General features: G+C 45.4%; 1 protein-coding gene across 1 annotated transcript; it reads right to left on the reverse strand.

Annotated features, from left to right (window-relative positions):
• Nucleotides 1-4,959: 4,959 nt before the first annotated feature.
• Nucleotides 4,960-23,902, reverse strand: LOC140458746 (sialic acid-binding Ig-like lectin 13). The gene is made up of 7 exons (XM_072553405.1): nucleotides 23,668-23,902; nucleotides 22,334-22,618; nucleotides 21,351-21,614; nucleotides 16,642-16,992; nucleotides 14,826-15,122; nucleotides 10,433-10,708; nucleotides 4,960-5,087 (listed from the first exon to the last, which is right to left on the reverse strand). Exons 1-7 carry the CDS (start codon nucleotides 23,900-23,902, stop codon nucleotides 4,960-4,962), a joined length of 1,836 nt encoding a protein of 611 aa, XP_072409506.1.
• Between the last annotated feature and the right edge of the window lie 48,187 nt (nucleotides 23,903-72,089).

The raw sequence follows: 72,089 nt of genomic DNA on the forward strand, positions 1-72,089 counted from the left end.
AAGGGTTAAACTTCTTGTTAACAGAAGCAGCTGGTCCTGATGGCAGCAAAGCTTAATGGGGTGGAACTGGTTGAGAAAGATGCACCTTAATTAGCTCAACATTTTGCAATTAGAAAATGGCTTCCCGAGTGAAGTCCTAATTAAATACCCAGACATTCTTCCATAAAGTCTAGGGACTATGAAAGGCACCAAGACCATTCTGCATATTGACCAGGAAGGCAATTCCCCAATTCTGCAAGACCCGCCCAGTGTCATTTACCTTCTGGGCAAAAGCAGAGGCAGGAATCAGGAGGTCGTAAAGTGACCAGTAAAGTTTGCAGAATGGGCAGTACTGGTCACACATTGTGAAAGCAGATGGCTCAGTTCACCTTTGTGGGATTTTAAACAAACAGCAAACTGCTTGTCACAGCTGGATAAATATCAATTCTCTAGGTGAGGGATTGGATATGTAAAGCTGGGCTAGGCATTCTGTCCTTCAAATGCACAAGGTTCTCAATGAATATTTCTCCTCTCTAATTTGTATGTCCTTATCCAACCATTAAAATTAGTTTTCGTCATCTTTTCAAACTCAATGTATGTTTGACCAGGGTCCCTCCTTAGACTCCTGAAACGTAGGCTTCTGGTATTAGCTTGTATGCACTTCAGACAGCACTTTTCACCTCATTACCCTCACCAGGTACCTCCTGTGATAGCAATGTCACTGGCTCTACACACCAACTTTGTTTGAATCAACAATACCCACATGGTCACTGACCATTTCATTTGTTCAGCCATTTTCTCAACTATAATGAAAAAGGCTTTTACATTCTTTTTGTTGAACTTTGGTGATGCTTGAACATATTTAAACAGATCCCCACCAGGCTTTCAGCTCGGATGGGATTGCTCTCCGTCACCGCCCTCATCATTATTCCTACTTTCACCTCTACATCCACCATTTTAACTTGGCTTTGGGCTTTCAGTTCCAACCTCTGAAGTTCAAAACTTGCCTCTTTCTCAGATTCTTCTCTCGCTCCTTCTGTCTCTTTCTCTCTCTCTTGCCCCTCTCTCCCCCCCCCCCGGCATTTTTCTTCTGGGTATTTCCTCTCTTTTTCTGCTGCTTTTAATCATAATTTGAGCTGTTTCATTTCATTTTCTCATTATTTTTGTTCTGCCAGAGCAATTTGTTCCTTTTCTTTTGCCTCTAACTCAAGCTGCTTCATTTGCAACTGATTTTTTTTGCCATTTCCAAAGATTCAGATGGCATTTCTAGCAATTGGGTAAATGCTGCGTGATTGCCACAAACATCTCCTCTTAGAAACAGGCAAACCCAACTCCACTTTGTTTACCGATTCTGAACATTTTTCCTTGCTCAGTCTTTGCAAAACTCTTGAAGTGGCTTTTTCCATCCCCAGGAAATTCCTAGTGACTGAAAGAGCCACTATGACAACAAGGCACATCCTGTTTAATAAGCCAAATTCAATATCTAAAATAAAAGGTGCTAACACTTTCCACTTGCTATTTTGAGTCTAACAACCTGAAAGCCAATAAAAACTGAAAGGACGACAGATGCTGTAAATCGGAGACAACAATAGAAATTTCTAGAAAAGCTCTGCAGGTCTGGCAGCATCTGTGGAAAGAGAAATCAGAGTGAACAGTTCAGATCCAAAACATTAACACTTATTTCTCTCCACAGATGTTGTGAGCCCTGCTGAACCTAAACCCAACCTGGAATTAGAGATGTTGGTCCCAACAAGAGTCCCCAGTCTGCTATGGACCAGACCAAACCCCCTCAAAAAATTCAGAAGATAATCTAAACCCTTACACTTTTTCTTCTTTTAAAGATAGCTGCAAGGCATTGTATTCCGGTCAGTCAAACTACCAGATTTGAAGCAAAACATAATTTATTCATATATATATATAGTTAAAGTACAACAAAAGGAAGAGGAAATTGGAATAACTTAACTTTATTGGAAAACTGAACAGACGAATTGATCATTTTACTACTAAACAATATAGTAGCACCCCATAAACACATCCTTGGCAAAAAGCAAGTTCAGAAAAACAGATTGTCTCACGTGCAACTCCAGCAGGGGAAGAAATCAAACATCAGGAGAACATTCTGTGAGCGAGTGAAGCTGGGAGAGAAAACTGCAGCTTGTAAACCCTGCTGAGAACCCAACAATAACTGCTGAAAGATAAAACTAAAGTCCTGGTTCTGTGGGAGCTTGACCACATCAAGTCAGGTTGCTTCTATTGTTCCAACTTTAAAAACAACCCCAGACCTCAAGCTGTTTTTTGAGATTTCAATAAACAACTCATCACCTCTGTCATTGAAAAAGAAACAGTACAAAATATACCTCTTAAAGCCATAATATAATCTCATAGAGAGTGAGTATGAGACTTTATCAGAGGGTTACTCCTGAGAGAGTGCTGTCGTAGTGGCGTGATAGTATTGAGGATGTGTCACTTTGGCAAAGGGTGATATTGAGTGAATGATGCCATTACTAATAAGAGCACAAGCTCAGTCTTAAAAACATCTTTGGCACAGTGCGGAAATTCCTTTGAAGCCAATGTCCCAACAATTTCATGCAGTAAGCTAAATTATTTTGGTGGCTCAGTGTAATACTGCTGCTTAACAGTGTCAGGGACCCGGCCTTAATTCCCTCCTCGCATGACTAACTGTGTGGAGTTTGCACATTCTCCCCTTGTCTTCATGGTTTCCTCCCACAGTCAAAGATTTGCAGATTAGAATGGATTGGCCATAGGAAATCACCCCATAGTGTCCAGATATGTGCGGGCTGGCCATGGGTGTGCAGAGTTACAGAGATAGGGTCAGAGAATGAGTCTGTGTGGGATGCTCTTTGGGGAGTCAATGTGGACTTGTTGCACTGAATGGCTTGATTCCACGCTGTAGAGATTTTATTCATTTCCTCCTGCATCTGAGAAGCAGGTAACAGCACCGCCACCGGCAGGAGGCTGTAACTACAATGTGACATGTTTACTTTAGAAATTTCCATTCTACATTTGGCCCAGGAATTCAAACAATATGGGAAAGGTGAGAACATGGGAGACAACCTTCGAGCCAACAATCTCGAATCAATGTGGAGTTAAAGTGATATTTATCGAGAGGTCACCTGAGTATTTTATTCCATTCTGTTAATAAATGTAAAGTTGTTCATTACATACATACTTGTGACCTCTCACTGCTTTAACAAGATTCAGCATTCAGAAAGCATGTTCAGGTCTGAGTGAAGTGTGGTGCTGGAAAAGCACAGCAGGTCAGGCAGCATCCAAGGAGGAGAATCGACGTTTTGGGCATAAGCCCGCATTCCAGATGAAGGGCATAAGCCCGAACCATGGATTCTCCTGCTCGTTGGATGCTGCCTGACCTGCTGTGCTTTTCCAGCACCACACTCTTCACTCTGCTCTACTAGTCTGAGTGAAGTCATATTTCTGTTCAGGACTATTCAAACATTGTTGGCAACACTCAATCTTGGGTAAGACAGGGTCACACAACAGCATCGGTGAGCTGAAGGGATGTGGAAAAAGAGAATCTTTCATTTGAGGTTTCTGTATGTATACTAAGAAGCACATGCACTGAAGTTTAATTCTACTCCATTTGCTGAAGGCATTCTGCTGGTAAATTGCTGTTTGTGCTGATGTATAGAAGAAGAGCTTTATAGATTAAGCTGCCAAGGACAAGGGAGAAAGTGAGGGCTGCAGATACTGGAGATCAGAGTGAAGAGTGTGGTGCTGGAAAAGCACAGCAGGTCAGGCAGCATCCGAGGAGCAGGAGAATCGACATTTCGAGCACAAGCCCTTCTTCAGGAATGTGGGCTTATGCCCAAAACATTGATTCTCCTACTCCTCCGGTGCTGCTTGACCTGCTGTGCTTTTCCAGCACCACACTTCACTCAGACCTGACATGCTTTCTGAATGTTGCATCTTGTTTAGACAGTGAAAGATTGCAAGAAGTATGTCTGTAATTAAAACTTTACATTTATTAACAAAATGGAATAAAGCACTCAGGTGATCTCTTGATAAATATCACTAACTCCACATTGATTCAAGACTGATGGCTCAAAGATCATCTCACATTCTCACCTTTCCCATACAAACTCCACACAGTTAGTCACCTGAAGATGGAATTGAAGCCGGGTCCCTGGCACTGAGCCACCAGAATAATCTAGTTTATACCATAAGCCCTTCATCAGCATCAAGGACAAAGGCAAGGAAGTTATGTTGATCATTTACAAGGCTCTGCTTAGTTTACAAAGAGAATATTGTATCCAGTTCTGGTTAGTGCACTTCAGGAAAGATGCGAGACTCTTCAACGGGGAAGCATGTGAGAATTCTCTGCAGGGGGTAAGGATGTGTGGATCTTTAAGGGGAAAGGAGGTGAGTGTTCTCAAGAGGGGGCAGAGGATATTGACCCAAATGTTTCCTGCAAGCAGGGATTTGAGTGACATGGTTTAATTGTAGAAGCTGGGGCTGTTTCCCTCAGAGTGAAGGTGACTGATGAGGATGAGATGGGACCAGGTTTAGATCAGGGAGACATAGGAAAGCTGTTCCCATTTGCTGATGATACAAGGACCAGGGGAAATGGATTGACGATTCAGAGTGGGATATACAGAGCAGTGAGGAAGGACTGTTATACACTGCGAGTGATAATGATCTGGAACTAACTGCTTACAAGGTGGGGTGGAAGGGGAGATGCTCAATGATTTCAAATGGAATTTGGATGTACACTTGAGGGAAATAAACTCTCAGAACAATGAGGAGAGAGAGGAAAAATATGACTGACTGAATTGCTGTACAGAGAGGGTTGCCATAGACTTGGTGGAGAGAAATGGTCTCCATCCATGCTGTAATAATTATTGAGCTCAGATGATCCTTACCAGTGCCCTTAACTGGATTCAGTACAACCTAACCCAACAGCATGTGGGATTCGATTACACTGACAAAGCTTAAAGCAGCCTTTCAGCTTCCTTTAACTGTTTGCTCCTCACAGACACAAACAGCAGCAACAGTGAGAACAACAGCTACAATGAATATCCCAGCTCGTATTCCCAGGATCAGGATCACATGCAGACTCTCTCCTCTGCAATCTGGAAAACACAGAGAAAGGATTAATCACTTCCTATCTGTGTTCAATCTCTCTCAAGCTCCATTTCACTGCAGTAATGGTGATAGTGGCGCAGTGAGAATTTCACTGTCAGAAACGTGATGGTAACCACCAGGAAGACTATGGTCACGTCATGCAAGAGTCCCCTATGGCCATTCCCTCACACACAGATATAGCGTGTTGGACACTGTTGTGTGGGGTGGCCTATCGGGGGAAAGTTTGTGGTGTCTCAATTGGCTTTGCTGCACAGTATGGGTGGAAAAAGGCTGGGTGAGCATTAGTGATAGGGGACTTGATTGTAAGAGGAACTGACAGACAGTTCTGTGATCACAAACGGGACTCTCAAATAGTACATGTCCATACCAACGACCCCGGTTAAAATAAGAGATGAGGTCCTGTAACAGGAATTGAGAGAGTTATGGAACAGATAAAGGAGGAAGACTACCTGGGTTATAAAAAGAGATAAAGTCCTGTAACAGGAATGGAGAGAGTGAGGGAACAGGTTAAAGTGGAAGACTATTAAGGTTGTACTCTCTGGATTATTTCCAATGCCACGTTCTACTCAGAATAGAAACAGGAAGAAAGATCAGGTGAATGTGTAGCTAAAGGGATCGTGTAGGAGGAGGACTTTAGATATTTGGATCATTGGGTCAGTTTGTGGAGTAGTGGGACCGGTAAAAGCTGAATGGGTTGCATCTGAACTGGAATGGGTCCAATGTCCTTGCTGAGAGGTCTGCTCATGCGTTGGGTACGTTTTAAACTAATTTGGCAGGAGTATAAGGAAAGACTTAAAGTGGGGAGCAAGGTTCAATCTGACACAGAATGAAGATTAGGACAATGCAGTAGGCAGAGAAGGCATGTCCATGGTAGGGCAGATGTGAGGAAAAGAACGCTAAACAGTATCTATTTAAATGGAATCAGATAAGCTTAGAGCATCGATCAGCATATACACTCAAAGAGTCAGACAGTCATTGAAAATGCAGCATGAATACAGACTCTTCGATCCAACTAGCCCATGCTGACCAGATATCCTAACCTAATCTAGTCCCATTTGCCAGCACGTGGCCCATTTCCTTCTAAATGCTTCCTGTTTATATCCCATCCAGGTGCCTTTTAAATGCTGTCATTGTACCAGCCTCCACCCCTTTCCCTGGCAACTCATTCCATACACACATCATCCTCTGTGTGAAGAAGTTACCCCTTAGGTCCATTTTATATCTTTCCTCTCTCACCCTAAACCTACGCCCTCTAGTTCTGGACTCCCCGACCCCAGAGAAAAGACCTTGTCTATTTACCCTATCCATGCCCCTCATGATTTTATAAACCTCTATAAGGTCACCCCTCAGCCTCCGACGGTCCAGGGAAAACAGCCCCAGCCTATTCAGCCTCTCCCTGTAGCTCAAACCCTCCAACCCTGGCAACATCCTTGTAAATCTTTTCTAAACTCTTTCCAAGTTTCACAACATCCTTCTGATAGGAAGGAGACTAGAATTGTACACAATATTCCAAAAGTAGCCTAATCAATGTCCTGTACAGCCACAACATGACCTCCCAACTCCAATACTCAATGCTCTGACCAATAAACAAAGCAAAACAAAAGACTTCTTCACTATCCTATCCAGTTGTGACTCGACTTTCAAGGAACTATGAACCTGCATTCCAAGAACCAGCACTCCCCAGGACCTTACCATAACTGTATAAGTCCTGCCCTGATTTGCCTTACCAAAATGCAGCACCTCGCATTTATCTAAATTAAACTCCACCTCCCACTCCTCAGCCCATTGGCCCATCTGATCAAGATCTTGTTGTACTCTGAGGTAACCTTCTTCGCTGTCCACAACATGTCCAATCCTCCTGTCATCTGCAAGCTTATTAACTATTCCTCCCATACAAAGGATGAAAAGTAGTTTACCTAGCACCACTCCTTGTGGTTCACCGCTGGTCACACGCCTGCAGTCTGAAAAGCAACCCTCCACCTGCACCCTCTGGAGATATGATATTGTTGCAATCACAGAGAGATGATTGTAGGAAGGAAAGGGTTAGCAGTGCAATAATCCAGGGGAGAGATGTTTCAGGTCATGGGGGCCCAGGGATGTCAGAGAAGTGGGGGGGCACTGCATAATTGGCAAAGGAAACCACTCCTGTAGTAATGAGGGGAGGTAGTCCTGCAAGGCTCTTCAAATGAGGCTATCCGAGCACACAGAAGAAATAAAAAAAGAGTCAATTGCTTTGCTGGGATTATACAACATCAGTCAGAGGGAGATAGAAGAGCAGATATACAGGCAAATCACAGAGGTGAGAGAGGAATAGAGTTATAGTGATAGGGAATTTCAACATTGCTAACATTAGCTAGGATTACCTTAGTGTGAAAGGATTAGACAGGGTGGAATTTTGAAAGCTCATCCAAAACACCTTATTGTGCCAGTACATAGATAGACCCACGAGAGAGAGGGCAGAGCTAGACCTGATTCAAGGGAAAGGAGCTGTGGTTCAAAGCCTGTGGGTGAGCATTTTGGGGATAGTGACCACAACTTTGTAAGTTTCAAAGTCTTTATGGAAAGGGAGTAGGACAGTGCAGCATGAATGGACTACACAAATTTCAAATCTAATGTTGACCTTGTTTTTTCTATTCTTCCCCAGCCGTAACTTGTATTCCTCCCTCTATTCAATCATTCTTTGATCTTTGTGTCTTTTGTGTGATATGATCTGCTTGTATTGCACACAAAACAAAACTTTTCATTGTACTTCAGTACGTGACAATAATAAATTAAATCAAAATGATTTTTGTTAATCTTAGCAGTGCAGTATTTCCACATAAGTTGTATTTCTGCCAGCTTTAGAAGGAATGTAATGCTGATTTTGTGAAACCTTTTTTTCATTTTTCTAACTTATACCTAAAATTTTGTACCTAGATAGCTTTGTCCCTAAGATTGAGCCAGAAATGGTGACTTTGTACATTTTTCGCTGTACTGCCAGCGTATTCATTATCTCTGTCGTGTTATGTTACAGAGACAAACAGCCAAATGAAATCAGTGCTTGTACGACCGCATTAGCAACACAATAACGTTGTTGAAGACCCCAATAACCACTTGAATCACAGAATCCCTACAGTGTGGAAACAGGCCTTTGGCCCAACAAGTCTACACTGACCCACCAGATCCATTCCCCTACCCTATTACTCTATATTTTACGCTTGACTAAAGCATCTAACCTACACATCTCTGAACACGATGGGCAATGCAGCAAAGCCAATTCACTCTCACCTGTTCATGTTTGAATTGTGGGAAGAAACTGGAGTGCTCAGAGTAAACCCACGCAGACACGGCGAGAATGTTCAAACTGCACATAGACAGTCACCTGAGGGTGGGATCGAACCAGGGTCCCTGACCCTGGGAGGCAGCAGTGTTAGCCACTGAGCCACTGGGCTATTGTAAACAGTTCCTCATCAGATTTTGATTAACTAATCCCAGATTTCGCAAATAATGAAATTTTAAACATCATTTTTGTATCTGAAACAAAATACTTCACTATTTATTAAATACACAATAACTTCAGCAGAGGGAAAATTATCTCTCTGCAATCTAATCAATATTTATGTTTCAAACCTGAAACATTTGGTTTCAGACCCCCTTCACACAAAAGACAGACAGACAAACTAACTGGGTTCATGGATACATAAAAGAAAATATCACGACTGGCCAGATTGCTGAAACCATTTTCATGTTGCATTGTTTCACTGATAGGAATGGGGCTGCTTTTTGAAAACACTGATTAGGGTCACCTTCTTAGTTCACCCAGGCAAAGGCACCAATACTTTGAACTCAGCTTTCTATCTTTGGCCTTCCAAAGTCCTGCGTGACAGATTGGGCAGAGAACTTTCAAATCTTCATGCTGCCTTTGTTAGCAGTCAAGCTCATCTCCCCAGAAAACACTCTTCAAAAAAACTACTTCAGTTCTTGTTCTGCCCTGATAGTCTGATCACCTCTTCCTGAGGTCTCAATAACTATACAACTGTTGTCAGTTTCAACATAGAGCCTCTTCCAGACTTGCTGGAACCAGTTCCCAGATATGGACCTCATTAATAGCCACCTTCTACTACCTGTTTAAACACAACAGTCTTCACTTTGTCTGTTGGAATTCCTTTAACAAAGAATCTGCCTGCAATTCGCCTCCAGGCCTGCCCTCACAAACAAACAGACGCTTGTTGATCTGCTATTTTCCTTTTACCACAAGCTGTCCCAAATTCCACAGTTCATTTTCAGCTCATACTTCCCAGTGGTTAGCACTGCTGCCTCACAGCTCTAGTGACTTGGGTTTGATTCCAGCCTTGAATGACTGTCTGTGTGGAGTTTGCACATTCTCCCTGTGTCTGTGTGGATTTCTTCAGGTGCTCTGGCTTCTGCCCACAGTCCAAAGATGTGCAGGTTAGATGAATTGGTGGTGTTGAATTGCACATAGTGTTCAGGGATGTGTAGATTAGGTGCATTAGTCAGGGTAAAATCAGGTAGGGGGTAATGGGTCTGAGTAGGTTTTCGAAGTGTCGGTGTGGGGCCAAAGGGCCTACTTCCACACTATAAGGATTCTCTGATTCTATAAGTTCACAATTCCAACCAAAATTGATGAAAATAAGTGAGCGTTCTCATATTAGTTACTTCCTTTATTATCTGAGGCTGCATCCCATCATGTCCTGGAGACATATTGGCCTTTTTTCCCACAAGTTTCCCTGGTCCATTTCCTTCCGTGAGAGTTACTGTATTTATTTCCTCCCCTTGGTTATTTCAGAATTCACTGGAATACAGTGGGATCACCTCTTAATTCATACTGTCCAGGAATGTGCAGGTTAGGGTGGATTGGCCATGCTAAATTCTCCCATAGTGTCCAGAGATGTACAGTTAAGCCATGGAAAATGTGGGATTCTGGGGATAGGTCTGGGATGCTCATCAGAGGGTCAATGTGGACCTGATGGGCTGAATGGACTCTTTACACCCTGCAGACATTCTATGATTGATTGTATCTCTTCTCTGCCCCACATTCCAGGATTCAATTTGGTGAACCCTCAATGTGCTGACTCTAAGATAAGGAAATCCTTCCTCAGCTGAGGTGACTCAAGCTGTAAACTGTCAATACCTCCCAGCTGTTATTTGAGGCGACTGACAAATGGCCACAAAATGAAGCACTTCTTAAGACTTCCATCATTCTGCCTACATTGGGTCATATCCACGGGGCCCATGCTGTCCTGGGAGTAGAGCAATCTGAACACTGAGGGCTGTGAACACTCAGGGTGAGGGGGCAGGGAGTCAAAGGACAATATCTGGGCTGCATACTTACTCATAACCTCTATCCTGAAACCCTCTGACCTGTTGGCACCAACCGTGTTCCCCGCCTCACAGGAGTACACACCCTCCTGTTTGTGAGTGATTCTGTACAAAGTCAGGTCTCTCTCAGATGATTCCAGAGGCTCAGTCTCCTCTCCCTGTCTCCGTTCCCACTTGTACCAGCTGGTTGGGGGGTTGCTGTTGCTGGTGCAGCTCAGGGTGACAGTGTCACCTTCATGTATCACACTGTCCAATGGAGAGATCGACACCTTCATGTTCCGAGGGGCATCTGACAGGAATGGACAAGACTCTCAGTGAGAGACAGCATTACTTGAGCATCACTCACTAAGGGAGACATTGTGAGGGGTGAAATAACAGGAAAATTGGTCACAGATCTGCAGAGAGACACGAAGGACAAGCAGACAAACGCTCAGTTAAAGAGATCAATTTACAAGGAGGAGAAAGAGAGAGGGAGAGTGCCAGAGAAGTTGAGGGACAGAATACCAAAGTTCAGGAATGCAAATAGGAGAGTGATGGGAATCAGGAAATACTCAAGAGGCTAGAATTAGGAGGTGAAAGAAATAGGGAGGGGGTGCAGGGGGTGGAGTGGTTACAGAGCTAGGGAGAGGGTGTAGGGATGGAGAGGGTTGATACAAAATGGGAGGTATGTACAAGCTGGAGGAGGTGACAAGATGGGTGGGATCAGAGGGACTGGAGAAGGTGACAGATTCAGGGTGGGGGTGTAGGGGCTGGAGGAGGTTACAAAGATAGGGAGGGGGTGTAGGGTCTGGAGGAGGTTATAGAGATAGGGAGAAGTGAAGGGGCAGGAGGGGTTTACAGATATAGGGAGGGATGAAGGGTCTGGAGGGTGTTACGGGGGTAGGAAAGGGTTAGGGGGTGGACAAGGTTACAGAGATTGGAAGGGGGTGTAGGGGCAGGAGAATGTTACAGAGATCAGGAGGGCATGTAGGGGCTGGAGGATGTTACAGAGATAGCGAGGAATATCATTCTTAGAGGAGGTTGCAGATAAGGAGGAGTAGTGGGGTTGGAGGAGGTTACAGAGATAGAGAGGGTGTGTATGGGCTGGAGAATTTTACAGAGATAGGGAGGAATGTCAGGGTTAGAGGAGGTTACAGATGAGGAGTGGAGGGGCTGGAAAGGTTACAGAGATAGGGAGAGGGTGTGTGGGGACTGGAGGAGGTTACAGAGATAGGAAGCAGTGTAGGAGGATGGAGGAGGATACAGAGATAGGGAGAGGGAGTACAGTGGCTGGAGGAGGTGACGGAGATTGGGAGAGAGTATAGGGGCTGGTGGAGGTGACAGACATAGGGAGAAACTGTAGGGGCTGGAGGAGGTTGCAGAGATGGGAAGGGGTGTTGAGGCTGGAACAGTTTGCAAGGGTTTTAGGGTTTAAGAGGTTACAAAAATAGGGAGGGGTGTAGTGGCTGGAGGAGTTTTAGGGCCTGGAGGGGGTGACAGAGATAGCAAGGGGATGTAGGGGCTGGAGGAGGTTATAGCAATAGGGGTGTCAGGGCTGGGGGAGTTTACAGGGACAGTGAGAGGTGTAGGGGCTGGTGGAGTTTTCAGAGATAGGGAGGGATGCGGAGGCTGGAGAAGGTTACAGAGATAGGGAGGGATGGCTTTACTATAATGATAATGAAACAGCTGGAGAAAATACTGAGGGATAGGATCAATTCCCATTTGGAAGAAAATGGGCTTATCGGTGAAAGGCAATATGGTCTTGTGCAGGAAAGTTCACGTCTTACCAACTTAATAGAATTCTTTGAGCAAGTGACAAAGTTGATTGATGAGGGAGGGGCTAATGTCATATACATGGACTTTAGTAAGGCATTTGATCTGATTCCCCATGGTAGGCTGCTAGAGAAAGTGAAGTCGCATGGGGTGCAGGGTGTACTCGCTAGATGGATAGAGAACTTGCTGAGCAACAGGCGATTGAGAGCAGTAGTGGAAGGGAGCTTCTCAAAATGGAGAACTGTTACCAGTGGTGTTCCACAGGGATCTGTGCTGGGACCACTGCCATTTGTGATATACTTAAATGATCTGGAGCAAGGTACAGGTGGTCTGATTAGCAAGTCTGTAGATGTCACTAAGATTGGTGGAGTACCGACAGTGAAATGGACTGTCAGAGAGTACAGCAGAATATAGATCAATGGGAGAGTAGGGCAGAGAAATAGCAGATGGAGTTCAATCCAGGCAAATGGGAGATGATGCATTTTGGAAGATCCATTTCAAGAGGGAACTAGACATTAAATGAAAAGGTTCTATGGAGAATTGGTGTACAGAGACATCTGGGTGTTCAGATCCATTGTTCCTTGAAGGTGGCAATGCAGTTCAATTGAGTGATCAAGAAGGCATACAGCATGCTTTCCTTTATCAGACGGGGTATTGAGTACGAGAGTTGGCAGGTCATGTTACAGTTGTATAGGACTTTGGTTTGGCCACATTTGGAATACTGCATACAGTTCTGGTTACCACATTACCAAAAGGATGTGTTTGCTTTGGAGAGGATGCAGAGAAGGTTCACCAGGATGTTGCCTGGTATGGAGGGCACTATCTATGAGGAGAGGTTGAGTAGGTTAGGATTATTTTCATTAGAAAGACGAAGGTTGAGGGGGACCTGATTGAGGTCTACAAAATCATGAGAGGTGTAGACAGGGTGGATAGAAAGAAACTTTTTCCCACATGGGGGACTTAATTATTAGGGGTCATGAGTTCAAGGTGAGAGGGAAAAAACTTAGGGGAGATATGCATGGGAAGTTCTTCACGCAGAGAGTGTTGAGTGCCTGGAATGTGTTGCCAGCAGAAGTGGTAGAGGCGGGCATGTTAGTGTAATTTTAAATTTATCCAGACATGTACATGAATGTTCAGAGAGCAGAGGGATACAAACCTTTAGAAAACAGCCAACAGGTTTAGATAGAGGATCTGAATCAGCACAGGCTTGGAGGACTGAAGGGCCTGTACCTATGTTGTAATTTTCTTTCTTCTTTTTCTTTGAATCTGATCCTGCAAACTCTTATGGACATTTCATAGCCTTGTTTTGCAATTTTGGAATACATACCATTGAACAGTCGAAGTTAAAATCAGAGCCAGTATTGGAGAGAGAACAGGGAAGGCAGGAATATTGTGGTAATATCAAAGGAGTTTTTGGAACATGCTGTGAAGAATTATATGGAGAGCTTGCAGAGGTAGTATGAACACAATGGGCCAAAAGGCCTCCTTCTGTCAGTCTGTATTGTTCCTCCTGGGAGATTCCAGTCTGGCACAGGCTACAGAAGGAGAAGGAAAATGTGTCCTGCATGGATCTGTTCTTAGGCCTCTGCTCTTTGTGGTTTTTATAAATGACTTGGATGAAGAAGTGGAAAGGTGAGTTTGTAGGTTTGCCAATGACACAAAAGTCAGTGGTGTTGAAGGTAGTGTGGAGGGCTGTTGCAGGCTACATACAACAAGAGGTCAGGCAGCATCTGAAAAGCAGGAAAAATGATGTTTTGGGCAAAAGCACCACTCTAATCTAGACTCTGATCTCCAACATCTGCAGTCGTCACTTTCGCCTACATACAACAACATATTGTCAGAATGCACAGCTGGGCTAAGAAGTGACAGATCGAATTCAACTGGGATAAATGTGAAGTAATTCATTTTGGAAGGTCAAACTTGACTGCTGAGCACAGAGTTAAAGGCAGGATTCTTGGCAGTGTGGAGGAACAGTGGGATCTTTGGGTCTATGTCTATAGATCCAAAAAGTTGCCACCCTAGTTGATAGGGTTGTTAAGAAGCTGCGTGGGGTTTTGGCTTTCATTATTGCAAGGTTTTGCTGCAGCTCTACAAAACCCTGGTTAGACCACACTTGGGAAAATTCTGTTCAGTTCTGGTTGCCTCATTAGAGGAAGGATGTAGATGCTTTAGAGAGGGTGCAGAGGAAATTTACCAGGATGTTGCCTGGACTGAGGGCATGTCTTATGAACAGGGGTTGAATGAGCTAGGGCTTTTCACACTGGAGAGAAGGAAGAGAGGTGACTTGATAGAGATGTACAAGATAATGAGAGGCATATATAGTGTAGATAACCGGAGACTTTTCCCGAGGATAGAAGTGGCTACCGTGAGTAGTTCATAATTTCAAAGGTGATTGGAGGAGGGTTTAGGGGAGATATCTGAGGTAGGTTCTTTAAACAGAGAGTGATGGGTGCATGAAATGTACTGCCGTCAGTGGTAGCAAAATCAAATACATTAGGGACATTTAAGCAACTGCTGGACAAGCATATGGATGGCAGTAAACTGAGGGGTGTGTATGTTAGATTTATCTGAGATTAAGATAAATGCTTGGCACAACAATGTGGGCTGAACGGCCTGTGCTGTACTGTTCTATGTTCTAAATCTCTGATACTCACACTGGAGGCTGAGGGTCACCTCAGTGTCTACGGCAGGAATATCTGTTCCAAAATAAGCGAGACATTTCAGGGTCAAAACCAAATCCTCAAACTGCGGGGTAAAGGAGATGCTGCGGGAATAGGTCCACAGGCTATTCTGGTAAGAGCTGTGCATGTCCAACACCTCAGTGAAAGGGCTGACCCACTCCAAAACTGGGATATCCTCAGGACAGGGACTCCGCACAGAACAGGTCATCGTCGTCCGGCTCCCCTCCTGCACTGCCATTGGCCCAGTGATCACCGGCTTTTCGGAAAAATCTGAGGAGCAAAAAGATCAGGGAATCGATTATTGGATCCACTGCTGAGGGAGCACCGCAGTCGGAGGGTCAAAGCGGAGGGAGTGGGCACTGTCGGAGGGTCAGTGCTGAGGGAGTGGGCACTGTCGGAGGGTCAGTGCTGAGGGAGTGGGCACTGTTGGAGGGTCAGTGCTGAGGGAGTGCTGCACTGTCAGAGGGTCAGTGCTGAGGGAGTGGGCACTGTCGGATGGTCAGTGCTGAGGAAGCACCGCACTGTCGGAGGGTCAGTGCTGAGGGAGTGCCGCACTGCAGGAGGGTCAGTGCTGAGGGAGTGCTGCTGTGTCAGAGGGTCAGTGCTGAGGGAGTGCTGCAGTGTCAGAGGGTCAGTGCTAAGGGAGTGGGCACTGTCGGATGGTCAGTGCTGAGGAAGCACCGCACTGTCGGAGGGTCAGTGCTGAGGGAGTGCCGCACTGCGGGAGGGTCAGTGCTGAGGGAGTGCTGCAGTGTCAGAGGGTCAGTGCTGAGGGAGTGCTGCAGTGTCAGAGGGTCAGTGCTGAGGGAGTGCCACAATTTCGGAGGATCAACTCTGAGGTGGCAGGCACTGTTGGTGGATTATTGCTGAGGGGACGTTGCACTGTCAGAGGGTCAGTGCTGAGAGAGAGCTGCACTGTTGGAGGGTCAGTGCTGAGGGAGGATGGAATATCACACTGTTGGAGGGTCAGTGCTGAGGGAATGCTGCAGTATCTGAGGGTCAGGGAGGAGGAACATCACACTGTTGGAGGGTCAGTGCTGAGGGAGCGCTGCAGTGTCCTGTCTGATACCATGATGTGTGGTTTGGTTAGTGTGAGAGATGAAGAGAGTTAGAAAGAGATGTAGAGCAGGTGATAATTACCTGGATGTGGACCAAGAGGAATGAGAATTAGAGATTGAGAAACTGAGAGGGAGAGAGTGAGTGCTCGAATGAGAGAGCAAGTCAAAAGGAACAGGGGAGAGCCAGAGGGGAGAAAGAGTGAGTGAGAGTGCAGGAGACAGAGAGAGTGATTGGAAAAGAGAGAGTGTTGAAAGAGAGATATCTAGAGAGACAGAGAGAGAAAGAGAGATGGGTAGGGAGATGGCGTGGGAGAAAGTAAACGAAGAGAGGGAGTGTGTGAGAGATAGAGAAAATGAAAGGAAGAGAGAGCACATTGGATGAGAGATATAGAGAGGGAGAAAATTGGAAAGAGAGAGAAAGTGGGCGAAATAGGCAGGATCAAAAGAATCACAGACAGAGTTTGTGTGAGATAGAGAGAGATGTAAAGAGAGCGAGGGTGGGAGGCATAGAAAGAGAGGTAGGGAAGAGGAGAAGGAAATGTGAGAGTAAAAGGAAAGGAGAGAGAAAGTTCGAAAGCAAGAGTGTGATGGAAAGCAAGAGAATAAAAAATGGGTGATGTGAAATCTATCGAGTTTGAGGAGAGACAGAGAAAGGGTCAGAGGAGGAGAGAGTGAATGGGGTCTGACATTGGAAATAACATGACTAGACAGTGACTCAGGGAGAAACTCACCAGAAACCACCAGGCGGCTCCCTGTTTTGTGTGACCACTTATGATCACCCATTTCAATCCGGAAGTAATAATTCCTGCTGTCATTGCTTGTTAGATTCTTCATCTTCAAAGTACAATTCCCATTCTCCAAGTTTCCAAGAAATTCCACCCGCCTTTGGTAATCAGCTTTTCCCAACCCATCGTTGTGATAAACCTTATCACCGATGAAGTGATGGTCCTGCAGCCACATTCCAATTTTCTTAACATTGGTTGGTACTGTGTGAGGGTGCCTAAACTCACACGGGATAACCACGCATGAACCTGTGCGAGCTCGCACCACCAGGGGGCTCCACACTCCCCAAGAGCCTTGCTCTGTAAAAAGACAAGATGCACATTATCGAAATCTTGCCTTAAGGTGGGCAATTATAATGTGATTAGGCAAGACTTAGGAGGCATAGAATGGAGCAGCAAAATGCAGGGGATGGGGACAATTGAAATATGGAGCTGATTTAAGGAACTGATATTGAGTGTCTTTGATAGGTATGTCTCTGTCAGGCAAGGAGGAAGCGATAAGGTAAGGGTACCGCGGTTTACTAAAAGAATTGTATCGCTTGTTAAGCAGAAGAGGGGGCTTATATGACGATGAGGCAAGATGGTTCAGATGAGGCGATGGAGAATTACAAAATAGCTAGGATTTAAAGACAGAGTTAAGAAGAGCAAGGAGGGGACATGAGCAGTCTTTAGCAGGTAGAATAAAGGAGAACCCTAAAGCTTTCTACAGATAGGTGAGGAATAAAAGGATGACGAGGGTAGGAATAGGCTTTACTGAAATCCATGTACACCACATCAACTGCCCTACCCTCATCTATGTTTGGTCACCTTCTCAAAAAACTCTATGAGGTTTGTGAAACACGACCTGCTCTTGACAAATCCGTGTTGACTATTTCCAATCAAGTTGCTGCTTGCTAGATGATTATAAATTCTATCTCTTATAATCATTTCCAAATCATTTCATGCTCAAGATGATCAGAGGATTGGACAGTGAGAGTCTTTTTCCTAGGATGATGACATCTGCTTGTACAAGGGGGCATAACTGCAAATTGAGGGGTGATAGATTTAAGACAGATGTTAGAGGCAGGTTCTTCAGAGAGTAGTAAGGGCATGGAATGCCCTGCCTGCCAATGTAGCTAACTCAGCCACATTAGGGGTATTTAAACAGTCCTTGGATAAGCATATGGATGATGATGGGATAATGTAGGTGATGGGCTTAGATTAGTTCACAAGTCAGCTCAACATTGAGGGGCAAAGGACCTGTTTTGCCCTGTACTGTTCTATGTTCTATGGTGAGAAATTGCAGGGGCTCGGAGATGCAGTGGGATCTAGGTGTCTGAGTGCATGAATCACAGAAGGTCAGTCCATAGGTGAAGCAAGCAATCAGGAAAGCTTGGGGAATGTTTGACAGAAGGAGAAGTAAGCAGCTTATGCTTCAGTTATACAGGGCCATATCCAGAGAATAGTGGCCAATATTGGTCTCCATTTTGAGTGAGGAATATTAATGCATGGGAAGCAGTTTAGGGGATGTTTACCAGAGGAATACCTGGAATGAAAGGGATGTCTTATGAGGAAATTTGGAATAGACAGGGATTGAATTTGCTGTGTTATGACACAGCAGTGAAACCTTCTGTTAATTAAACCAAACGTCCAGAAAAGCTCACCTCGCTTTGTAATCTGTTAAAATATGAGTGGCAGAGAACTCCCAAATTCCACTATCTAAAGAAAGTAACATCAAATTCTAAAAGTGAACATTACACAACACCTATTTACAACTCTAAGCCTCCTTTCTTTTAACTGATTATTACTTGACTCCAACTCTACAATATGCTGTTCCAATAAAACACTTACTAAAATTAGACCAACTTAATTTCAAAACCAAACAGCAGCTGCCATCTTCAGTGTCTGTCTTCTTCCAACTGAAGTATCCCTGCATTGTCGTCTTTCTTTTTACTGTGAATATGTTTCCTATAAAAAGGTACCTTAGATAGAGCGTGTCAATGTCTTGGGTCTCTCTCTCTCTCTATGGCAGTTGCTCTGTCTGATTTTCAAACTGCCTGTCTTTTTTATATCCCCAATTTTGGATCATCTCATTGGTTTGATGTTGGCAAAACAATAAATTCAAACTCGACTCGGTTTTAGTATCCTGGGGCATAATTTAAACTGATTGGTTAAATTTGAATTGTTGTCAAAACAGTAACCACACTTAGCTATATTACATATTTTCAATTTTCCAGTACACTCTGAGGTGGCTTTTATAAGCTCTCTGTGCAGATGGCTATGCTAAATTGCCCCCACAGTGATGTGTGTTAGTCAGGGGTAAATATAGGGTAGGGGAATGGGTTTGGGTGGGTTTCTCTTCAGAGGGGCGGTGTGGACTTGTTGGGCTGAAGGGCCTGTTTTCAAACTGTAGAGAACCTAATCTAATCTAATAGCATTCATTCTCTCTTAAAAATTGAATACACGCCTTCCGCTTCATAATAGCTGGGAATGAGAAGAGTGAGAGGTGACCTGATTGAAACATAGAATATCCTGAGGTGTCTTGACAGTGAGGATGAGGGAGCGGAGGGAGAGGTGATGTGGACAGGATGTTTCCTTTTGTCGAAGAATCTCGGGATCATTGTTTTAAAGCAGGGATGACCATTTATACAGAGACAAGGGGAAATTTGTTTTCACTCAGTGGGTCACTACTCCCAGAAAAATAAACATTGGAGCAGAGTCCACAAGTATTTTTAAGGAGAATGTGGAGAGATTCTTGAGAAGCAAGGGCAGTGATAGGGGTGAGAAGTTATCTGGGCTAGAGGACAGGGAGAATTCGGATTATCCATAATCTGATTGAATAGGCAAGCGGGCTCGAAGGGCCGAGTGGCTGAATGGAGATAGAATGGGGTTTACATACAACTACCAAGCCTCTGAGGCCTATGAGCAAATACTAGCAAACTTAAACAGGCCCTTCAGCCCATCAGATCCCTGCTAGGGGATGAGGAACACGAGCAGGCTATTCAGCCCTTCAAGTGTGCACCAACAATCATGACGATCATGGCATTTCTTCACATTGAGGGGCATTTAAACACATTCTCCATGTCTACATTGAGTGTGATATTAAGAGTTCCACCAGTTTTAACATCTCAGCTTCCACAACCTCTGGGTTAGACAGTACCGAAAATTTTCTACCTTCTAGGTGAAGAAATTCCACCTCAGATTAAAATTGTCTCTATTACAAGACTGTATTCCCAGGTCTGGAGCCCATAGAGGGGAAACATCCTTCTTGCCCCACGCCAGCCTCCTCCAATCCCATGTCTTCATGTTCCCCTGATCATCATTTCCATCTGTCCATTCACCCCTCTTACGTTTATCCAACTTTCCCCCCTTTAATACACTGACCACTCCAGTGGAAGTGAGTTCCACATTTAAATCCACTCCCTGTGAGACCAAGTCCTATGTTCTCTCCACCAACCCCACTCCCTGCCTGGTTGAGTTCCACATTCCCCCGCCCCCCCCCCCCTCCTCAAACTTCCTTTCGGAAGACTTTTCTCCTGAATTCCCCATTGGATTTCTTAGGAGTTATTTTCTAACAATGGACCCTCTACCAACAAGTTGAACATCTTCTTTCTGTCTGCCTTTCAGAATTTTAAAGACCTTGATCAGATCATCCCACAGAGATCCAGACTGTTCATTCTCTCCCAATGGTTATAACCTTACTGTTCTATCTATTGGGAAGAAATGCATTTAAATACTGCCTGTCACCGCCTCTGGAATTAACCACCAATGAAGGACATTTTCTGAAGTGAGATCGGTGTGTTAAAGTAGGAAGTGTTGCGGTAATTTTGACACAGAAATCTGCCACAGAAGTCAATGTAAGAATGACTCAGATTGTGTGTGGTCATTAATCATTTTGTTGGTGAGGATAAGTGTCACCCATATCCAAAATTGGAAATGAATCGCAGAGCTCAGACATAGGGAGGGGGTGTCGGGGGTGACAGAGATAGGGAGGGATGTAGGGGAGGGATGAGGTGACAGAGATAGGGAGGGGGTAGGGGTTGGGGGAATAAAGAGATATGGAGGGGCTGTATGGGGTGACAGAGATAGGGAGGAGGTGTAGGGGCTGGATGAGGTGACAGAGATAGGGAGGGGGTGTAGGGGCTGGAGGGGGTGACAGAGATAGGGAGGGGGTGTAGGGGCTGGATGAGGTGACAGAGATAGATAGGGGGTGTAGGGGTAGGAGGAGGTCACAGAGGGGAGGATAGGGCTAGAGGTGGTGACAGAAATAGGGAAGGGTGTAGGGACTGGAGGTAGTGATGGACATAGGGAGAGGTGTAGGGACTGGAGGAAGTGACGGACATAGGGAGGGGTGTAGGCACCGGAGGGGGTTATAGTGATAGGGAGGGATGTAGGGACTGTAGATGGTTATAGAGGTAGGGAGAGCTGTCGGTGCTGGAGGAGGTTACAGAGATAGGGAGGGGTGTAGGGGCTAGAGGGGTTTACAGTGATAGGGAGAGATGTAGGGGCTGGATAAGGTGACAGAGATAGGGAGGTGGTGTGGGGGCTGCAGGAGGGTGCAACGATAGGGAGGGGATATAGTGGCTGGAGGTGGTTACAGAGATAGGGAGTCTGGTGTATGTTTATGCGATCAGTTGAAGATCACAGAGGTTAGATAGTCAGAGGGTCCTGATACATACGTAAAGTGACCAATTCAACTTCATCAGAGGAATTACTTCCCACAGAATTTCCTGCTTCACATTGAAAAATGGGATCCGATGAATAACGTAAAATCTGGAACTGCTTCGATGCGCCTTTTTCATTGAACATTATTGATCCTGTGTACCATGTGTAGCTCTGTACTGGTGGGTTGCTGCTGGTCACCAGGCATTGTAGCGTCACATATTGCCCAACACGGAACGGTGTGTACAGGGGGGAGTCAACATAGACATCTTTCGGAGCATCTGAGGAATAAGACAGCAGTGTCACTGACATCAGGGAAAAGTCACCCAGCAAAGGGACCCACCGCCCGTTCGGCACTCCCTCAGCACTGACCCTCTGACAGTGCGGCACTCCCTCAGCATGGACTCTCCGATGGTGGGGCACTCCCGCAGCACTGACTCTCTGACTGTGCGGTGCTCCGTCAATACAGACTGCCCGACAGTGTATGGCACTCCCTCAGCTTACATCATCGAGTTACTACGTTTGGATGACAGTGAACTCTGGAATTGGATTAATGGTTCAAACGCTGAATCATCTATCTGTGTGCTCTCTGTTTACCGAGGGACTGGAGAGGTGAGAATGACAGGCCCCATTTTCACCCCAAATGATTCAGGTCAGTCCTTCAGTGTGGCTGGATCAGAATCCTAGAATTCACTAAGGAACATTGTGGTTTGCAGCGGTTCAAGAAGGCAGCTCAGCCCCATCTTCTCAAGGAGGGCAAGGGGGGACAGGGAGTAAATACGGCCTTGTCCATATTCTTTAACGTAATTTCAGTTTAATACATCCGCAAGTACAATCTGGGGGATGTGACTGATAGATTGACAGCCAGTATTGAATCAATGGGCCGAATGTCCTCCTTATGTCTCTGAATGGATCTTGTGATTGAGTGAAGGGGATAGGTCAGTGCTGACACTGAGCATTCCAAGCCAGTAGGTAATGGGTTAAATCTCTGTGTACTTACACAACACGTTTAACGTCACATTTATGCCTGTAATTTCACCACTGGCTGTTTTAAAGCCACATCTCAGAGTCCTCCCATGGTCCCGGTAAGACGGGGTGAATTTCAGGATGGCGCTGCCAGTTGGGGATTTACTGATTTCTCGGTGTGATGAAGACATGTTCAGTCCCTCAGTGTCAATCCAGCGGAGCAAACCAGGGCACATAAAACTCACCGAGCAGTTCAAATTCACCGGCTCATTCTCCTGCAGCACAGCAGGAGCCGATATCTTGATCAACTCAGGCGCATCTTTACAGAAAAGATCAATCAAGGCACAAGGTTCAGCCATGAAGATTGGGTTTGGAAACAGGGTTAAAAAACATTCACTTCCAATTAACAAATAGAGGCACAGAAAAACGTGATGCATGGAAACAGGAACTGTGTGCAGTGCTCCGAATGTGGGTCTGAGGGATACAGAGATTGGAACTGTGCACATTGCTCCGACTGTGGGTCTAACTGAGGGATACGGAGACTGGAACTGTGCACGGTGCTCCGACTGTGGGTCTAACTGAGGGATACGGAGACTGGAACTGTGCACAGTGCTCCGACTGTGGGTCTAACTGAGGGATACGGAGACTGGAACTATGCACGGTGCTCCGAGTGTGGGTCTAACTGAGGGATACGGAGACTGGAACTGTGCCCGGTGCTCCGAGCGTGGGTCTAACTGAGGGATACGGAGACTGGAACTGTGCACAGTGCTCCGAGTGTGGGTCTAACAGGGATGCCGAGGCAGGAACTGTGCACAGTGCTCCGAGTGTGGGTCCAACTGAAGATACAGAGACTGGGACTGTGCACGGTGCTCCGAGTGTGGGTCTCACTGAAGGATACGGAGACTGGAACTGTGCACAGTGCTCCGAGCGTGGGTCTAACTGAGGGATACGGAGACTGGAACTGTGCACGGTGCTCCGAGTGTGGGTCTAACTGAGGGATACGGAGACTGGAACTGTGCACAGTGCTCCGAGTGTGGGTCTAACTGAGGGATACGGAGACTGGAACTGTGCACGGTGCTCTGAGTGTGGGGCAAACTGAAGGATACAGAGACTGGAACTGTTCACGGTGCTCCGAGTGTGGGTCGAACTGAGGGATACGGAGACTGGAACTGTGCACGGTGCTCCGAGTGTGGGTCTGACTGAGGGATACGGAGACTGGAACTGTGCACGGTGCTCCGAGCATGAATGTAACAGATGGATAAAGGGATTGGAACTGGAAGTTTCTCAAAATAGCTGACAAGAATAGTAGGAGGCCATTCAGCCCTATTCCCCCCTCATTATTAATTGGAGAAATATTTTTAAACTCACCCACAACGTTTATCGAGACACCGTTGGGATCTGAATATTTGTTTTTATCTGGACCAGACATTTGAAAGTGATATGTCCCTTCATCACTTTTCTGTAAGTCGTTTATTTTCAAACTACAATCCTTTCCTGTTCGCCAGTTGCCCGCGAGTGTGGCTCGGTTTTTGAAACTGCGGTCCACGTCCCCATTGGAAGAGGTCAGCAGAGTCCCACTAATGTTTTCCCCCTTTAACCACATGACCGTCTGGAGGTTGGATGCTAGGGGATAGCGGCATTTGCAAGGAATCATCAAACAAGACCCTTCGGCCCCTTCTACAGTCCTGGGGGCTTCGACATTCCATTGAGAGTACACAGAACCTACAACAAATCAATTGTGCATTCATGTAGCACCTTTAACATGGAAGAACAACACAGCATGTTACTCAACCAGGCAATATTTCACTCTGAGCGGCACCAGAGGATATCATGAACCAGGTGATGAAAGGCTCATTCAAAGAGGACGTTGCTAAAACAGTGCATAAGGTTGGTGTATGAGAAAGAAAGAGAGAGAGAGAGATGAAGCAGTTTCGGGAGACAACTCTAAATTTCAGGACAATCAGGCAGCAGAATGCACAGACCCCAATGGTGGAGCGATGGGAAACCATGAATACTGACATGATCAGGATTAGAGGAGGTGACAGAGATAGGAAGGGTGTGTCGGGGCTAGAGGAGGTTACAGAGGTAGTGAGGGATGTAGGGGGTGGAAGAGGTTGCAGAGATAGGAAGAAGTAGATGGTCTGGAGGAGGTTACAGGGATAGGGAGAGGTGTATGGCTTTGAAGAGGTTTCAGAGATTGGGAGGCATATATGGGCTGGAGGAGATGACAGAGATAGGGAGCGGGTGTAGGGGCTGGAGTGGGTTGCAGAGATAGGGAGGGGGTGTAGAAGCTGGAGGAATTTTGAGAGATAGGGAAGGAGTGTACGTGCTGGAAGAGTTTACAGAGATAGGGAGGGACATGAGTAACATATGAGGAACGATTCAGGACAATTGGTCTATACTCCAAGGAATTTAGAAGGATTCGGGGGGGAATCTGATTGAAATTTACAGCATTCTGAATAGCCTGGACAGACCGGACATTGAGAAGATGTTTTCATTGTTAGGTGAAACTAGGAACCAAGGACACAGCCTGAGACCCTTCAGAACGGAGATAAGGAGAAACTTCTTCAGCCAGAGAATGATGAATCCATGGACTTTATTGCCACAGAAGGCTGTAGAGGCCGGGTCACTGAGTATATTTAAGACGGAGATAGATAGTTCTTGATTGTCAAAGTGATCAAGGGTTATAGGGAGAGAGCAGGAGAATGGGGTTGAGAAACTTATCAGCCAAAATAGAATGGTGGAGAAGACTTGATGGGCTGAATGGCCCAATTTCTGCTCTAATGTCATGGTTTTATGCATTTCAGGTCTGGAGGAGCTGACAGAGATAGGGAGCAGAGTGCAGGGTCTGGAGGAGGTTACAGAGATGGGGAGTGGTGTAGGGGCTAGAACCTGTTGCACTGAGCTATACCCTACCCTTTAATATCACATCCTACTCTCCCCTTCACTTTAATAATCAACCCAGTGTAATCTCACGTGCCCTCCTCATTCCCCGCTCCCTTTAATATCCCAACTAGTCGAATTCCACTCTTCCCTCACTCCCCGCTACATTTAATATTCCATCAACTCTAATCCCACTCTCCCTCTCACGCCCTGCATCCTCTATATCCCACCGTCTAATTTCACTGCCTCCCTCACTCTGCACATCCTTGAATATCCCACCCAGTCTAATTCTGCTCTCTCACTCCCTGAATCCTTTAATTTCCATCAGTGCAAATCACACTCTCAACCTCATTCCCTGCAACGTTTAATACCTTATGCAGTCTAATCCCACTATCCCCCTCACTCCCCGCTCCCTTTAATATCCCATCCAGTCTAATCTCACTCTCCCCCTCGATACCCGCTTCCTTTAATATCCCACCCAGTCTAATCTCACCCTCACTCTCCTCCCCCTTTTAATGTCCCACCCAACAGGTGGTGTAATATCCCAACCAGTCTAACCCACAAACTTCCCTCCCATGTTAAAATCCCAGTCACTCTCGATTCTGTATTCTGATTAGGTTTTGTCTTTGTAGCTGATATTTCCTTGTCCTCCCTGTACTGCCTTGTTTCACTATCTCTCTCTCTCTCTGTTTCTCTCTAAAAAGACTCTATGATCTCTTTGCTGCAAATGTACATTTAGATAGATACATACCACAGGCTGAAGGCAGAACCAGGGATAACAGGAATAAACACTTCATTTGCCAAGACCTGAAGAGAAATGGATGAAGAAAGGATATACGTCGTAAATGCTGAAATTCCTACACCCTGATTGAATCAGCATCACGTAGGAAGACACCTGAGGGGGTCAGTGTTGAGGGAATGTGTGACAATGCTGATCCTTTAACAAGGTTATGTTGTGCTTGTTGTTTTTGCAAAAGGGTTAGATGAGGCAGAGTTGCTGTAATGTCTGTGTTTATCTACTGGAAAAGTTTAAAGAAAAACCCTTGTAGAATGAAAGGGAGTGGCCAGTTCTCGCAGCGCAGCCTTTCTCTGGTTTGGCAGCATCCGAGGAGCAGGAGAATCGATGTTTTGGCATAAGCTCTTCATCACGAAGGGCTTATGCCCAAAACGTCAACTCTCCTACTATTCCAGCACCACACTGTTTGGCTCTGATCTCCTGCATCTGCAGTCCTCACTTTCTGCCTTTCTCTAGTTTGGTTTGGATTTAGCAGTCTGGCTGTTCATCGCAAGCAGTCAGTTTGGAGGCTACTGGTCAAAGAAACAGCTACTGGGAAAAACGCGTTCAATGCTGAATCCCTCTCTATCTCCCTTTCTCCTGTAAGGCCCTGTGTTAAATTTTACCTTTTTTGCTAAGGGGTGTTTATGGGGATTGTTGCAGGAATTTGGAACAGCATCATTAAGTTTGGATGGTCTGTTGGATTTTCGGAGATTTATCAAGTTTAAGGCGTGTGCTGTAGCTTTCAGAGAGAGTGAATGCTGTTCTGCACCGAGAGCTCACAACAGCAGTCTCAGAGTGTACTGGAAAATTGAAAATATGTAACATTTTGCTGTGAAATAGATACCTGAGTTGGTTGCTGTTTTGACAACAATTCAATTTTAACCAATCTGTTTAAATTATGCCCCAAGATGCTAAAGCCCAATCGAGTTTGATTTTATTGTTTTACCAACATTGAACCAATGAGACAATTCGACGTTGCGGTATAAAAAAGGCAGGCATTTTAAAAATCAGACAGAGTAACTGCCTTTGCGAGAGACCCAAGACATTGAAAGGCTCTCTATTGAAGCTACCTTTTCATATGAAACATCTTCACAGTAAAAAGAAAGAAGACGAGCCAGAAACATCTTCAGTCGGATATAGACAGACACCGAAGATGACAGCAGCTGTATAGTTTTAAAATTAAATTGATGTCATTTTAATAAGTGTTTTATTGGAACAGTTTATTGTTATATAGTTGAAGATAAATAATAAGCAGTTAGGAGAAAGGAGTGCTTCAAGTTGTGATTTAATGTTCACTTTTAGAGTTAAAGAATAAATTGATGTTATTTTCTTTAAATAGTGGAATTTGGGAATTCTACATCATTCAAATTTTAACAGGTTACAAGGCAAAGTGAGCTTTTCTGGGTGTTTGGTTTAATTAAAAGAGGGGTTCACTGCTGCAGCGTAACAGTTTGGGGATTCGGGTCCATGATTTGGACAGTGTTAGGCAGATCCTATCTAAGAGTGGGACAGATTGAAACAGATTTGGGGTACAAAAGTTCCCAGCAGATTTAAACACTTGCCAATTAGTGTCCTAGATATTTAAATAAAATTAGGTAAGACAATTTGTTTAATTTTGATTAAAAGTGAGAGAAGTTGCTCTTAAGATTGCTAAAGAGGTTTTGGGATTTGAAGATGCTTCCTAAGTTTGCCAAGAAAGTTTAGAAAGACAGAGTAAGGACATACTTTTAGAATTAGCAAATAGGTGAGAATTGGGTTTAACTCGGAAAGCTGAAATTGTAATGGGTTGGTCAAGCACTTACGTGTATCAGAGAAACAGACAAGTGAAGTACAGTTAACAAAATCTGAATTACAGTTGAGGCAAATGGAGTTAGAAGATAAAGAATAGCCACGCTAGAAGAAAAAGAAATGGAGAGAAGGTTCTTAGCTGAGCAAACAGGGAGAAGAAAGAGGGAGAGAGAATTTGAACTTCAGAAGTTGCATATTAGTCAAGTAAATCAAGGTAACAAGATGGAGATGAAGAAAAAAGGTTAAAACATTGCCACATTTTCACGAGAAACATATCAAAGCCTTCTTGATATCATTTGAAAAATTGGGGTGTCAGCAGACTTGTCGGTAATGTTAGTTCAGTCTAAGCTGGTAGGCAGAGCTAGTGAGGTATTTGAGGCGCTGTCAGATGAGGGGTCAAGAGATTATGAATACGTCAAACAGGATATTTTGAGTGCTTATGAAATGGTACCATATGCGTATAGACAGCAGTTCAGAAACATAAGTCTAACCTGGTTCCTTCTTTATGTTGAGTTCAAAAGAATTAAACATAATAATTTTGATAGATGGCCTTAAGAGACAAGACCTATAAGGCTTTGAGAGAGATTTATACTGCTGGAGGAGTTTAAAAACTCACTTCCAGAGATAGTAAAATTCATGTGGATGAACAGAAAATTCAAGAAGTCAGGGAGCGGCAGAGATGGCAAATTAATATGCATTGATGCATATGGCAAAATTTAGCTTCCAACAAGAATTTCATCCTATGAAGGATAGGAATTGACAGAAGGGGAGATCCTACACTACAAAGATTAGAGCACACTGGTAATAGTTTACCACAGGTTGAAAAAAAGAAACCTAAGAGGGTGAAAAGGAGGTGAAAGGTCTCAGGTGTTTTTGCTGTGATTGAGCGGGACACAGAAAATTACAGTGCTAACCTTAATGGATGTGTCTACCAGATTTCTGGAGGCAATTCCACTGCAGAGTATTAAGGCAAAAAGGGTGGTAAAGGAGTTAGTAGCTTTCTTAGAGGGAGGCAGTGGTCTAGTGGTATTATTACTGGATTGTTAATCCAGATATCCAGGTCATGTTCTGGGGACCCGGGTTCAAATCCCGCCATTGCAGATGGTGGAACTTGAATTCCATAAATATCTGGAATTAAGAGTCTAAAAATGACCATGAATCCATTGTCAACTACTTGAAAAAGAAAACGCATCTGATTCATTAATGCCCTTGTAGGAAGGAAACTGCCATCCTTACCTGGTCTGGCCTACACTGACTCCAGATCCACAGTCATGTGGTTGACTCTTAACTGCCCCCTGGGCAATTAGGGATGGCAATAACTGTTGACCTAGCCAGTGATGCCCTCATCCCATGAATGAATAAAAAAAGATGAGGAAATGGAGGAGTTAAAAGAAAGATATCCTGGATTGTTTCCCAGACTGTGAGGTAACCAGATCCTACTATCATAAGTCGCAACACAAATCAAAAACTGAAGAGAAAGATGAAGGAGTTGAGGTTCAGTTAGCAGACACCCTGCTTGATGCAATGGTGCAGAACAAACCTGAACAGGCGGTGGATCAGACAGAAGTGTTTAGTCCTGAAAGGCTAATGGACTTACAACAGAAAGATGTGACAATAAAAGATATATATAAATAGATGCATACTCAGAAAATGAATCAGATTGTATTCCTGAGGGTTATTATCTGAAAGATAGAATCCTAAGATGAAAATGGAGACCATGGCAGGTTTGTGCAGAGGCGAAATGGGCCGAAGTGCACCAGACTGTGTTGCCGGTGATATGCAGACAGGAAGTGTTATGGGTAGCACATAAACTACCTGTAGGAGGTCACCTAGGTGTGAGGAAGACTCAGGCTAAGGTACAAAAGCATTCCAGTTGGCCTGGAATGCACAAGGATGTGGTTAACTTTTGCCATGCATGTCATACGTGCCAAATGGTAGGTAAGCCACAGGTTGTAATAAAACCAGCACCTTTGTTGCCAATTCCCACATTCGAAGAACCTTTCACACAGGTTATAATTGATTGTGTAGGTCCCCTCCCAAGAATTAAAAGTGAGAATACTTACTAAGCGTAATGGATGTGTCTACCAGATATCCAGAGGCAATTTTATTGTGGAGTATTAAAGCAAAAAGGGTGGTAGAGGAGTTAGCAGTTTTCTTCATACAATATGGGCCCACCCTTGAGAGATTCCGTCAGACCAAGGGTCTAATTTTACTGCTCAGCTGTTTAAGGAAGTCATGGATAGCTTAGGTATACAGCACTTTAAATCAAGTACATACCATTCTGAATCCCAGGGAGCTTTGGAAAAGTGGCATCAGACTCTGAAGACCATGTTTTGAGCGTACTATCAGAATTACCCGAATACTTGGGAGAAAGACATCCCATTCGTATTGTTTGCTATTAGAGATGTCCCAAACAAATCTATTCTGTTTACTCCTTTTGAGTTAATATTCGGACATGAAGTAAGAGGAACTTTCAACTTAATTAATGAAAAATTAACAGGACTTAAGTCGGAGATCTCAGACTTGGATTATGCATTGAGGTTAGGGAGAGATTAAATCCGGTGGGTGAGTTAGTTAAATAGCATATGAAGAGGGCACATCATAAAATGAAACAGTTGGCAGATAAAATCTCTGAAATTTGAACATTTCCCCTGGAGATGATGTATTAGTATTGTTACCAATGGTAGGAAATCCCTTCAAAGTCAGTAGTCCCTATCAAACTGAGAAAATGTTGAGTCAGGTAAACTATCTGGTAAAGATGCCAGATAGGAGAAATCTATACTGGGTACATTATGCGAATAGGTTGAAACCTTATTGTAACACAAACAGGGAACTGGAGAAACAGGTGTGAGTTACTGCCCTGCAGAGTGAAGAACCAAATCCAGATGTCATGGAGTTTGATATGCCTAAAATATGTTCAATAATGAGGAAATCGTTCAGGAGTGGGATAGGTTAGTGAACTACCTGTCTCAGGAGCAAAGAACCCAGTTGAAAGGTTTGTTGCAGCAGTATGAGGACATATGCAGGAATAAGATGGGGACGATTAATACTATTGTACATGAGATGTAAGTAGGGAATGCTGTTTTGATAAAACATGAAAAGATGGCTCTTTTGTTTACTAATTCTTTATCCCATTACAATGAAATAAATACACCATTAATCTCACTAAATGTTAATTTCTGCACACATACATATAATCCACAGACTTAATCCTTCAAAGCCACACAGGTCCAGAAGAATGTGGATACGATGGTCAACGAAGTTACCTTTGAATTGATCAGAGTGAGTGCAATTCACCAATTGTGTTAGTTCTCACTTCTGAGGGGAATCAATGATTTTGTGTGGACTATTGGAAAAATCAACACCGTAACAAAAGCAGACTTTTACCCAATAGCAAGATTGGTTAGAGAAATTTGGACAAGCCAGTTACATCACAAAGTTGGATTTACTGCGTGGTTATTGGCAGGTACCTTTAGCAGAGAAAGTGAAAAAGCTTTCTGTAATTGTAACCCCAAATGGGCTATATCAATTCAAAGTGATGCTTTTTGGAATGAAGAATGCACCAGCTACATTCCAAAGACTCATAAACAGAGTTGCGACTGGATTAACAAATTATGCAGTTTATCAGTCACAGAAAGATCACATGGTACAGTTGGCAGAGCTGTTTGAATAATTACAAGAAGCAAAACTGGAAGAAATTTACAAAGAAAAAATTCACAAAGGTAGAGGTGATGTTCCTGGTGCATAACATCAGTTATGGAAGGATGACCTCAAGGAACGTGAAGATGAATGCCTTCGAGGGATTTCCACAATCATCCTCAAAGGAAGAGATGCTTCAATTTTTGGGACTAAGTGAGTTTGCCTGGAAGTTTGTTCCAAACTTCAGCAACTTGGTGACACCACTAACAGATTTACTGAAGTAGTACACAAAATTTCAATGTACGTAACAAGGCATTTGAGAATTTAAAAGCAGTATTAACCACTGTACCAGTTTCAGCTACACCAAATTTTTTGAAACCCTGAAAAGTTGCAATCAATGCTAGCAATATAGGAATTGGAGCTGGACTGCTACAGGAAGCTGATAATGGAACTGAATGGCCGTTTGGCTACTTTTCAAAAAAATTCAACACCCACCAGAAAAACAATTATTGAGTTTGGTATTGGCCTTACATTTTAATGCTTATGTGACGAACAGTGTGTCGGAGACAATTATGTACACTGACCACAATCCTCTTACATTCTTAGAACGATTTAACAACACAAATATAAGACCATTTCATTACAGTCGTATGTTACAGACTTTTAATTTACAAATTGTACATGTTGCAGGTTGTAAGAATATGATAGCAGATGCGTTATCGCGGATTTAAAGGAAAATGTACAGATAAGATTGAACAGATTCCAATGTTATGTGTGTGTGCAGACATTAACATGAACTTTGATTAATGATGTATTTATTTCATTGTAACAGGATAAAAAAAATTGAAAAAAGGAGCCATCTTTTCATTGTGATGTTTTTTTTCTTAAGAAGGGTGATGTTATCAATTCGAAGGCATGTACTTTAGGTTTAAGAGAGAGTGATTGCTATCAGCTCTCAGTTTAGAATAAGAGCAGTCTCAGAGTGTAATGGAAAAGAAAGAGATAGACTTTAGCTGAAAGAAAACAGACACCGAAGACGACAGCCACTGTGTTGTTTTGAAATTAAGTTGATGTAATTTAATTAAGTGTTTTATTGGAACAGCATAGTTTTATACAATTGGAGGCAGGTAATAAGCAATTAAGAGAAAGGGGGTCTTAAAATTGTGAAAAGTTGTTGTTTAATATTTAATTTTAGAGTTAAATTATAAATTGATTTTTTTTTAAACACTGAAATTTGAGAGTTCTCTGTCAGTCATATTTTAACAGATTAAGAGGCGAGGTGAGCTTTTCTGGGTGTCAGAGGGTCAGTGCTGAGGAAATTCCACACTATCGGAGGTTCAGTACTGATGGAGTGGGCACTGTCGGATGGTCAGTGCTGAGGGATTGGGCGCACTGTCAGAGGATCAGTGCTCAGGGAGTGCAACACTGTCATACCGTCAGTGCTGAGGGAGTGCTGCACAGTTGGATGATCAGTACCGAGGGAGTGTCGCATTGTGACAGGGTCAGTGCTGAGGGTGTGGGCACTGTTGGAGTGTCAGTGCTGAGGGAGAGGGAATTGTCGGAACATCAGTGCTAAGAGAGTGTTGCACAGTCGAAGGGGCAGAGCTGAGGGAGTGCGTACTGTTGGAGTGTCAGTGCTGAGGGAGATGAAAGAGTGCATTGGAAATGTCAGAGCAGGACACACAGATAGAGACACAGACAGGCAAAAACAGACAGAGACAGATGTGGAAAGATATGGACCTTAGCGGTGAATGGATGGAAACTAAAGGACGTTTAAGGGAGGAGGTGGTAACAGAGATAGGGAGGGGGGTGTGGGGGCTGGATGAGGTTACAGAGAAGTGGAGGGGCTGGAGGAACTTACAAAGACAGGGAGAGGATGGAGGAGGTGACAGAGATAGTGGGAGGGTGGAGGATGTTACACAGATAGGGAGGGGCTGTAGGGGCTGGAGCAGGTTACAGAGATAGGGACAGAGTGCAGGGGCACGAGGGGGCTATAGAGATTGGGAGGGGTTGGAGAAACTGAAGAATGTTACAGAGATAGGGAGGGACTGTAGGGGCTGAAGGTTGCAGAGATAGGGAGGGGTGTCAGGGCTGGAGGAGGTTCCAGAGATAGGGAAGGTACAGGGGATGGAGGAAATTACACAGGTAGGGAAGGGGTGTATGGGTGTATGGGCTGGAGAATGTTACAGAGATATCAAGGAGGTGGAGTGGCTGGAAGGGGTTTCAGAGATACGGAGGGGTACAGAGGGTGGAGATAGGGAGGGGCTGTAGGGGCAGGAGGTTAGAGAGATATGGAGGTGTAGGGGCTGGAGAAGCTTACAAAGATAGGGAGGGGGTGTAGGGGCTGGAGGGGGTTACAGAGATAGGGAGGGGGTGTAGGGGCTGGAGGGGGTTACAGAGATAGGGAGGGGGTGTAGGGGCTGGAGGGGGTTACAGAGATAGGGAGGGGGTGTAGGGGCTGGAGGGGGTTACAGAGATAGGGAGTGGTGTAGGGGCTGGAGGAGTTACAATGACAGGATGTGGTATAGGAGCTGGAAGAGGTTACAGAGATAGGAAGGGGGTGTAGGGTGTTGGAGCAGCTTACAGAGATAGGGAGGGGTATAAGAGTTGGTGGAGGTTATGGAGATAGGGAGGGGGTGCAGGAGTTGGAGGGGTTTACACAGATAGGGACTGGTGCCGGAGTACGAGGAGGTTACAGATATAGGGAGGGGTGTCGGGGTTCATGGGGAGTTTCAGAGTTAAGGAGGGATGTAGGGGCTGGAGGTGGTGACAGAGATAGGGAGGACGTGTAGGGGCTGGAGAAGGTTACAGAGAGGGAGGGGTGTAGGGGCTGGAGGAAGTTACAGAGATAGGGAGGGAGTTTAGGGGCAGTGGGGGGTTACAGAGATAGGGATGCACGGGTCGGATGAGGTTACACAGATGAGGATAGTAGGTGTTGGAGGTAGTTACAGAGATAGGGAGGGGTGCAGTGGCTGGAGTGGGGTACAGAGATAGGGAGGGGATGTATGGAGTGGAGGATGTTACAAAGATGCAAAGGGGGTGTAGAGGCTGCAGGGAGTTACAAAGTTAGGGAGGGAGTGTTTGGGTTAGAGGTGGTTACAGAAATGTGGAGGGAGTGTTGGGGCTGGGGAAGGTTACAGAGATAAGGAGGAGATGTGGGAAATGATGGAGGTGACAAAGATGGAATGAGTGAGGGGCTGGAGAAGGTTACAGAGAAATGGAAGGAGTGTTGGGGCTGGAGAAGGTTACAGACATAGGGAAGGGATGTAGGAAGTGGAGGAGGTGACAGAGGTAGGGAGGACATGTAGGAACTAGAGGAGGTGACAGAGATAGGGAGGATGTGTAGGGGCTGGAGAAGGTTACAGAGATAGGGAAGGGTGGACGGGCTGGAGAAGGTTACAGAGATATGGAGGGTGTGTAGGAGATGGAGCGGGTTACAGTGATAGGGAAGGGGTGAAATGGCTAGTGGGGGCTACAGATATAGGGAGGTGCTGCATGGGCTGGAGGAGGTTACAGAGGTAGGGAGGGTGTGTAGGGGCTGAAGGGGGTTACAGAGTTAGGGAGAGTTGTAGGGGCTGGAGGATGTCAGGGTTGAAGGAAATTACAGAGATGGGGGTGTGTAGGGGCTGAAGGAGGTTACAGGGGTGTTGTGGCTGGAGGAGGTCACAGAGATAGGGAGGAGTTTAGGGGTTGGAGGAGGTCACAGAGATAGGGAGGGGGTGGAGGGGTGGCAGCAAGTTACAGAGATAGGCAAGTGTGTGGGGTTTAGAAGAGGTTACAGAGATCAGGAGGAGCTGTCGGGGCTGGAGGAGATGACAGAAATAGGGAGTTATGTTTGGAGTAGGTTCTAGAGATAGGGAGAGGGTGGAGGGGATGAAGAGATTTACTGAGATGGGGAAAGGGTATAGGGGCTGGAGGGGGTTACAGAGATTGGGACAGGGTGAAGGGGTTGGCAGGGTGGAGGAGGTGACTGATATAGGGAGAGGGTTTAAGGGCTGGACGGGGTAACAGTGTTAGGCAGTGGTGCAGGGTTTGGAGGAGATCATAGAGATATGGCGGGCCTCTCACAACTGGAGGATGTTACAGAGATTGTGGTGCAGGGTTTGGAGGACATGACAGAGATAGGGAGGGACTGTATGACTGGAGGTGGTTACAGAGTTAGGCATTTTGTGGCTGCAGGAGGTTACAGAGTTAAGGAGGGACAGGGCTGCAGGAGATTAGAGATAGGAAGTATAGAGATAGGAAAGGGAGGGTGTGGAGGGCTGGTGGTGACAGAGATATGGAGGGGCTGGAAGGGATTACAGAGATAGGGAGGGGTTTCAGGGGCTGGAGGTGGTTACACAGATAGGGAGTGAGGTCGGGGCAGGAGAAGGTTATAGAGATAGACATAGATGGAGGGGCTAGAGGAGCTTGCAGAGATAGGGAGGGGGTGTAGGGACTGGATGGGGTTACAGAGATAGGGAGAGGTGCACAAGTTGGAGGATATTATAGAGATAGGGAGGGGCTGTAGCTGCTGGAGAGAGTTCCAGAGATAGAGAGGGGGTGCAGGGGTTGGATGAGATTACATCGATAAGGAGGTTTGTTAGTGTTGGAATTGGTTACAGAGATAGGGAAGAATGTCGTGGTTGGAGGAGGTGAGAGAGCGGGGTTGAGTGCTGGAGAGGGTTACAGTGATATGGAGAGGTGCAGGGTTTGGAGGAGATCACAGTGATAGGGAGGGCCTGTTGCGACTGGAGGAGGTTACAGAGAAAGGGAGAGATGCAGCGTTTGGAGGAGGTTTCAGAGATAGGGAGGAGTATAGGTGTTGGAGGAGGTCACAGAGATAGGAAGGGGTGGAGGGGCTGCAGAAGGTTACACATAGGGAGGGGTATAAGGGTTGGAGGAGGTTACAGAGATAGGGAGGGATGTTAGGGCTTGAGAAGCTAACAGAGTTAGAGTGGAGCGTAGGGACTGGAGAAGGTTATGGATAGGGAGGGTACAGGTACTAGAGGTGGTTACAGAGATAGGGTTGGATGTTGGGGCTACCCTCCTTCTTGAATAATGATGCCACATTTTCTTCCTTGAGTCCTCTGGTACCTCTCCTGTATTCAGAGAGGATTTGTAAATTAATGTTAGGGTCCCTGCAATCTCTTCCCTTTGCCTCCCACAGCAGCCTGGGATACATCGAATCTGGCCAAGGGGACTGATCCATTTTCAAGCCAATTAAAACAGTTAATATCTCCTCCTTCTCAATGCTAACTCAATGCTACTCCTCTGTCTATTCTCCTTTGGGTTTTCCTTAATGGTACCCCACCAATATTTTTCACGTTCTGTCCTCATTCCCATTTTCAGTAACCCCCCTGTATTTTCTCCTCTGGAGCATTCAGTGTTTCGAGCCCTTGGTGTCCATCTAGAGTTTTTTTCCCCCATATCCAATCCTGTGCATCCACTGACATTCAGGGTTCTCTCAGCCTGTTGGTTCTGCCCTTCATCTTCATGGGAACATGTCAGCCCCGCACTCCCCCTTCTCTCTGTCAGTTATCTTACACCCTTATTGAGGTTTCTAGCATAGTGAGAATAAACAGGAAGTGCGATGCTGACCAATCTGTCTATTCTAGGAGTTGCTGTGCTGATTTTGTGGGAAATTCTAACCAAATCAGTAAAGAAAAAAATGCCATAAAATTGTAATTGAACTGGCAGTGTCAGAGTAAACATCTTTTACTGGGGTTGCACAGTGGCTCACTGGTTAGCACTGCTGCCTCACAGCTCTCAGGACCCAGGTTTGAATCCAGCCTTGGGCAACTGTGCGTGTGGAATTTGCACGTTCTCTGTCTGCATGGCTTTATTCCGGGTGCTCCGGTTTCCTCCCACAGTCCAAAGGTATGCAGGTTTGAGGGGATTGACCATGCTAAATTGCCCATCGTATTTCAGGGGTGTGTAGATTAGGTGCATTGGTCAAAGGTAAATGTAGGATAATATGGTTAGGAAATGGATCTGGGTGAGCAACCATAAATCTGTCCAAGCTGATGACAACGTTACCTTGGAGAAGTGACTGCCGGAAGTAAGATTGCTCAGTGTCTGCTCCCAGATATTTAATCAGCTTCTCCCTCTCGAGATCTGAAAGAGGAAAAAAAGAGTTAATGAAACCTCACCTCTTGTCCAACAGCTCTCGAGAAATCAGAGCTGCTTTTAGACCATGTCCTCACAGACTACTTTGATTCTCTGTGGGATGATAGTTGCTCCCCACAGAATTAGGAGGCTTCAAGAAGGTAAAACAACCAAATGTTTGAATTCTCAGGATGTCCCAAAGATCCTGTCTCTGCACTACCCATACTTCTTTGTGTAGAAAGATATTCTGTATGACAGACTTGAACCTTACAGCCGTATCTCAATAATACATAATTTTGACAAGTTGGGAAGCATCTTCAACCCCCAGAACCTCTTTAGTAATGTTAAGAGCCAGTTCCCCACATTTGATTTAACCAACAACAAGCAACTGAAGTTAAGTAGATCTTCCACTTCTACACTTAAGTTTTATTTAAAAATCTGGGACACCTGTCCCCAAGTCTATTTGAATCTGTCCAGATCCTGAACTAACCGCCAATCTGTTGCAGTGGGAGTAGAAGTCCCCTTCTATTAATTAAAATGGGATCTTTCAAAGGCAGCACAGAATGCTTTCCCCTGTTTTACAATTTTATACAAACCAACTTCGCAACAATAGAAATCTTTCAAAGGCATCAATCATTGGAATCCATCTTCACAAAGTCACAACACCAGCAAAGAATGATGCTGGTTGCAGCAGTAAGTTCTTGCCGTGACTTTACTTACCCTGGATCTGTCTGACTACTCACCTGGGGAGGAACTGCCAGGCCCCTCTGCTCGGAATGAATGGCCTCTTCCTTTGCTGCTAACTCTCTCTCTAATTAAAGTGCAGATGTGTAACTCTGTGTCAGAATGAGGAATTGAGGAGGTGGACCAGTGAGAAATTGTGCAAAATGCTGCTTTCGTTGGAAAGAGTTGACCATTTAAACCTGACTCTGGGATCAAACCAGTGTTATCCCCTGCACCATAACAAATAACTGAAGAGAAAGACCGTTCACCCTTTTCGCAATTTTTAGTGTCTATGCTGGACAGACCCATGGGTCAACACAGCATATAAAGAGGCCACTGGTCCATCAGATCTGTGCTGGCTCCTTCAAACAGTATATTCAGGAGCACTCTGTGAAGCAAGGGAAAACAGTTTATGAGGCTTTCCAGGGAAAAGGTGGAGAAGAGCTTGAATGTGGAATCAGTTGGATCACTCGAACAGAATGACAGAACAGGGCTGATGGGCTGGCTGCTCTCTCTCTGTGCTCTGTTCTGGAGTCCTGAGAGTTGTAATTCCTCTGCAGATCAGAGACAAACAGTGAATTTCTGCACATTTCACACATGGGACTAACTGGTCTTTCAGTTGTTTTGCCTCTTTATGGTGATTGCTTTGATGGTGAGGCTGGACAGGAAGTGCAGTATTTGACTGTGTACTTTCAGCTTAGCTGCTTTGGCATTATGACAACATCTAAATAAAACACAGATCATCGAATCATACAATGCAGAAGACACCCTTTGGCTCATCGTGTTTATTTCAGCAAAAATACTCAACTAGCCACATGAGTACCTCTTTCCCCCACTAAGCCCATGTCTCTCTGAGCTCCTCGGTTTCTGACCAATTGTTTACTCCCAGGATTTAGGGAGGCATTCCAGAGGTTTGAACCCAGGCAGCAGAAGGTTGCTGGGCCAATGGAAATCAGGGAATGCTCAAGGACCTGGAGGTGCAGAGATGTTGGAGTGTTGTGGGAATGTTGTAGGAGAATGCAAGGAGCTTGGAGGAGTGTTGTAGGAGAATGCAAGAGTTTGGAGGAGTGTCGTGGGAGAAATCCTTCGAATGCATCAACCATTGGAATCTGACTGTAAAGTCGAGAAGTCACAATGTCAACAAAATTAGGTTAGGGTGCATTGGCTATGCTAAATTACCCAGAATGTCCAAGGATGAGCAGGCTAGGTGGAATAGCCATAGGAGATTCAGGGTTACAGGGATAGGGTAGAAGAGTGGGTCTGGGTGAGTTGATCTTCAGAGGGTTGGTATAGACTCGATGGGCCAAATGGCCTGCTTCCACACTATAGGGATTTAATGATTCAATGAAATGTGATGTTGGTCATGGAAGTGAGTTCCTGCCACTTCATTACCTATCCTTGACCGGTCCTAATACCTGCATAGAGAATAACTGCCCACATGCTGTGCCTGGGTGGAATGGTCTCTTCCTGTGCTGCCCCCCACTGTATTTAATGAGAAATTTGGGTGTATCAAAGTGATTCAAGTCAGGCAGGGAGGAAAAAGTGAGAAACTGCACCACATCTGTCACTACAAGCAAACTGTTAACAGGTGGAAAGGTCTTTGATCTTATTTCTGTGTAGGCTCAAAAGACATTGACATAGCTCACACGAACAGCAGGAGGCCTTCAGCCCCCTTCCAGAATCTGTTAAAATGGGAAAGGTGACCCAACCATGGCAAACAAAGGAAATTATAACCAGTATCAGATTCAATGAAGGGTCAGACAAATAGACCATAAACAGCAGCAGACATGAGGATTGGGAGCAGTTTAGGAGGAAGAAAGGATTCATTACAATGTTTTTTTGAAAATTGGAGACAGAGCAACTGTCATCAACACAGATCCAAGAAATTAGAAAACACTCACTAACCAAGGTACCTTTTCATGTGAAACATATTCGCAATAAAAGGAAAGACGGCGACCCAGGGAGATCTTCATCTGGAAGAAGACAAACACTGAAGACGACAGCCGCTGTGTGGTTTTGAAATTAAGTTGATGTATTTTCAAAAAGTGTTTTACTGGAGTAGCATATTGTTATTGAGTTGGAGGCAGGTAATAAGCAGTGAAGAGAAGGGTGGGGGATTCGAGTTGTGAATAGTTGTTGTTTAATGTTCATTCTTAGAGATCAAGAATAAATTTATATTATTTTCTTTAAATAGTGGAATTTGGCAGCTCTCTGTCACTGATATTTGAACACATTACAAGGCGAGGTGAACTTTTCTGGGTGTTTGGTTAAATTAACTGTCCTGTCGTAACATTGCCCTCCGAACACAGCATGAGAAACATAATTTTAACTCTCCTGCAGTTCTAAGTTAGAAGTCATACGATGCCAGGTCAGAGTCCAACAGATTTTTTTTTTAAACTACACCAGCTTTTGGAGCTCTGCCTCTTTGGGCTTTTGGGACTATAACCTGATATTGTGTGACATCTGACTTTGTCCACCCCAGTCCAATACGGGCACCTCCACATCACTGCAGTTTGAAAGGAGTGATATTGTACTGAAACTGCTAACTGTTTCTCTCCACAAATCTGTTGGATTTCTCCAGCACTTTATGATTTGATTTATAATTTCTGGCATTCACAGAAATTTGTTTTTATTTGAGCATATGGTTACCTTGTGATGGCAAAAAGTGCTGTAAAAATACAATTCCCTCAGAGGTTTCATTCTTGCAATGTTTGTAACTCTGCAGAGCACTTATCATTTCATGGGGAAACAAGGTAGTCAGTGAGGACGTTGTCTAAAAGTAGCTGATCTCTCGGATGAGAATTGAGGTCTCATTCAATCCTTTCTTTTTCAGAGCTTGACAGGCAGAAGCTGATGAAATATCTGGGAGCAGACACTGATTGGGAATTCTTTATTTCTGTCGTTACTTCTCTAAGGTAATGACATTGTCAGCTCGGACAGATTTATGGTTAATAATGTTTGTAAAAGATTGTTCTAATTGAGCTCTGACTGGGAACCAGTGCAGTAGTGAGCCAGAATACAGACTCACAAGAAGTCCATCACAACAATTAACCCTTACAGCTCTGTTTTCAGACATATATTCACTGTGGGTCACTAAAATTAAAATCCAGCTCCTTGGATTATAATCCAGCTCTCTGCTCTTTTGAGTCCTTCCCCCCGATGCTGTAATCTTCTCTAGCTCCTACACCCTGTCCCTATCTCTGTAACCTCCTCCAACCCAGAGAACCCTTCCTTATCTCTGTAACCTCTTCTAGCCCATTCACCCCCTCCTCCAGTCAATTCCTCCAGTTCCTAAACCTCTTGTCTCTGTCATCTCCTCCAGCCCCTACAATTCCTCCCTATCTCTGTAAGATCCTGCATTTGCTACATCAACTCCCTATCTCCAGAACTTCCTCCAGTCCTTACACCTCTCCCTATCTGTCACCTTCTCCAGTCCCAGACCCCTCCCTATCGCTGTCACCTCCTCGAGCCCCATACCACTCCCTAACTCTGCTTAACAGTGCTGTACAAGACCTTGATGTTGTGTCTTTATCTTACAGTTTCTTGGAATAGCTGAGGAGGTGAGACTGGGCAGAAAGTGAGAGGGCTGGACTCACTGTCTATTCTGAATACTGCTGAGCTGTCATCATACTGAGCTTACACTGACCCTAACTCAGCTTCTCCAGTTCAAATTTAATGTTAATGCTCAAGGTCCAGGGAGAGGGGTTCTACAGATTCTGGCACAGCCAATCAGAAGGGAGCAATGGGAATGAGGGGGAATCAGCAAGAGACTGGAAATGGAAGAGCAGAGAAATCTCAGGGAGTCAGTCAAGATAACAGAGATCATGGTGAATGGGGGCAAGGAGGGTGTGGGCTTGGAGATGTTACAGATATTAGGAGGGGTATAAGGGCTGGAGGAGGTTACAGAGATAAGAGGGAGTGTAGAGGCTGCAGGGGGTTACATAGAAAGAGCGGAGATGTTAGAGCTGGAGCAAGTTACACAGATAGGAAAGCATGTTTGGGCTGGAGGAGGTGACAGAGATAGGGAAGGGTGAAGGGACTGGAGGAGGTTACAGAGATAGGGAGGGACTGTTGGGGCTGGAGGATGGGACAGAGATAGGGAGGGGATGTAACAGACGAAGGAGGTTACAGAGTTAGGGAAATTTGTAAGGACTGTCTAGGTTACAGAGATAGTGAGTGGGGTCCGGACTGAGGGAGACTGTAGAAATTGCGAGAGATATGGGGGTGAAGGACGTGACAGAGGTGGGGAGACCTGTCAGGGCTGGAGGGGTTTAGAGAGAATGGGAGTGGTGCAGGAGCTGGAGGAGATTACAGCAAGGGAGGTTGGGCTGCAAGACTGGGGAGGTCATAATTCAAGGAACTGGATTTTAATTTTATTGACCCAGAGCTAGTGTATATCAGTGAGCAGAGGGTAATGGGTGTGTGTGTATCTGGCTCATTGCTGGTTTGGTTCCCAGACAGAGCTCAATAAGAACAATCTGTCACAAAGAGTATTAACCATAAATCTGTCCAAGCTGACAGCAGGAAGTAAGATTTCCCAATCATTGTTCGTTCCCTGATATTTCATCAGTTTCTCCCTCTCATGGTGTGAAAGACAAAGCTGTGAATGTGCCTTCACCTGTTATCTAACAGCTCTGGAGATATCACAGCTACTCTTTCACAACGTCTTCACCTTGTTTCTCCATGAAACAATAAGCGCTCTGCAAAGAGTTACAAACATTGGAAGAATGAAACTTCTGAGGGAACTGTATTTTTACAGCACTTTTCACCACCACAAGGCAATGAGATGTTCAAATAAAAACAAATTTGAGTGAATGCTAGAAATTATAAATTGAATCAAAAGGTCCTTGAAAAATCCAACAGATCCGGCCATCTATGGACAGAAAAAGTTAACAGCTTGAATACAACCTCAATCCACCAGAACTGACAGAGTGTGGAAAATTGTGTTTTTTCATGCTATTGTCAGAGGGAAAGGAGAGATAAATTGGAAGAGATGGTGGAGGTGCCCAGAGAAAAAGACAGGGGCAGTGCTCATGGTAGTAAAGATTGAGGTGTACGATGCGTACAAATGATTAAGTGTGTAAAGGAGAAAATGGGTCCACTCTTCTTGGATGAAAGTCAACAAGACATGTTGGTGATTGGGTGTGTGGTTTGGACAGAGGGCAAGCTCTAAAATTACTAAGCTCAGTGTTGAACCCCAGGTTCAGAACTGCTTCTGTGTTCCAGTGAAGCTCAATGCAAGTTGAGGGAACATCACCTCATTTTCCACCAAGCACTTCACAGCTTTCAGCACTAGGTTCAACAAATTCACTTCTCTATTTTGATTAGCCATGTATGGGTCTTTCTTGTGTCTTGTTGGCTTTCCTTCCCATGTAGTGGACCCATTCTGTTCAATTCATACCTATCATTAACACCTATTTTGATGTCTCACGCTCTCTTTCACCATCATTAGCAATCCTTCGTTTTCTATCCTCCAGGCATCTGTTCTACTTGCTCGTCCTCTCCATCGACTTCATAAAAACCATCATTTACTGACCCTTTTACTTCAGAAGAACAACCAGATTGGACTCAAATGTTAATTCTATTTTTCTCTGTCCATAGATGCTGCCAGGCCTGCTTTCTTCAGTATTTCCTGTTTTCTGTCCCAAAGCTCACGTCTTTGCAATTCTCTCATCCTTTGATCTAGAAAGATGTTCTGCCTTTAGTCCAGATCGCAATAAGGAATAGAAACATTTCAAAGGCATCAACTATTGGAACCACTGGAACTCTGACTATACAAAGGTCAAAACATCAACATGGAACAACGCTAGTTTTGGAACTGAGTTTCAAATGTTACAGTACTCACCGACACACACTGTCCAACTGCCCTTCTCGAGAGTAACTGCCAAAGGGCTCGACTTGGGCTGAATGGTTTCTTCCTGTCCTGTTCACTGTGTATCAGTTCAAGAGGGCTGATGTATTGCTGCGAGTTATATCAGGAAGTGGGTATAGTGTATCACGGTAGCAGCTTATCTGGCCTTACAGGAAACAAGCTGTGAACCTCATGCACGACCATGACAATATTGCTCTGCAGATCTGGGCAGCTACTGTCATGGTTCAAGGTGGCGAAATGGTCTCCTCCCATTCCAGTGTAACAGGGTCAATGGACTGAATGACCCCCTCCTTTTCCAGTGTAAGTGTCGTTAGGCTGAATGGTCTCCTCTTTTCCAGTTTTACAGGCAGAATGTGGTGAATGAGACTCATTTCCTGTATAACAGTCAGTAGGGGTTGAATGGGCCTCATCCTTCAAAATATCAGAGAATATAGTCCGAACCGATCCAGTCTCTCTTCATACATCAGTCCTGCCATTCCAGGAACCAGTCAGGTAAACCTTCACTGCACTGCCTCCATTGCCAAAACATCCTTCCTCAGATATGGAGATCAAAACGTCATACAATGTAACAGGCATGGTCTCATCAAAGCCCTGTATAATCACAGCAAGACATCCCTGCTCCTGCACTCCAATCCTCTCGCCATGGAGGATAGTGGACCATTTGCTGCTTTCACTACCGGCTGTTTCTGTGCACCTACTCTGAACAGCTGGTGTACAATGGCACCCAGGTCTCATTGCACAACCTCTTTCCAAATCTATCACCATTCAGATAATACTCTGCCTTTCTGTTTTAGCTCCTAAAGTGAATAACCTCCCTTTAAATCACATTGTACTCCGTCTGCTATGCAACTATGCACTGAACTTGTCCAAATCACAATGAAGTATCTCTGCATATTCCTCACAGCTCGCCTTCCCATCCGGCTTTATATTTTCTGCTACTCTTGAGATATTAGATTGAATTCCCTCAACCTAATCATAAGTACGTATTGTGAATAGATGGGGTCCAAGCACCGATTGCTGCGGTACCCCACTCGTCACCGACTGTCACTTGAAAATGACCCCTTTATTCTGACTCAATATCTATTTCAGTGCACTAGTCCCAATCCACGCTCTTTAATATTTTTGTAAAGTCAGAACTGAAATTGGTCAGCTGTTTCTTTGTTCCCCATTATACATTCCCCTGCTTCTAATTTTAGGGAACTTATATTTCTCTTCCTCTCGCGCTTATTTTTTCCTTTGTAATCAATCCCTTCTTCCACCTAAACCACTCCAAATCCTGCCTCTGTTTATGGTCTATTTGTCCAACCCTTCCTTGGATCTAATATTGTTGTTAATTTCCTTTGTTTGCACTGGGTGGATCACCTTTCCCACTTTATTCCTGGGTGACAGGCTCAAGGTGGGTGCTGAATGGCCTTCTTCTGCTCAAGTGGAACAAACTTGAGGATGGAACTGAATGACCTCCTCCTGTTCCCATTCCATAGGTTTGAGGAGAGGGTTGAATGGCCTCCTCCTGTTCCTGTGTAACAAGCTTGAGGAAGGAGCCAATTGGTATCCTGTTCTTGTGTAACAGGCTGGGGGGTGGGGGGGGGAGCTGAATGGCCTCTTGTTCCTGTGTAACAGGCTGGAGGAGGGGGCTGAATGGGCTTCTTCCTCTGCCTGTGAGCCTTGTCAATGATTCTATACAGAAATAACCTCAAAGATTTTTCTCCAAATTAATAGTTTGCTTGGAGTGACAGATGTGGGTTTGTTTTCTCACTTTTCCTTACTTCCTGACTTGACTCACTTTGACACTTCCTCTTTGCATCACATACCATAGAATCATAGATTCCCTCCTGTCCCTTTTTTTCCGAAAAGCTATTCCTTTTCTGAAGGATACTGTGTCCTTGATTTTTTTCAGAGGGGTCATGAACCAGCCAATCCACCTAATCAAATTTTGTTGATGTTGTGATTTTTTGACTTTACAGTAAGATTCCATTGGTTAACGCTTTCGAAAGATTTCTCCCATGGCAATCCTAGAAGCTTTTTGTGTTCTCCCACAACACTGCTACAAGCTTCTTGTGCTCTCCCACGACACTCCACAAGCTCCTCGTGTTCTCTTACAACACTCCTACAAACTCCTTGTGTTCTACCATGACACTGCTGCTACAAACTCCTTGCATTCTCCTACGACACTGCTACAACACTCCAACATCGCTGCCGCCTCTGGGTAGTTGAGCATTCCCCAATTTCCATTGGTCCAGCAGCCTTTCACTGTTTGGCCCCTAAGCTCCTGAAATATTGGGAATAAACAATAAGTCAGAAATGGAGGAGCTCAGAGAGGCATGGGCCTAATGTGGGAAAGAGGGACTAATGTGGATATTTTTGCTGCAATTGATACAATGGGCCGAAGGGCCTCTTTTGGGTTTTATGATTCTATGACCTGTTTTTGTTTTAAGATGTTGTCATAATGCCAAAGCAGCAAAGCTAAGAGTATGCAGTCAAATACTGCACTTCCTGTCCAGCCTCACCATCAAAGCAATCACCATGAAGAGGCAAAACAACTGAAAGACCAGTCAGTCCCATGTGTGAAATGTGCAGAAATTCACTGTTTGTCTCTGATCTACAGAGGAATTAAAGCTCACAGGATTCCAGAACAGAGCACGGTGGCACAGTGGTTAGCACTGCTGCCTCACAGCGCCAGAGACCCGGGTTCAATTCCCGCCTCAGGCGAGTGACTGTGTGGAGTTTGCACATTCTCCCCGTGTTTGCGTGGGTTTCCTCCGGGTGCTCCGGTTTCCTCCCACAGTCCAAAGATGTGCAGGTCAGGTGAATTGGCTATGCTAAATTGCCTGTAATGTTAGGTTAGGGGTATGGGTGGGTTGCGCTTCGGTGGGGCGGTGTGGACTTGTTGGGCCGAAGGGCCTGTTTCCACAGTGTAAGTAATCTAATCTAAGCAGAGAAAGAGACCAGCCAACCCTTCAGACCTGTTCTGTCATTCTGCTCAAGTGATCCAATTGATCCCACTCTCTGGCCCATCCCCATGCTTTCTCTGGAAAGCTTCACAAACTGTTTACCCTTGCTTTTTAAGAGGTGCTCCTGAATATACCAGTTGGAGGAGCCAGCACAGATGTGTACCATCTTCAAGATGCACTACAGAAATTCACCCAAGATCCTCAGTCAGCACTTTCCAAACCCAGGACCACTTCTATCTAGAAGGACAAGGGCAGGTGGTCCATGCAAACGCCACACCCTACTAGTTCCCCTCCGAGCTCCAAACCATCCTGACTTGGAAATATATTGGCTGTTCCTTCAGTGTGGTTGCTTCAGTATCCTGGAATTCCCTTCCCAAGGAGCATTGTGGGTCTACCTCCAGCACATGGACTGCAGCGGTTGAAGAATGCAGCTCATCCCACCTTCTCAAGGGCCACTCCGGAAAGACAAATGCTGACCAGCCAGCAACGCTTACATTGCATGAGTGAGTAAAAAGAAAAATTAAACCACACCATCTGCCCTCTTGGAGGTGTCAAAGATCCCATAGCCACCATTTGGAAGTGAAGCAGGAAGTAGTTGGCCTCACTGTCCTGGGGTCTATCATTATCTTGCTCAAACTAAATAGCGTTAAAAAATGTAATAATGCACTTTATTCTAATATTGCTGTTGGGAGATTTTGCTGCGGTGTTCCATATGTTACTTCAATCAATAAAGTCCATCAGTGGCTGAGGGGTATTTGGGAATGTTCAGTCTCTGTGAACGATGAACTCATAACTGTTGCCTTCTCGGGGCTCACTAAACCATGATTGACTCCTCAAAGGCTTTGCAGTATTTTAAACCTATCCATGCTGATAAATGATATGAGAATATCTTGTACTTCCATTTCTCTGCAGCCTTCACAGAAAAGGGTGGTCACTGACCCTCAGAACACAATCAGGAACAGAGTTGGAGAAGGGGAGACACCAGCTTCCTGGGATGTCTTTGAAGGTCCAGTGGAAGGAGATGCTCAACACGGGAATCCTGACAGAACTAATGGCCTCCTTTCGACCAACATCAACTTCTCAAGCTGCCCAGCAGAGATGGGCTTGTGCACAGGGGTGAAGACACAGAATATGTAGAGGTCAACTTCCAGTGTTGAGAGTGTGGTGCCGGAAAAGCACAGCAGGTCAGGCAGCATCTGAGGACAGGAGAATCAGGAAGGGCTTATGCCTGAAACGTTGATTCTCCTGCTCCTCGGATGCTGCTTGAATCGCTGTGCTTTTTCCAGCACCAGACTCCCGACTATGATCTCCAGCAAGTGCAGTCCTCACTTTCTCCTAGAGATCAGCTTCCATCCAAATTGAGACAGAAGCAGGGAGAGGGACGTGTGAGGATGTATCCCAAATTCCATTATTTAGTAAAAATGACATCAATTTATTCTTTAACTCTAAAACTGAACAACAATTCTAAGCCCTCCTTTCTCTTAATTGCTTGATACCTGCTTCCAACTCTGCAACAATATGCTGTTCCAATAAGACACTTATTAAAATTACATCAACTTAATTTCAAAACCACACAGCCACTGTCATCTTGTGTCTTTTTTTTTCTGGGAGAAAGTGAGGACTGCAGATGTTGGGGATCAGAGCTTAAAAATGTGTTGCTGGAAAAGCGCAGCAGGTCAGGCAGCATCAAAGGAGAAGGAGAATCGACATTTCGGGCATCAGTTCTTATGCCCGAAACGTCGATTCTCCTTCTCCTTTGATGCTGCCTGACCTGCTGCTCTTTTTTTTCTGGCTCAAGATCTCCATGGGCCATCTTCTTTCATTTTACAGTGAGTACCTTTCACATGAAAAAGTACCTTTGATAGAGAGTTTCTTAATTTCTTGGACAGCAAGATATTGAACCTTTAGGCATTTGTCTTGATGGCAGTTGCTGTCTCTTAAAAGTACAGTACATGCTTTCAACTTCATAACACCTCTCCTTTCAGAAAAAAATGAACCATCATAATGAAAAGATAGCTTTGTTTTTTTTCTCTAACTCTTTATCCCATTACAATGAAATACATAAAATGAATTTAGATTAATGATCTAATTTCTGCACACATACGTATATAACCTTGGATTCTGTCCAATCTTATCTATACCTTTTCCTTTAAATCTGTGATAACACATCTGCTATCACATTTTTACAAACCACATGTATAAATTGTAAATTAAAAGTTGAACAAAAGAAGCCTGATATTGGTGATCCTATCTATGGGTGTTCCGTCAAACCGACATACAGACTGCAAAGTAACTGCACCAAAAACTGAAATACCTAGAAGACTCATGCCAATCAATCCACTCCACCCAAGATTTCCTGAACATCAAAGACACCAAGGTCGGGGAGGATGAAATAATGGTTTCCTTTGACATAATCGCCCTATTCACATCAGTTAACATCAGCGTGGCCAAAGAAACACTGACCGCACTACGAGAGGAACCAAAGACACAAACACCAGACAGCACCAACTTCAGCGCAAGGACAACATCCTCAACCTAGTAGACCTGTACCTCACTACCCATTTCACCAGGGACAAGACCTACAAACAAATCAATGGAACATCCATGGGATCACCAAAATGAGGCTTCTTAGCAGAAGCAGTCATGCAGAGACGCGAACAAACTACCCTCCCCATGGACTGGGGTAACACACCCATCCTTGGACAGGCTAAACAGACACACGTGTGAGAATTCTTAAAGGCCTGGCATTCAAACAGGAACTCCATCAGTAAACACATCAATTTAGACCCCATTTACCAACCTCTCAAAAAAAAAAGAACCAGAAATGATATCACTCACCACAACATACTGAGATATATAAATAGAAAGCAGGACAGAAAACCAGCACTTCACCGGAGGCTCACTGATGATGTTACCTCGCATGGTGACAAAATGTCTGAAAACAAACTTGCTGGCTCAGTGAACAAACGTATAACCTGAACCTCAACCTGAGCTACAAATCTTCTCAAAAATCGCATAATTAATGGATTTCTTGTCAGTACAATTTCTATTGGGGTCAATAAACACAGATCACTCTGATTGTCGCTCTGCTCATTTCTGTTTCTACGCCAGAGGAAAGTTGGGGAAATGAAATTGAATCATAATGTCCATGGACATCAAGAAGATAGTATCTACACAAACTTCAATTTTGATAATAAGGCTGAGTGCGGGAATGCACAAACCATGCAAGAATGAGACAATATAGGGGCAACACAGATAAAGAAAATCTTTCTAAACTCTAATTCGCCTTCGAAATTTCCACAGGAATCGCTCCCAAGAAACAGTTTGAAATCTCTCAAGACCATGCGCTAGAGTTCCTTGGAGGTGATCCCATCTCAAAGAGTTGATCCTGACCTGTCCAAGATGCTTCTTGTCTGTGTTTAATTTTATGCATCCTTCTTCAACATTGTCTCCAAGAATGTGTCTCTGTTGTGATTGGGAATCCCTTTCGATCTTGATGAAACTTCTACCAAGACTGGTCAGACATATTTAATCCTGATCTGTTCCCTTCCTTCTACTAGTCGATTGGGTCAAAGTTCCTTTCACATTCTCCCTGGCTCGAGACCAGAACTCTCAGCTCTCCCTAGTTTCTCTTCTATCATCCCTCATAGCCCCTAGAAGAAGAATGGATGGTTGGTCCTCAGATAGCAATGTCCAGATACTATGAGGACTCATTGTGGAGAGCATATCATAACAACTTGAAATCTCTAGCGTTTAGAAAACAGGCATTTTTACTGGCTGTATGATCACAAAGATGTGATTCAGTTTTTCACATTATGCCATTTTTGCCACTTCGTGGGTAAACCTCATCATGCACCTTGAATCACACACCAGTTTTTGCAGAACCACTGAGACTGGAGTTACTGGACAAGGCAGGACCATAACCCTATGCTACACAGAAAGCAGGACACCAGCAATTCCTGATTATTAGGGCAATGATAACTCATTTTCCAAAGTACATTCACCTTGAAGACAATCTCAAATAAAATGGTAATAAATAAATGAACACAAGATTGTTTGCATTAAAAATGCAGTCAGATCAGATTACAAATTACAGTCTAACAGTTTTGAAGGTACAATTCATGACTTGAGTATGAAACAGTTCAGTCAACTGCAGAACTGGCTCACCACCAACACACATTCCCTCAGTAATAACCCTCCAATAGTGCAGGGCACACTCAGTACTGTACCTTTGACAGTATAATGCTCATTTTGTACTGAATCTCTGACAGTAACCCTCCCTCTGTACAGACTCTCTGATACTGATGCACTCCCTCAGTATTGACCCGACAGTGCGGCACTCCCCTCAGTACTGACCATCCAACAGTACGGCTCTCCCTCAACACTGATCCTCTGATACAGCGACACTGCCTCAGGGTAGACCCTCCAATAGTGCGACAATCTCTCAGCACTAACTCTGTGACAGTGCAGTACTCCCTCAGTACTGACCTGCTGACAGTTTGGCACTCCCTCAGTACTGTAGTAAAGTATCAATTTAATTAATTTGGCTGAATAATTTCCATTTAGATATTTAATTGTTTTTGGATGCTTTGTAAAAATGGCTTTGTAAAGTGTCAACATACCGTCCCGTTTGCATTGACATTGCCATTGCAATATTTAAGAGCATACGATCAAAGGAATTGGGAGCCCTACTCCACCATTCAAGAATGCCCTGCCTGATCTCATATTCCACATTTCACATCTATCCCCAATAAGTTTTGATTCCCCAGCTTGTTCCAATTATATAGAATACAGTATTAAAAATATTGAACAACCCGAACTCCAAATCCTCCTGAGGCAGAGTCCCAAAGTCACACAACTCTATGGGGGTAATTTTGCCCACCCCAGTTGAACACCACCTCCTTCAAATCATAACCTTCCCTTGTAAGCTACCTTATTCATTCCAATTTTATGAACCTCCTCCAAACTATCACCAAGGTATTTACATTTTTTCTTAAATACAAAGACCCTAACTGCACACAGTATTTGGGATGTGTTCTCTTCAATGCCATTTAAAACTACAATATAACATCCTTGATTTAATGTTCAGTTTCTCTTGCAATACTATACAGCACCACGTTAGCCTCTTGAATTACTTGCTGCACTTGTGTGCTAATACTTGTGTTGCATGCATCTATACATCTCAATCCCTCTAACATCTCAGAATTCTCTTCTTCACCACATTAGTAACACCTCCCAAAACATTCAATGATCTTCATTGGATAAGATTTACCTTTTACAAATTTTTTTAACTGATTTTTGCTGGCCATCTCCGATTTCTCCAAAGTTCTCAGTCACTCACTCCTGCCTAATTTTTCTATAATTGGCCTTGGCCCAGTTTAGTACTCTTCTCTGAGGACCGCACTCATCTTTGTCTACGAGTATTCTAAAACTTACAGAATTGTGGTCACTATTCCCAAAGAAATCCCCCACTGCAACTTCTACAACCTGGCCTGGCTCATTCCACAACACCAGGTTCAGTATGGCCCCTTCCCTTGTCCTACACTATCTACATCTCCACTGATCTTTGTAACATCTGCAAACTTACTAACCCAGTCATTTCCATATATTACAAACAGCAAAGTCACAGTACTGATCCCAGTGGAACACCCACTAGTCATGGATCACCAACCTGAAAAACACCATTTTGCCAGTACCCTCTGTCTTCTATGGGCATGAAAATTTTGAATCCTCGCAGCCAAGACACTGTCGATCCCAGGCTTCCTAATCTTCTGCATGAGCTTACCATGAGGAAAATCTCACTTAAATCCATGTAGACAAAATCCACTGCTCTACCCTCATTGACCAACTTGATTGTCCCTAATAAAGCCAGGCTTTTCCAAATGTGTGCAAATACTATCCCTAAGAATTCTCTCCAAGTTTCCCAGTACTGATGTGAAATTCACCACTCTATAATTTCCAGGATTATGCTTTCTTAAACATAGGAATAACATCAGCTAGTCACTAGTCCTCTGGAACCTTTACAATACAGGTTGGTGAGGACCGGGGTTCTGTCATGAAAATACAAAGATCTTGGTCAACACCCCAGCAATCTCCTCCCTTGCCTCTCTCAATAACCTGCGGTAGATATCATCAGGCCCTGGGAATTTATCCACCTTAATGCTCTTCAAGGGACAGAATACCACTTCAGGCATGGACTGAGAGAGGTTTGATGAAAGCCGGAGAAGAAGATTAGACACTCCAGCTCTGGCTATGGGTGAACAACCCACAACCACACATTCTTTTAAATGTTGCAGTGACGTTAGTTGTTTTCCTCACCCAATGTGAGGAAAACCCTGAATGAGGAAAACTTTTGGAGAGCAGGATTTGTGTGTCCACAATTTGCCCATCAGTGCCTCATGGCAGCCTGAGTTGGAAACCATCAGATCCAGAACGGTTTACCAGTTTCAGTCCAATGACTTTCTCCATCTTTATTCAAACTTACACAGAATCTGATCAACTCCGCTCCTGAATTATTTCAAGTTTCCATTAAATGACAACAAGGCTTAATCATTGCGAAGGAACTGGTTATGTCTTCAGGATAAAAATCTATTGGCCTCATCTTCTCCAGCGGGTAACACGGTGCCAACTCTCATCGGCTCCAGGAATGTGGCCAACATCCTTTGATCTTTTCACCTTGAACTACCTATTAATCAGTACCAATCCCCAACTCTTCTGCCATTCCCACTGGTTGCTGTGTATTTCTGACCTCAAGACCCTAAACCAATGATATTTCTTGCCCACTGATCAATTCCAACACCTCTGGCCTTCAACATGATGGTAACTGATGATGGAGTGCAGATGGAGAGATATTTTAAATTCTTGAAATAGAATAAAATATCCTTTATTGTCACTTGCTGTCCAAAAGTGCAGGAGTAGTGAAATGTTTTTACAGCAGCTGCCTTTAATGGCACCATCTGAGGGACAAGTATCAAGGTACAAATATTGGATAAAAAACAGAATCAAAAGTAAAAGTACAAGCATTACTTACAATGTCTACAAAATAAGATCGAGACAAGGTAGTTCTAACAGAGTTAAAAGGATTCACATGACAGTCCAGAAAAAAGTTTCAAATAACAGCTCAGCATGTAGTCTGACTGCCCACAGCAGTGACAAGTCCAACAACTGCCCTGCTCCTCTCCAGTCCACTCCTGTCACGAACTCAGCAGCAATAAAGTAAGTTGCATTGTACTGGGACTCGTTTTCCTCTTGCTGCATCAGGACTCACGTTTCCCCCTCACCCTGCTCCGGCACTCAGGTTTCCAACTTGCACCACTCAGCACTCGGGATTCCCCATCGGCTTGTTCCGGTACTCAGGTTATCTCCTCAACACGTTCTGGCACTCAGGTGTCCTCATGCTCCACTCCAGCGCTCAGGTTTCCTCGAGCTCCTCTCAGGCGCTCAGGTTTCCTGAAGCTCCACTCCGCTCCGCGGATCTACTCCCACTCCTCTCCATCACTCTGATTTCCTTATAATCCGCTCCAGCATTCAGTTACCTGACATTCCACTCCGTTACCTGGGTTTCCTCACACCCCGGTATTCAACTTGCCTCAAAATCTGCCCCATTACTCAGGTTTCCTCACATTCCACTACTCCGGCAATTGGATTTCCCCACTCTACGCTCCAGCACTCAGGTTTCCTCACATTTCACTCCGGTATTCATGCTTCCCTCTCACCCCTGCTCCAGTACTCAGGTTTCCCCCTATCCCACTCCGTATCTTGGGTTACCTCACACAATTCTCTGGTACTCGGGCTGCTCCCCGTTTCCGCTGCTGCACTCGGGTTACCTCACACACCGTTCCGATACTCATGGTGCTCCCCTGCCATCGCTCCGGCACTCCATTTCACTCCTCGCAACATGCCAGCACTGTATTTACCTCCCACTCTGCCCCAGTATTCTGGATTCATCACAGACTGCTCTGGCACTTGCATTTCCCCCTTGCCCTACTCCGGTACTCTAGTTTCCCCCAGGTTCTGCTGCAGTTCTCTGGTTTCATGATCGCCCTGCTCAGGAACTCTAGTTGCCTGCATGTTCTGCTCTGTTACTTGGGTTTCCTCCTCATCCTGTTCTGCTACTAGTATTTTCTCATGCACCGTTCTGGTACTCGTGTTACTTAATACACCGCTCCAATACTTGGGTTTCCCTCTCGGTCTGCTCCTGTGCTCATTTAACCCCACACTCTATGGTACCAAGCAACAAAGCAGAGTGTGAGTAAATCCAAGGACTGGAGTGGACTGTGAGGAAACCCAAACAGTACGGTACTCCGGATTCTTTACGCAACAGTCCAGTACTTCAGTTACTTATATTCCACTCCGGTATTCAGGTTTCCTCCTCGCCCCAGTCCTTGGGATCCCCCCCTCACTCGTATTATGAAGTTGAAGGCATGTACTGTACCTTTAAGAGACAGTAAAAGCTGTTTTGAACTGAGAGCTCACAAGCACCTGACGTATGACTCGCTAGCAGTCTCAACGTGCTGGAAAATTGATAAAAGTAACATTTGACTATGAAACAGAAACCAGAGTTGGTTGTGGGTCTCCTCACACTCCGCTCCAGTCCTTGGATTTTCTCTCTTTCCATTCTGGCATGAGAGTTTCCTCATATTCGGCTCTGGTGCTCAGCTGTCTTTAAAAATCGCTGTTACTCAGTTTCCTCAGACTCCGCTCAACTTCTGCTCCAATACCTGGGTTTCGTCACGTTCCATTCCAGTACTCGGCTTTCCTCAAAAACTACTCTTACTCAGGCTTCCTCACACTCTGCTCAGGTGCTCGGATTTACTCACACTCTGTTACTTGGGTTTCCTCAATTTCCAGTCCAGAACTCAGATTTCCTCACATTTTGCTGCACTACATGGGTTTACTCCACTTATGCTCAGGTACTCATGTTTCCTCACAGACTGTACAGCACGGAGTCCTCTTTCACGGCGCTGCTCGGGATGAATCTCGAGAAACAACACTGTATTCCTCTCCAGACTTCTTCTGCATAGGCACATTCCAGAAGGAGGTGTGTGACCGCCTCATCCACCCCGCAGCCTCTTTGAAGGCAGCGTGTGGTGCGGATGAGAGTCCGGACGTGCATAAAGGATCTCACAGGCAGAGCTTTCTCACCACCAATCAAGCCATGTCTTATACCGAGACGAACATCAACTGTGCCTGGAGGATCATCAACTCGGTGAAGGACGCTCTTTGGGCAGTCCGAAACCTGTTGATCTTCCAGCTGAAGGAGTTGACCCCAACTGAGTGTTGCAGACTAGCACATTCTAAGGTCCAGGAGCACGTGTTGAGGGATGCCCTGAAGCTTGGGGCAGCTGCCGCCAAGGCACGGTGAGGAAAGACCACCGTGTAACATCTGCCTGCCTAAGAAGAACAGGGGCCCATGCAGTCATTTGGGCTCCGCTGACGCCTCAGCTAACTATGTAATCATACAGACCTGTATATATGAATGATTACTCTGTCTCTGTATACCAAGAAATGAAATGTTTACAGATGTATGGCATGATCAATTGTACAGATCATCAAAATATTTTATGAATAAAGTATATTTTTGAAATAAAAAAAGTGCTCATGTTTCCTCACACTCTACTCACATGCATGGGTTTTCTTCACACACCTCAATGTTACTTAGGTTTCCTCACTTGTCAGTCCAGAACTTGATTTTCCTCCCACACCTCTCCGGTACTCTGCTTTCCTCACATTTCACTCTGACACGAAGATTCCTTCACATTCCGCTCCATTACTCAGTTTCCTCAGATTTCACACCATTACGTAGGTTTCCTCACAGTCTGCTCCAGTACTCAGGATTTCCTCACTCAACAGTCCGGTACTCAGGTTTCATCCTCGACTAGCTCCGACACTTGGTACTTCCCATCTCCGCTCCAGTAGTCTGGTGTCCTCCTCAACTAGCTTCAGTATTTGTGTTTCCCCGTTGCCCCACACCAGTACTCGGGATTACCTAACACATCACTCCAGTAGTTGGGGTGATCCTCTGACTCTGCTGTGGAGCTCGTGTTTCTCCATCACCCCAAGTTTGGGTTACCTCACAAACTGTGCCTGGACTCAGGGTTGCCCTCTCGCTTCACTCTGCTCCTCATGATTTCCCTTCGCTCTGCTTCGGTACTTGTGTTGCTCCCCTGACCAGCTCTGGTACTCGAGATGTTCCCCTCACTCCGCACCTGCACCCGGATTGCCTTACACCACTCTGCTACTCGGGGTGTTCCCCTGGCACAGGTCCCAATACTTGGGTTACCTCACACACTGCTCCAGTACTCTGGGTTTTGCCCTGACTCCACTCTGCCGCAGCAAATTCTCCGCCTCGGGATTTCCCCTTTGCTGGCTCCTGTACCCGGGTTTCCTAACACTCCACTCCGGAACTTGGGTTACCTCAACACACAGCTCCAGTACTTGGGGTTGCCCCCCCCGCCCCGCTCCTCTCCAGTACTTTGGTTTTCTCCTGGCCCCGTTCTGGCACTCGTGTCATCAAACACACGACTCCTGTACTCGGGTTTCCTAATGCACCACCTCCTGTACTTGGTTCACCTCACACTCTGCTACAGTACTCCAGATTCTTCACACGACAGCCCGGTACTCTGGTTACTAAGTCCGCTCCAGCATTCATTATTCCCCCTCACCCCTGCTCTGGTACTCGGGTTGCCCTCTCACTCCCGTTATGAAGCTGAAGGCATATCCAGTGTCTTTAAGCGTGTGAATACTATTTTGCACTGACAGCTTACAAGTACCTGATGTATGACTTGCTAGCAGTCTCAGTGTGCTGAGAAATTGAAAACAAGTAACATTTAACTGTGAAACAGAAACCGGAGTTGGTTGTAGGTTTCCTCACACTGTGCTCTGGTACTCTGGTTTCCTCAGACCCTGCTCAGGTTGTCGCAGTGCTTCAGTTTTCTCACACTCTAGTCCTGGAGCCAGATTTACTGATACTCCACACCAGCACTTGGGCTTCCACTCTTTGCGCTCCAGCGTTCGGTTTCCTAATGCATCACTCCAGCACTCAGGTTTCTCACTCCGTCTGCTTTTGTTCCCTGTTTTCCTCACACCCCACTCAGGTGCTTGGGTTTTCCTCACACCCCACCGTGTTACTCCGGTCTTCCTCACACCCCCACTGTGTTACTCCAGTTTTCCTCACACCCCCACTGTGTTACCCGGGTTTTCCTCACACCCCACTGTGTTACTCCGGTTTTCCTCACACCCCACTGTGTTACCCGGGTTTTCCTCACACCCCACCGTGTTACTCCGGTTTTCCTCACACCCCACTGTGTTACTCCAGTTTTCCTCACACCCCCACTGTGTTACCCGGGTTTTCCTCACACCCCACTGTGTTACTCCGGTTTTCCTCACACCCCACAGTGTTACCTGGGTTTTCCTCACACCCCACCGTGTTACCCGGGTTTTCCTCACACCCCACTGTGTTACTCCGGTTTTCCTCACACCCCACTGTGTTACTCCGGTTTTCCTCACACCGCACTGTGTTACTCCGGTTTTCCTCACGCCCCACTGTGTTACTCCGGTTTTCCTCACACCCCACTGTGTTACTCCGGTTTTCCTCACACCCCCACTGTGTTACCCGGGTTTTCCTCACACCCCACTGTGTTACCCGGGTTTTCCTCACACCCCACTGTGTTACTCCGGTTTTCCTCACACCCCCACTGTGTTGCTCCAGTTTTCCTCACACCCCACTGTGTTACTCCGGTTTTCCTCACACCCCACTGTGTTACTCCGGTTTTCCTCACACCCCCACTGTGTTACCCGGGTTTTCCTCACACCCCACTGTGTTACTCCGGTTTTCCTCACACCCCACTGTGTTACTCCTGTTTTCCTCACACCCCACTGTGTTCCCGGGTTTTCCTCACACCTCACTGTGTTACTCCAGTTTTCCTCACACCCCACTGTGTTACTCCGGTTTTCCTCACACCCCACTGTGTTCCCGGGTTTTCCTCACACCTCACTGTGTTACTCCAGTTTTCCTCACACCCCACTGTGTTCCCGGGTTTTCCTCACACCCCACTGTGTTACTCCGGTTTTCCTCACACCCCCACTGTGTTACTCCAGTTTTCCTCACACCCCACTGTGTTCCTCCGGTTTTCCTCACACCCCACTGTGTTCCCGGGTTTTCCTCACACCTCACTGTGTTACTCCAGTTTTCCTCACACCCCACTGTGTTACCCGGGTTTTCCTCACACCCCCCACTGTGTTACTCCGGTTTTCCTCACACCCCATTGTGTTACTCCGGTTTTCCTCACACCCCACTGTGTTACCCGGGTTTTCCTCACACCCCCCACTGTGTTACTCCAGTTTTCCTCACACCCCACTGTGTTACTCCGGTTTTCCTCACACCCCCCACTGTGTTACTCCAGTTTTCCTCACACCCCACTGTGTTACTCCAGTTTTCCTCACACCCCACTGTGTTACTCCGGTTTTCCTCACACCCCACTGTGTTCCCGGGTTTTCCTCACACCTCACTGTGTTAGTCGGGTTTTCCTCACACCCCACTGTGTTACTCCAGTTTTCCTCACACCCCCACTGTGTTACTCCGGTTTTCCTCACACCCCACTGTGTTACTCCGGTTTTCCTCACACCCCCACTGTGTTACTCCGGTTTTCCTCACACCCCACTGTGTTACTCCAGTTTTCCTCACACCCCACTGTGTTACCCGGGTTTTCCTCACACCCCACTGTGTTACTCCGGTTTTCCTCACACCCCACTGTGTTACTCCGGTTTTCCTCACACCCCACTGTGTTACTCCGGTTTTCCTCACACCCCACTGTGTTACCCGGGTTTTCCTCACACCCCACTGTGTTACTCCTGTTTTCCTCACACCCCACTGTGTTACCCGGGTTTTCCTCACACCCCACTGTGTTACTCCGGTTTTCCTCACACCCCCACTGTGTTACTCCTGTTTTCCTCACACCCCACTGTGTTACCCGGGTTTTCCTCGCACTCCCCTCCTGAAAGCGAGGAAAACGCATGACCGAAATAACCAGAAGTTTCGGAGCTGAGAGTCTCCGCTGGGACCATCCCGTCTTGCCGCCATCTTGCCGGGATGAGGGGGGTTTGCTGAGGAAACACACTCCCCGTTGGCGCCACTCCGGGACCGTTGGTCAGGGCGGGAAACCGCGGATCGCCGCGAGCGCGGCCGTTGAGCGCATGTGCGGCACCGCAGCCGCTTCTTCTGGGGGCGCCTCCGTTCCTATTGCCCCGCCCCTTCACTCTGGCCCCGCCCGCTCTTCCACGTGCCCCATTTGAGGTGACGGTTATTTTTGGCGGGAGAATGTTAACCGTTATTTCTCCGCCGTCAGAGAGAGCGCGTGACCCGCGGGGGAGGGGGAGGGGAAGAGGGAGATGGGGTAGGGGAGATGGGGGAGGGGGAGGTTAGAGGGGGGAGGGTAGAGGGGGGTGTTGGCGATGGACGGTTGGGAAGGAGGAAGACGGGGAGGGGGGTTGTTGGCGATGGACAGTTGGGAAGGAGGAAGACGGGGAGGGGGGGTGTTGGCGATGGACGGTTGTGAAGGAGGAAGACGGGGAATGGGGGTTGTTGGCGATGGACAGTTGGGAAGGAGGAAGACGGGGAGGGGGCTGTTGGCGATGGACGGTTGGGAAGGAGGAATACGGGGAGGGGGGTGTTGGCGATGGACGGTTGGGAAGGAGGAAGACGGGGAGGGGGGTGTTGGCGATGGACGGTTGGGAAGGAGGAAGACGGGGAGGGGGGTGTTGGCGATGGACGGTTGGGAAGGAGGAAGACGGGGAGGGGGGTGTTGGCGATGGACGGTTGGGAAGGAGGAATACGGGGAGGGGGGTGTTGGCGATGGACGGTTGGGAAGGAGGAATACGGGGAGGGGGGTGTTGGCGATGGACGGTTGGGAAGGAGGAAGACGGGGAGGGGGGTGTTGGCGATGGACGGTTGGGAAGGAGGAAGACGGAGGGGGGTGTTGGCGATGGACGGTTGGGAAGGAGGAAGACGGGGAGGGGGCTGTTGGCGATGGACGGTTGGGAAGGAGGAATACGGGGAGGGGGGTGTTGGCGATGGACGGTTGGGAAGGAGGAAGACGGGGAGGGGGGTGTTGGCGATGGACGGTTGGGAAGGAGGAAGACGGGGAGGGGGGTGTTGGCGATGGACGGTTGGGAAGGAGGAAGACGGGGAGGGGGGTGTTGGCGATGGACGGTTGGGAAGGAGGAAGACGGGGAGGGGGGTGTTGGCGATGGACGGTTGGGAAGGAGGAAGACGGGGAGGGGGGTGTTGGCGATGGACGGTTGGGAAGGAGGAAGACGGGGAGGGGGGGTGTTGGCGATGGACGGTTGGGAAGGAGGAAGACGGGGAGGGGGGTGTTGGCGATGGATGGTTGGGAAGGAGGAAGACGGGGAGGGGGTGTGTTGGCGATGGACGGTTGGGAAGGAGGAAGACGGGGAGGGGGGGTGTTGGCGATGGACGGTTGGGAAGGAGGAAGACGGGGAGTGGGGGTGTTGGCGATGGACAGTTGGGAAGGAGGAAGACGGGGAGGGGGGGTGTTGGCGATGGACAGTTGGGAAGGAGGAAGACGGGGAGGGGGGTGTTGGCGATGGACGGTTGGGAAGGAGGAACACGGGGGGGTGGGGTGTTGGCGATGGACGGTTGGGAAGGAGGAAGACGGGGAGGGGGGTGTTGGCGATGGACGGTTGGGAAGGAGGAAGACAGGGAGAGGGGTGTTGGCGATGGACGGTTGGGAAGGAGGAAGATGGGGAGGGGGGTGTTGGCGATGGACGGTTGGGAAGGAGGAAGACGGGGAGGGGGGGTGTTGGCGATGGACGGTTGGGAAGGAGGAAGACGGGGAGGGGGAGAAAGATGGAAAAGGGAGAACACATGGGGAGCGTGGGGAGAAAGATGGAGGGGTTGAAAAATTGAGGAGAGGTGGGAAGAAAGATGAGGGAGGGTGATGTGGAGCGGGGACAATGATGGGGAGGGAGATGGAGAAAGGCTGAGGGTTGGGGGTTTGGACGGAGGTGTGTGATGATGAGGAGGATGTGACGGGCAAGAGTTGGAGAGAGAGGGATTGGTGGCCTGGGGGAACGTGAGTGGATGGATGGAGAAGGAAGAAATGGGCGATATGTGTTAGCGGAGTATGAGGATAGAAATGAGGGAGAGGCATGTGAGGAGAAGAAATGAGAATTGTGAGGACAAGGAGAGATGGAAGGGTGGGGTGATGTGAGGGTCTATGGGATGAGAAGGAGAGTGAGGGAGTGGGGAACAGGAGGGGATGTGGGATAAGGAGGTAAGAGAGTGAGAGGGAGGACAAAATGGATAGAGGGAGGGGAATGGGGGTGGGGGGATGTGAAGCGTCTGCGGCTGTGAGGGTCTGTGGGATGGGTTTGATGGCTGTAGGATGAGGGGAGAAAGCAAATGGAAGGGATGCAGGAATGTCCTGGTAGATAGAAGGAGGATCCGACAGGGGTGGGGACTGAAAGGGAGGGTGCTGTGAGGTTGGTGGGGAGAGGGTAACGCGAGGGGTAGGCTCTGTGGGAGATGGGTGCTGTTAGTTGGAATGTGACTCATTCCCTTTTCTGAAACAAAAGTGTCAGGAAGTCAGTAACTCTTCACTGTCACATTCTCCTTGGCAACATTTCAACCAATCAGAGTTCAGTTGCTAACCAATTAGTCTCTGTTTCTCAAACAGTATAAATTGTTGTTCGCTTTGAAACTTGGAATTCCTGCATCTGTCCTGATGAGTGCTCGATGAAAAACTCAACACCATGTCACTTTGTTCAGCAAGACTCCTATTCAGCCAAGGAATACTGAGATAGGTTTTCACTGGATGAGAGACTGTGTGCAAATGAGAGAGTGCAGGATGGGGCTTCTAGGTAGGGTCTCTGGATCAAGTCCTCCCAGCCGAGTATGGTGAAGCTTTCCTTCTCCACCCCCTCCCCTTCCCTTCTCCACCCCCTCCCCTTCCCTTCCCTTCCCCACCCCCTCCCCTTCCCTTCCCTTAGTCGATGCCATTCATAAGGTGATCACCAACAATCTGTCGAAACTCACCCAAAATTTGGCCAAAGTTTTGTACACTGAACCCTATCATTACCAAGGTGCTGCTCTGATGAAACATTTATGATTTGCATATATTAATACACCAATTATGAAGTTTAGATTTTAAAATATGTGTGATGGTGCTGTTCATGAGGGGTTTTCTGAAGGAAAAAAAAACTTTTAGACTCCTTCTGGAACAAGTAATCTAATCAAATTGTGGATGACTCCAAAGCCCCTTGAGTGTTAATGAAATAAGATGTTTTATGACAGGGAGAATAATCATGTAAGACAATTAAGTTTGTTTTTAGTTCAGTTGAATCTGTAGTCAGCAATTTTAAAAAATTTATTTCATAAAACATTGTTTCTTTTTAAAAATTCAGTTCAACGTGCACCAGTATTGAGAACGGAGACCAGTAGTTCCTTCTCTCATACATGAGTAGAAGTTCATGTAGGCAGATTTGGAGAGACTCCTTGAATCGTGTCCACAGTCCATGGCAACTGAAACTAAGGAGTCTGTTATTTAGAAGCCACGTGATGTGAGTTGTATATATTTCAATGTCACTTATTTTAAATTCAATGTCTAAATTTTGAAGTAATTGCATACCACTTATGTGTTGGGTTGAATGAGTTCAGGCAGCATCCGAGGAGCAGGAATATCAACGTTTCGGGCAAAATCCCTTCATCAGGAATACCAGCGCCACTCTAATCTAGACTCTGGTTTCCAGCATCTGCAGTCATTGCTTTTACCTGAATGGATTGAATGGCCTCCTGGACTATAAAATTCCATGATTTGGTTTTCTGGTAGAACATTCTAGATGTGTTTGTAAAGAAATGTTTCTAGGTTCTGTAAAGTACTATTTGGGGGATTATGCTTTAACCATATTTATTGTGTTTCAGAATCTCAACATGTGTTTTGTACAAATAGTTTGATTCATTCAATTTTATCTTTAGTTCTTGAGTGTAATAAACTTGTTAAACCCAAATCTGCAACATTGCGTTTCTGAGAGACCACCTTATTTAAAAAAACAGATAAAATGTGATCTGTCAAACCAAGTGGAAAAGCAATGGCAGGAGTTTCAGGATGGTGTTCAGGAGACACAGCAGAGATTCATCCTGAGGAAAAAGAAGCAAGGTGCAGGGAGGATGAAGCAACAGTGGTTGATGAGGGAAGTCAGAGATAGCATAAAAGCAAAAGAGAAAGAGTTTTGAGAAGATTTGTAGCTCAGGTTGAGGTTCTGGATGTAGGTTTGCTCACTGTGCTGGAAGGTTCATTTTCAGGTGTTTCGTAACCATACGAGGTATCACCTTCAGTGAGCCTCCAAATGAAGCACTGGTGGTGTAGCCCACTTTCTATTTATATGTTTGAGTTTCCTTGGGTTGGTGATGTCATTTCCTGTGGTGATGCCCTTTCCTGTTCTTTTTCTCAGGGGGTGGTAAGTGGGATGCAAGTCAATGTGAATGGGGGTCTATGTTCATAGATCTTTGAAAGTTGTTACTCAGGTGGATAGAGATTGTAAGAAGGCCTATGGTGTATTAGCGTTCATTAGCAGAGAGATTGAATTCAAGAGTCGTGAGGTGATGTTGCAGCTGTTCAGGACCTTGGTAACTCCACATTTGGAGTACTGTGTGCAGTTCTCGTCGCCTCATTTTAGGAAAGATGTGGAAGCTTTGGAGAGGATGCAGAGGAGATTTACCAAGATGTTGCCTGGAATAGAGAATAGGTCGTACAAGGATAGATTGAGAGTGCTAGGCCTTTTCTCATTGGAACGGCGAAGAATGAGGGGTGATTTGATAGAGGTTTATAAGATGATCAGGGGAATAGATAGAGTAGACAGTCAGAGACTTTTTCCCCAGGTACAACAGAGTGTTACAATAGGGCATACATTTAAAGTGAAGGGTGGAAAGTATAGGGGGGATGTCAGGGGTAGGTTCTTTACCCAGAGAGTGGTGGGGACATGGAATGCGCTGTCTGTGGGAGTGACAGAGTCAGAATCATTGGTGACCTTTAAGCGGCAATTGGATAGGTACATGGGTAGGTGCCTAAGCTAGGACAAATGTTCGGCACAACATGGTGGGCCAAAAGGCCTGTTCTGTGCTGTATTGTTCTATGTGTTTGTTGATAGAGTTCCAGTTGGAATACCATGCTTCTAGAAATTCTCATGCGTGTTTCTGTTTGGCTTGTCCTTGGATGGGTGTTGTCCCAGATGATGTGGTGTCCTTCTTCCTCCGTATGTGATGATACTAGTGAGAGTGGGTCATGTCATTTTGTGACTAGTTGGTGTTCATGTATCCCGGTGGCTAGTTTTCTGCCTGTTTGTCCAATATAATGTTTGTTATAGTTTATTACAGAGAAAGCATATAATGTGGCAAAGGATAGTGGGAGACCAGAGAGTTGGGAAGCTTACAAAAGCCAACAGAGGGTACCAAAAGACAAAAGGGAGAAGATTAAGTATGAGGATAAATTAGCCAGTAATTTCAAGGAAGTCTGAGAGGTTCTTTAAATATATAACAGGCAAAAGTGGACAATGGACTATTGGAAAATGAGGTTGGAGAGATAGTAGTAAACAAGGAAATGGTTGAGGAGCTGAATAATTACCTTGCATCAATCTTCATGGTGGAAGATATGCATAATATCCCAAAAATTCAGGAGAGTGAGAGGCCAGAGCTGAATTTGGTGGCCATCACTAAAGACAAGGTGCTTAGTGGCCTGAAGATGGATAAATCACCTGGACCAGATGGACTACATCCCAGAGGGAAATAGCTGAAGAGATAGTGGAGACATTAGTGCAATCTTTCAGGAATTGCTTTAGTCAGGGAGGGTCCCAGATGACTGAAAAACTACAGACTGATTAACCTAACCATGATCATGTGTAAGATTCTGGAATCAATTGAGAAGCATGAGATTTCTGAATGCTTGGAGATGTATGATAAAATAGGGCAAAGTCAGCATGGTTTCATCAAGGGGAGGTTATACCTGACAAATCTGTTAGAATTCTTTGAAGAGGTAATGAGCAGGTTAGACGAAGGGGAGCCAATGGATGTTATCTATCCAGATTTCAAGCAAGTCTTTGACAAGGTGCTGCACAGGAGGCTGTGAGTAAGATAAGAGCCCATGGTGTTGGAGGCAAGGTGCTAGCATGGATAAAAGCCTGGCTGGCTGGCAGAAAGCGGAGAGTGTGGATACAACGTTTTTTCTTAAGATGGAGCCAGCGACAAGTGGTGTTCCGCAAGGCTCAGTGTTGGAATCACAGCTTTTCACTTAATATATTAATGATCTCGAGGGGCATTCTGGCTAAGTTTATAGATGACACAAGACAAGTAGAGGACAGGTAGCATTGAGGAGGCGGAGAGGCCGCAGAAAGATTTGGACAATGTGGGAAAGTGTGAGGTTATGCACTTTGGTAGGAAGGATAGAGACATGGACTATTTTCTAAATGGGGAGAAAATTCAGAAGTCTGAAGTGCAAAGAGACTTGGGAGTTTTAGTCCAGGATTCTCTCAAAGTCCACTTGCAGGTTGCGTTAATAATTAGGAAGGCAAATGCAATGATGGCGTTTATTTTGAGAAGAATTGAATATAAAAGCACGGATGTACTTCTGAGGCTCTATAAGGATCTGGTCAGACCACATTTGGTATGTTGTGTAGTGTTGGGCCCCATATCTCGGAGGATGTACTGGCCCTGGAGCAATTTCAATGTAGAATGGTCCCAGGAATGAAAAACTTAACATGTGAGGAATGTTGAGGACTCTGGGTCTATACTCAGTGGAGTTTAGATGGATGAGGGGTCATCTAATAGAAACGTAGAGAATACTGGATGGCCTAGATTGTGTGAGTGTTGGGAAGATGTTTGCATTGGTAGGGGAGACTAAGACCTGAGGGCACAGCCTTCTGGTAAAGGGAAGACCCGTTAGAACGGAGATAAGGAGAAAATTCCTCGGCCAGAGAGAGGTGAATCTGTGAAATTCACTCCATAAAAGGCTGTGGAGGCCTGATTATTGAATATATTTCAGACAAAGATAAATAGGTTCTTGATTGTCAAGGGAATCAAGAGTTAATGAAGAGAAAGTTAGAGAATGGGGTTGAGAAACTTATCAGCCATGATTGAATGGCAGAGCAGACTTTGTGGGCTGAATGGCTTAATTTTGGCTATAATGTCTTCTGGGTATCTTGGTGAATCCCATGCTGAAGGGACTGTTCAACTACCATTGAAAGACTTTTCCAATCCTTCCTTTTGCCCATGACCCCACTCGTTTTTTTGTCTGTCAGTATGTGTATCTGTGTGTGTGTGGTTTCTATCAACCTAAAAAGCAGGAACATTGGAGATGATTACTTATATAAGACCTTTAACTTTTATGCCAACTCCAGGAATACTGATGTGTGATTTCAAGTCCCAGTGAGATGTCACATTTGTTTTTTATCTTTTTTTGTGTAATTGACATCTATTCTTTTATTAAGTACAATCTGCAGTCTGTGTGATTAGGCACAAGGTCAACATGTAATCTATCAACTCAGAGAAAGTGAGGACTGCAGATGCTGAAGATCAGAGTTGAGAGTGGGGGTGCTGAGAAAGCACAGCAGGTCAGGCAGCATCTGAGGAGCAGGAGAAGGGCTCTTGCTCAAAATGCTGCTCGGCTGCTGCCTGACCTGCTGTGCTTTTCCAGCACCCCAGTCTCGAAGTAATCTATCAATTCAGGTTTCACTCTGCATTCTGACTTGTTCAACAATCCTGTCAGCTGAAAACGTAAGTGGGAGCTCTTCAATTAGATCTGAATTCCTTGAATTTAAGAGGGATCTGTGTCAATCTTAGAGCAACGGGTTTGCAGAGGTTTTTAATGTAACAGAAGTGTTGTGGTGACGTTTCTTGCATGCATTGTATTTTTAAACTGACTTTGAATGTCACTAGTCCCAACTGTACAATGCTGAATCATTCATGTTATGATCTGGTTGTAAATAGCTGAGACAGCAGGACAGATCCTTAGAGTAATCCACTTGTCACGGTCTGCTAATCCTGAAAATGTCCCCTGTATTCATTCTCTCAGTATTCTGTCTTTGACCTAATCCTCACTCCGTGGCAATGCGTTGGCTCAATGGTTGGTGTTAATTCTTCACAGCACCAGGGACCTGGGTTTAATTACACCTTCAGGCGACTGTGTGGAGTTTGCATATTCTCCCAGTGTCTGCGTGGGTTTCCTCACACAGTCCAAAGATGGCCATGCTAAATTGGCCAACGCACCCAAGGATGTGCAGGTTAGGTAGATTAGCCATAGGAAATACAGGGTTCCAGGAACATGGTAGACAGTGGGATGGTGTGGACTGGATGATCCAAATGTCCTGTTTCCACACTAAAGGGATTCTATGTTAACATAGTCCTCCAATTCCCCAGAGTCTCATCTACCTCAGTGTGACATCTTGTTGAAAAAAAATGTCAAAATGCAGCTATTTCAAACCTTCTCATTCAGCCAGTGTCGACACTGCTAATTATGGCCTCAGCCATCTCAAACTGATTTGTCAACCACAGTTTCCTCTTGGAAACCAAGGTAGCTCAGCTGAATCGTGTTCTGCACCTCATGGACATTGGCAGCAATGTGTAACATATGCATAAGAAACATAAAGAGAAATTGCTGAAAACTCAGCAGGACTCGCAGTATCGGGGCGGGGGGGGGGGAGGGGAGTTGATGTTTAAGGACTAGTAACCCTTCTTCAGAAATGTTTGTAGTTAGGAAACCGTTGGCATATATGCTGAAGATGGTGTGGGGGAAGGGCACAGGAGTAGATTTTAAATGGTGTCCAGAGATGATAGAACTACAGCTGAGCAGACAAAAGAATGGATGAAGGTCACCCTCAGAGAATCAATAGCTGCTAATGTGGACTGTTACCTAGACATATCGAAGGAAGAGAGAGGAGCCAGAGATAAATGAGGCGAAGGTGAGAGCAGGGTGGAAATTGGAAGCAAAATTGATGAATATTTCCAATTTAGGAGGAGAAACAGAGCACCGAATATGTCATTCATGTCTCAGAGAGTGTTATGCATGGCGGCTCGCAGAGGAATGGAACAAAGAATGTTCTAAGTTCTAAGCTGTGGCCATAGAAACCTGCAAGGATCTCAGTTATATCTGTCTATTGATAGGTTATGTGGAGCATACCCCTGCAAGTCACTAACCATCCTGACTTGGAAATATATCGTTGCTCCTTCTGTTTTGCTGGGTCAAAGTCCTGGAATTCTCCCCAACACCACTGTGCATTTCTCTATGCCAAATGATCACAGAGGATCAGGAAGGCAACTGACCACCACCTTCTCATGGTCAGTTACAGATCAGCAATGGACCCTTTCAGGGACACTATATCCCCCAAAGTATGAAAAATAAAGTTCTAATTCTGTGCTACATCCATCAGAGGGAGCAAAAATCAATGGGTTTACCTGGTACCCTCCCCTGTTTCTCATCACTGACTTTTTCTTTCTTTCTCCCTCTCTCTTTCTGTTTGTCTCTCTCTGGCACTCTCTGTTTCTCACTCTGAATCTTTCCCTATCTGTTTCTCTGTCTTTTGCTTTTTCTCTTTAACTATTCCTGCCTTTTTCTTGTTGTCTTATTGTTTTGCTCTCTGTATCTCTCTCGCTCTCTGTCTCTCTCGCTCTTGCTCTCACTCTCTCTTCTCCGCCCCTCCCGTAGGTCTGTCTCTGTCTCACTCTGTTTGTCACGTCTTGACTTAGAACATAGAACATAGAACAATACAGCACAGAACAGGCCCTTCGGCCCACGATGTTGTGCCGAACATCTATCCTAGATTAAGCACCCATCCATGTACCTATCCAAATGCCGCTTAAAGGTCGCCAATGATTCTGACTCTACCACTCCCACGGGCAGCGCATTCCATGCCCCCACCACTCTCTGGGTAAAGAACCCACCCCTGACATCTCCCCTATACCTTCCACCCTTCACCTTAAATTTATGTCCCCTTGTAACACTCTGTTGTACCCGGGGAAAAAGTTTCTGACTGTCTACTCTATCTATTCCTCTGATCATCTTATAAACCTCTATCAAGTCACCCCTCATCCTTCGCCGTTGCAACGAGAAAAGGCCGAGAACTCTCAACCTATCCTCGTACGACCTATTCTCCATTCCAGGCAACATCCTGGTAAATCTTCTCTGCACCCTCTCCAAAGCTTCCACATCTTTCCTAAAGTGAGGCGACCAGAACTGCACACAGTACTCCAAATGTGGCCTAACCAAAGTCCTGTACAGCTGCAACATCACTTCATGACTCTTGAATTCAATCCCTCTGCTAATGAACGCTAATACACCATAGGCCTTCTTACAAACTCTATCCACCTGAGTGGCAACTTTCAAAGATCTATGTACATAGACCCCAAGATCCCTCTGTTCCTCCACCTGACTAAGAACCCTACCATTAACCCTGTATTCCGCATTCTTATTTGTTCTTCCAAAATGGACAACCTCACACTTGGCAGGGTTGAACTCCATCTGCCACTCCTCAGCCCAGCTCTGCTTGATGTGTATGACTCTGCCTACAGTTAATCCACTTGGATCTGCAGGTTGCACATAGAAATCGGTTAGTTGGCAGTACTTTTGACAGCATGATCTATAATGTGATTTGCTGTTTTAAATAAGCCAACACATAATGTAAATAAATTCTTTACAAACAATTGATCATGAGCAAGAGTTACGAGGTTAGGAATAGGAAGATTTCACTGATGAATGTGTGACTTAAGAGCTGGACTGGGATTGTTATAGTGGGCTTGAATGGAAAGAAGTTTGTTCAGTGTGATCAAGCAGAATCTCTCATGGAGTATGTAGATAGCCCTATTAGGGAAGGAGCAAAACTTGACCTCTTAGGAACTAAGGCATGGCATGTGACAAATGTTAGTAGGAGGACACTTTTGGGACCAGTGACCATATTTGTGCTAGTTTTAAAATAGTAATGGAGAGAAAGGTAGGTCTTATCCACAAGTTAAAGTTCAAAATTGGGGTAAGGCCAATCTTGATGGTGTTAGACAGGAATTTTTAAAAATTGATTGGGAGAAGCTGTTTGCAGGCATCTGGTGAGTGGGAGGCTTTCATCAATGAGTTAATGAGGTTTAAGGGCCACCAAGGATAAGGCTTTCAGAAGTAGGGAACCCTAGATGACATGAATTATTGAGGTCTTGGTCTTGAAAAAGGAGGCATATGGCATGTATAGGCAGTTGAGATCAAGTGAAGTCCTTGAAAAGTATAGAGGTGTCAATGTACACTTGAGAGAATTCGGGAGGGCTTAAAGGGGACACAAGATGGCATTGCCAGCTAAAGGAGGACCCAAAGAGATTCAACATGAAGGGCAAAAGAGTAACTAAGGAGGAAATCGGGCCTCTTAAAGGTCAACAAGGTCATCTACTTGCAAAGCCACAAGTGGCCGTCAAGAAAGCTATATGTGCTAGTGAACTTGGAGAAATAAATAGGGATGTCTCAGAGTGTCCACATTACAGAAGATGATGTTTTGGAGTCTTAAACCACGTTCAGGTAGATAAATCCCCAGGACCTGAAGAAGCATATCCCAGGACTTTGTGGGAGGCTAGAGAGGAAATTTGCAGACCACCTAGCAGAGATATTTGTATCATGGATAGTCACGGGTGAAGTATCTGAAGATTGAAGGGTCGCTAATGTTGTGCCATTATTTAAGAAAAGTTGTCAGGAAATGCCTGGGAACTACAGACCAGTGAGCCTTATGTCCACGGTGGACAAGTTGTTCGAGGGGACTCTGAGGGCAGGATCCAGAGGCATTTGAAGAGTCAAGAGCTCATTTAGGATAATCAGAGTGGCTTTGTGTGTGGGAAATTGTGTCTCACCAATTTAGTTGAGTTTTTTTGGTAGCCAAGAAAGTAGATCCAGTGCAGTAGATATTGTCTCCATGGACTTCAGCAAGGCCTTTGATAAGTTACTGCATTGTGAGTTGTTGAGTAAGGTTAAATCTCACGGGATCCAGAAAGAGCTAGCCAAAATGGATACAAAATTAGCTTGACTGTAGAAGACAGAGG

Source organism: Chiloscyllium punctatum, chromosome 34 (assembly GCF_047496795.1).
Source record: "Chiloscyllium punctatum isolate Juve2018m chromosome 34, sChiPun1.3, whole genome shotgun sequence".
Lineage (NCBI taxonomy): Eukaryota > Metazoa > Chordata > Chondrichthyes > Orectolobiformes > Hemiscylliidae > Chiloscyllium > Chiloscyllium punctatum.

Coding starts and splice junctions, on each gene's coding strand:
- LOC140458746 (XM_072553405.1), bottom strand. CDS start 23,902: ATGTGGTTAAAGGGGGAAAACATTAGTGGGACTCTGCTGACCTCTTCC. Junction 21,615..22,333: donor TGTGACGTTAAACGTGTTGT/GTAAGTACACAG, acceptor CTTATTCCTCAG/ATGCTCCGAAAGATGTCTAT. Junction 16,993..21,350: donor AGTTGAATTGGTCACTTTAC/GTATGTATCAGG, acceptor GTCTTTTTACAG/AGCAAGGCTCTTGGGGAGTG.